The sequence below is a fragment of the Triticum aestivum genome, chromosome 6D (genome assembly GCF_018294505.1).
Source record: "Triticum aestivum cultivar Chinese Spring chromosome 6D, IWGSC CS RefSeq v2.1, whole genome shotgun sequence".
NCBI lineage: Eukaryota > Viridiplantae > Streptophyta > Magnoliopsida > Poales > Poaceae > Triticum > Triticum aestivum.
In genome coordinates this window covers 198,913,027-198,985,115 of record NC_057811.1, presented here as the reverse complement: position 1 = coordinate 198,985,115, position 72,089 = coordinate 198,913,027, and positions in this window count along the sequence as shown.

Below are 72,089 nucleotides of genomic sequence, written 5' to 3'. Positions count from 1 at the left end.
CGCCTCGCCTCCTCAGCTTCGCCGCACGGGGCTATAAGTAGGGGGAGGAGGGGGAAGCGGCATAGCTCGCACGCTCCTCTCCTCTCCGCCATCTTCTTCCTCCTGCTTTCCCTTGAAGCAGCGCCTCGCCGCCGCGCCGTCCCACCATTCTTCACTCCGCCCCGCAGCTCTGCCGCCGCAGGGCCGTGCTTTCTCCGCCGCCGCACCCTTCCTCACTAGCTTCTCGCCGCCATGCAGTACGGCGGGGACTGGGACGGCTCCAACGTCCACCTGGACCACATCGAGTTCCTCTGCAAGACGCGGCGGTTGCCCGGCGCGGACCAGGTGCGGGTCCGTCTCGCGCCTGCGAGGGAGATCACGCCGGAGCTGGAGGAAGGCGAGCGGGTAGTCTTCTGCTCGCATTTCCTGCGCGGCATCGGCTTGCCGGCGAGCGCTTTCTTCCGCTCCTTCCTCGACTTCTATCAACTCCAGCCGCACCACATCACTCCAAACACGGTGGTGTTGCTGTCCGCCTTCGTCACCTTGTGCGAAGGCTTCCTTGGCGTTCTCCCCACCCTCGAGCTCTGGGGGAGTTCTTCCAATCTAAGCTGGGCACCCGCATGCAGGGCGTGCCGGCCCAGAGCGGCGCCTTCATCGCGATGCGGAGGCTGGCGGCCGACAACCCCTTCCCCGTCATCACGTTAATCCAGTCGGTGAAGCGCTGGCAGAAGTCCTATTTCTACGTGAAGAACGTCGCTCCGCAAGGCGACTACGTCAACCTGCCAGCTTACGTAGCCGGCCCGCCGGCTGGGAGGCGGCCCCACTGGTCCTATCGGGCCACGTCGCTAACGCCGGTTGGAGCCGCGGCCGTCGCCCGACTGCGGGTGATGATCCAGTCGGAGGGCCTGACTGGGCCCGACTTGCTGACCGCCTTCATCGTGCGCTGGGTGCTTCCGCTCCAGAACCGCCCTCACCTGATCTGTCAGATGAGCGGCCAGCTCGATCCGAGCCGGATGTGCACCAAGGACATGCCGCACGACGAGGTGGCCCACATGGTGAATTACCTTGCGAACTACAAGCTCTCCGCAGAGTGGCGGTTTGGCAAGGAGCCATATTCCCGTACGCATCCTCCGCCTACGGTGTGTTTTCTCTTTCCTTTTCTTTCCTTAGTTTTGTTGTCGAATTCCTTCTGGCCGTCTCTGACCAGTCGGGGTGCCTTGGCAGAGCTCTCTCCTTCAACCTGCAGCCGGGTCGGAGACGGAGCGCCGATTCCTCCCCGAACGGGCGGAACATGACCTGGAGGACTACGACTTGGGGGCGGCGGGCATGGAGGACAACATCGAGACGGGTGGCGGCGAAGCCGGCGGCGAAGCAGGCGGCTCCGGTCTTGGAGCCAGCTTCGACGACTGGCCGGATGACGACGAGGTGGAAGTCGTCCCACGACGCCAACCGGCGTCTGGCCACGGCGCGGGTTCCTCCGCCGCGCCGCCTGCTCGGGGCGGCGGGCAGAAGCGTCGTGCCGCGTCGGGCTTGTTCGGCAGTCGGCCGAAGAAGCCCAAGGGCGGGGCGGCGGCGACCAGGCGAGATGAGGCGGCGGCGACCAGGCGAGATGAGGCGGCCGCGAAGGCGGGCCGCTTCCGCAAGGTGGTGAAGCAGCCACAGACGGTGTCGGCGTAAGCATATACTCCTTTGTACATTCTTTCTTCTTTTCTTTGGTAGTTTCTGAATCCTTGTTCTATCTCAAAAAATCAGGGCTCCGCTGTCGCTCGAGCGGGTTGCTGCCGCCTCCGTTGTTGGATCGCCGGGAGGATCCGGGAGCACCCGCCGCATGGACCCCCGTGCCGAGCTTCAGGTGGCGACAGAGCGAAACGCGCGGGAGGCGCGGGAGGAGCGGGAGGTGGAGGAGTTGAGGGCGGCTGCCGCCGAGGCGGCACAAGAGGAGGAGGCGGCGAAGGCGCACGCCGACGCAGCGGCCAAGGCCCAAGCGGAGGTTGCGGCCGCGGCGATGGCGGAGGGGGCCTTGCTCGTCACCCCTCTGCGCGTTGCGGCGCCTGAGGCCCCAGAGCCCCCGCCAGAGGAAGCCGGCGGCGGTCAGCCAGGATTGGAGAGGGAGGACGACGTCGTCGTCCTGGAGAGGGAGGTGGCACCGGCCCCGCCGACTAGGGCGCCCAAGGCGGCCGGCCTAACTTGCCGCATGCGCAATTGGCCGGGGGCGAGCCGGCCTCAAGGACGGATCTGGTGGTCCAGTCACCCTTGCGTCAGCGCACGGGGAAGGCCGCGTTGGAGCCGCAGAAGGCCGCGGGCTCCAGCTCGTCGGCCCAGGACATGGAGGCGGCCAACGCCAACTCGGGGTGGACGCCAGGTGGAAGGACGGCTGTGGTGAACATGGAAGCGCAGGACGTCCGAAATTGGCTTCAGGCCCAGGCTGCAGCGTTGAGGAAATATAATGACGAGTTCCTTGCGACGCGGGCGGCCATTCGGGTTAGTCTTCTTATTTTTGCCTTTTTTGATCTTGGTTTCTTTCGTGGGGGCGCGTCAGCGCACCCACTGGGTGTAGTCCCCGAGTTCTGAGTCGGTTGCTGAGCAGGCGGCTTGGAACTTCTTAGCGGGCCATGTTTTGCTATTCTTGTTCTCATTCGCTCCTCTGCCTGACTTGTAGGACTACCACAACCTCCGCGCGGCTGCCTTCAACTCCCAGGCTCGGGAGCTGACCTAGAAGACTGCTGCCTATTTGAGAGCCGGGGTAAGTGCTTCGTCTTTTATCTCACATGGGGGCGCGTCAGCGCACCCACTGGGTGTAGTCCCCGAGATTCGGGCCGACTGCTGAGCAGTCGGGTCGGATCTTCCTTGACGACTTCTCCCTTATTGCTTATTTCTTTTCTGCCATCCCTGCAGCGGCCAACGCCAGTCTGAGGGAACAGCTGGGCGGGGCTCAGGCCGCCCTCCGCGCTAAGGAGGCCGAGTTTGCCGCCTTGGCACAGGAGCGTGACCGCCTGGCCAAGAGGTTGGCCGACCAGGAGAAGAGCCACAAGGCGGCCCTAAAGGCGGTGCAGGACAGCGAGGCCGCCCTCCAAGCCGAGTATGAGATAGAGGCGGCCAGCTGGGCCGAAGCGAAGCAGACGCTGATCAACGGCTATGGCCAGATCGAAGACTTGGTTGATGGTAGGCCACCTTCCTCTTCGTTCTTGCTTGCCGCTTGCCGCTTAGCTCACTTTCTGACTTGGTGTTTTTCTCTCCTTTCTCTTTCTTCTTTGCGCAGAGTACTTCCCTGCCTACTCTACCGCCGCCAACCAAGTCATCGAGGCCCACCGTGAGGCACGAAGGCAGGCTGGCGCCGAGAGCGCACCAAACGCTCGCCGGTCGCTGGAGGAGCAACCCTTGGCGATTCAGGCCCGCCTCCAGCCGGCTCATCGCATGCTCCGCCGGCTTCAGCGCGTTGGGGCACAGGTGTTGGCCGCTCTCTGGCCTGGTGAGGTGATTCCCCGCACCCCTAGTCGGACTGCCGACTGGCTGGATGTGGCGGTCGGCCGCTTCGAGGCCTGGAAGGCTTCTACGGCTCGATCCAGCGCCAGGCGGGCACTGGAGTTCGCCAAGGCCTGGTATCAAGAGCTGAGTCTGGACCAGCTGGCCACCTGGCCACCTGGCGGCAGGAGGCCAACACAGAGCCGGAGCCGGCGCGGCCGGCTATCATCCAGCGGGCTTCAGCGATTGCCGACTACACCGACACCAGCGCCTTCGCTCCTGAGGTGGACGACAACGGCGTTGCCCAGCCGGAGGAGTGGTTCGGGCTGTGTCAGGACCCCGATTCTAAGTCACACCGATCTAGCCTGTAACACCTCATATCACTTTGCGGCCTCACGCACGGTATTCCCACGGGTGTCGCCTTACCATGGCCCGGGACCGTTTGCGCCTTTTGGCTCACGTATATGATAATGTCGCTAGCATCCATATGACAGAGAACCCGGGCCGACATGACTAGTCGTGAACCCAAAGTGGCACTAACTTACGGGGACAGGCATACATGAATCAACATCGAGCATGTCGGTCAGTAGCGTGCGAATCCGGGCTGTAGCACTGGGCTAATAGGACTCCGGGAACCCGGGCTGTAGCAGGCTAGGCAGGACTCCGGATGTCACCGCGTGACATTTCCCCGAAGGGACAGACACAGGAACGAAGTGAAACACATGCCGGCCAGTCAAGTGTTCCGGAGCAGTAGTGCTGGGCTAGCAGGACTCCGGTGAACTGGGCTGTAGCGGACTACTATGGCTCATGGAAGCACAAGACTACATTTCCCCATAAGAGAGGCTACGAAGGATAAACAACTAGGTTGTCGGATCCCACACATACCAAGCATTTCAATCATACACACAATATGCTCGATATGTGCAAATACAACATGGCATCACAACAAGACTCTACGACTCAGAGTATTTATTCATTATGCTCCGAAGAGCCAGATATTACAAACATGGGTCTCATGACCCAACATTCAGGGCATACAAGTCAAAGCACATGCGGAAGCTTAACATGTCTGAGTACAGACATCTACAAATGAAAAAGGCTGAGAAGCCTGACTATCTACAAGATCCTGCCGAGGGCACAAGATCGTAGCTGAGGTATCAAGCTAAACGTCGAAGTCCACACGGAACTACTAGCGAGACTGACGTCTCTCTGCAAAACATAAAATAAGCAAACGTGAGTACAAATGTACCCAGCAAGACTTACATCAGAACTATCTACATATGCATCGGTATCAACAAAAGGGGTGGTGGAGTTTAACTGCAGCAAGCCAGCTGTGACTCAGTGGCTAACCTGAACTACGACTGCAAGCAACTCTTTGAGGTGGCGCACACGAGTCCACATATTCACCATATCAATACACCACTATGGATTCGCTCCCGTCTCCCTACGAGAATGCCATCCATAGCGCTCACGCTTATCTTGCGCATTTTAGAGTATCCACTTTCACTTGTCTATGAACTGTTATAGGCAACCAGAAGTCCTTTACCGCGGACATGGCTATTCGAATAGATCATATTAACCCTGCAGGGGTGTACTTCGACACACACGCTCTCATCACTTACCGTCGTTTACACAACATGTACTCGGCAACCATCAAGCGGAAGCCCAGCGAGGGTGTCGGCCACAGCCTACCTAAACACTCAAGTCTCTAGTCCAGGTTTATCGCCTATTCAGGTTCCATCCACAGGGAGTCCGGCCGAGGTTTCCACATACGGCCCCGAACGATGTGTGCAGGGTTCCCGAGACACCAAACGGGCGCCCGGTACACCGTGCCACGTGCCTACCGCATCACATCCCACCCCTCGGTCAGCGCTGTCCACGGCCTCCAGCATACTACAAACACCAAAAACTACTTGCAACTCCTGGACAGAGGACAAGGGTGATTAAGAAGCCGAGAGGGTCCATTGGTTTCGGGCCCAATGCGTGGTAGTAACTGTATCATGGATCACAAACACAGAACTCAGTTCCTGAGGACGGCTTCAATGAGACAACCCACCATGTACTCCTACATGGCCTCTCACCGCTACCTTTACCAAATCGTGTTTACACACTTAGTTCACACACAGTTGGACATGTTCACACGACCCCAATTCATCCCCGATGAATCAGACCTGACACAACTCTAAGCAATAGCAGGCATGACAAACAAGCATGAATGAGTAGGCACATCAGGGCTCAAACAACTCCTACTCATGCTAGTGGGTTTCATCTATTTACTGTGGCAATGACAGGTCATGCAGAGGATAAGGGGTTCAACTACCGCAGCAAGTAACAGATGAATCGTTGTTGTCCTAATGCAGTAAAAGAGAGCAGGAGCGAGAGAGTGGGTTTGTATCGGAATGAAGGGGGTTTTGCTTGCCTGGCACTTCTGAAGATATTATAGTTCTTCATCGGTGTCATCGAACTCATCGTCGGAATCACGGCTTATCGAGAGGGGACAATCACCGGCAAACAAGGAAGAACACAATCAATGCAATGCAACAATTATGATGCATGATTATGACATGGCAATATGACGTGATTTGGCCTAATGCAACTAGCAACAGAAAGGTTTGGGTTGATTTGAACTCAAGGTTCAAATTCAAATTCAAACTATGAATTCAAATAGTGCATTATCATGTTTTGGACTAAATAGTGAGGTTAAGTTGTTCAAACACGCATGAAAATGCCATATTCGGATTCCTTGGATTTTTCTGATCATTTTTCGTATATAATTTATTTCATTCTGAGCTACGGCTGATTTTATATGATTTTTAGAAGTTTATACTATTTTCTGGAATTTCCTGAATTATTTTAAATCCAGAAAATACTTTACTGCGTCAGCATGACATCAACATGACGTCAGCGGGTCAACGGAGCTAGTCTAGGTCAAACCTGACCAGTAGGGCCCACTGGCCAGTGGCACAGAGTAATCTACAGAGGCTGACACGTGGGACCGGGTCAATGCTGACGTGGCTAGGTCAAACTGACCTGTGGGGCCACGGGCATTAGCTTAATCTAAGCAGGGGATAAACCTGTGATCAATTAAGGGCGCGGGGCCCATTTGTCAGTGGCAGAGGCGTTAGTTAGCCCCGTCATTAGTACTAATGACGATGCCACGTGGGCTGCCGCCAGGGTTGGTCGCCGGCGAGCACGCAGCACGGCGGAGGGCTTCGGGTTCGCGCTATAGGGCACGGATCGACGAGCGGTTTGCGGCTACGGGTTGCTGGCGCTTGCGCGCATCCATCGGAGTAGGCGGTTGGGCGAGGGGAGGCCGGGAACGACGGCGACGACGACAACCGCGGTGGCCGGAGTTCGGACCTCGGTGAAAACGATGTTGCGGCGCACGGTAGGAGCAACGGGTGAGTGCTCTAGACTCCTGACGGCGTGCTGCGCATGTTGCAGTGCTCGGTTGCGGGTTCCCGTAGGTGTGGCTGCGATGGCGACAAGGCTGTGCAGCGGCAAGCTTCGGGCACGGCGGTCAGCGGGGCTAGAGGAAGAAAACGACGGCGGGGAGAGAGGGGTTCGGTAGAGGAGCTCACGGCGAGGTCGATGAGTAGCTCAGCGTGCTCGGGGACGCTCGGGGGTCGGCGAATCGAACAATGGCGTTCGTCGGAGCAGACGAGGAAGATGGCGACGGTGACGATGCTGCAGGGCATCCGCGGGCGCGTTCTTCAGCTTGGAGCTTCACGGCATCGAGGCGGAGCTAGAGGTCACAACCATGGGGCAAGGGGACGGTGGTGGGCGCGGTGCTTTGCGGCGGCGGGCACCGGCCGGTTTGGGCGGCCGTGAGAGAGAGAGCAGAGGAGAGGAGGGCCACGGGAGAGAGTGAGAGAGGTCCATGGGGGTGCGTGGCGACGCGGGAGAGATCCAGGGTGACGGGGACGCAGGCAGGCAGGGTGGAGGTGGCCGGGGCGCGTGCCGGCGCGCTGCATCCACGCGCTCTGCCTACTGGCCTGGGGAGGAAGACGACAGGAAGGAGGAGGTGGGCTGGGCCGAATCTGCTAGGCCACCAGGTAAGTGGGCCTCAGGTAAGTCTCTGCTTCCTCTGTTAATAATTTGTTCTATTTTCTATTTTTGCTATCATGTTTTGATTCAGTTCAAAGACCAAACCATTTTCAAAATTCATGAAAATAATTGTGTAAACCGAATGGACTCATCCAAAGCTACACAACAATTTCCAGAATTATTGAACATATATTTATTATATAACAAATATAGATCCAATTCAAATATTTATTGGATTAATTCAAAGGCCCAAAATAAATATGTTAAACCTTCCAAAAATATTGGTTTGAATTATATTCTTGCCAATATTTTTCAAGGTTTAACAGGAACATTTTCTTAGGCTTCTTTGAGAAGATTTTAACGTTGATCATTTTTAAAAGGTTTCTGTGGCTTTGAAAATTCCTCAATTCAAATTTCATTTGAATTTAAACATGATGCATGGAGGCAAGAAAAATCAAGCAAGGGCTGATCTGGGGCTATGACAGGCTGAACCCGGCAGACGGCGAGGACTCGGCGGAGGAGATCGACTCCAGCGACGAGGGCGAGGAGGAGGAGGAGGAGGAGGGTGAAGATGCCGCGCCAGATGGTGGAGCGGCCGGTCAGCCTCAGCTTGACCGTGCCTCCAGCAACAAGGCACGCGTGGGTGAGCCGTCTGCAGCCGGCGATGAACAAGCCGGGACCCGCCAGCCGGCCACTCCTCTAGCCGGCGGTGCCGTCTCGTCCGACCAGCCCGGCTCCCCTGCTGCGCCCTTAGTCTAGTCTGCTGCCTCTACTTTCTTGTCAGGACCGGTTTTTCGGGATATTAATTTCCCAGAAAACGGCCTTTGTGCTCACCAGCCCTAGGATTACTGTTAGCTGATGAAGCACCAACTTGATACAAGAATTCCAAGCAAGAACAAAATATGTAGTACAAGACCATTGTGGCCTAGGAGTACAACACTTGGTTTCTAGTGGTTGATGGCGGAAGCGGTTTGTGGTTCATCTACGTCTATGGGACTCCATTTCCCACAAGAACAGCTGACCAGGATAACTCCTATCTTCGCGAGGCTGCAATCCTCAATGCATGGTTTCCGGGGCTGTCGTCGAAAAGCTCTCTCCACGCAAGAAATCTGGCCAAGACAATAGCCAGGGACAAGCCAGTGAGTATGTTTGAATGTACTCGCAAACATTAAGAACACGAGTATAATATAACAAGGGGGTGATCATACTCCGAAATATTTTATGATGATAACGTCTGCCATGAAGTAAACGAAATCCGAGATGCACGCATGCAAGTGAAATATGAACATGCAATACGGGGGTAGAAATAGAATGCGCTAATCGAGTGTCTGAAATGACTCCTCGAAAGGGTGCAAATAAATTAACAATGCCGCAGTCGGGCGTCTGAGCGACACCACATAAAGGGCTCATAAAGATTAATTAAATAACATGCATGCCGCAGTCGGGCGTCTGAGCAACACCACATAAAGGGCTTATAAAGGATAAATAAATAATAAACATGCCGCAGTCGGGCGTCTGAGCGACACCACATAAAGGGCTTATAAAGGATAAATAAATAATAAACATGCCGCAGTCGGGCGTCTGAGCGACACCACAAAAAGGGCTTATAAAGGATAAATAAATAATAAACATGCCGCAGTCGGGCGTCTGAGCGACACCACATAAAGGGCTTATAAAGAATAATCACAGTGAATATCCAGGAGGTAGAACCATCCCAGGGATACTCAAAAATTCAAATAATGTATATGGTTAGTCCATAATAATAAACATAATCCTCATACGTCACAGGTCATAAACAAAGTTCTAGTCTAGCCGTTTCTCCATCTGAAGACCGTTACCATGATCTAGTTTAGCCGTTTCTCCATCCAAAAACCGTCACTAGACCCATCTCAGACTGAAGTCCTTATCCATGAACATGGCTATCCAAATAGATATGACCTCTGCAGAGGGTGTACTCTTTACCCACGAGTAACGGATTTATTTAGTCCATCAGGACTAATTCCGCCTATGGCCTTTTAATTGAAAACACGCCTGACCTGCACACACCAGCTTAACTTACCGGTGTCTGGAATCACCCACAACACCTGTCAAGCCAAACTCCAAGTGGGGAGGCTACAACCTCGACGTAGCATGGGATCAAATTTATATCGCGCGCTCTAAGGGGTGCCCCCCTCTCGGTCCCAACCGGAAACACCCATGCCCCCGGACCAGGTGGCATGCCTACCGGATGCATCCGGTATCTTCCACCATCGCCTCTCTGTATGGTGTGTGCCTTGGTAAGGGGTTGACAACTTACTGAACCATACCCTACCTGCGGCAGGGACAAGTGGTAGTACAAAACAAGTAGGGGAAGTTACTGAACAAGACTCGACCTACGACCGACTCAGGTGGTCCAAGTATTCTCCGAATGATTTGCATAACCAAAATATCTCCATTAACAGACAGAATCACTGCTCATCAAGCCTCATCATGCCATACCGGACACACTCGTCTCGACGAGGAACTAGGGACAAGCTCGTGTCTACCCAAGACCACGACTCTCCCGGCTTCCTGCCGGTATGCATGAAAAGCTCGCGAGGGTGATCACTATCACCAGCATATCCCTACTAATAGTAAAGCATCTCCAATACGCACTTATGCGTGTGACAGAATCGATACATAGAAATAGCGCATACTCCAAGTCAAAGTGGTGTTGTAACTGTATCAAAACACCTCACGAAAATATCATGCCAGGGTTCAGAATGCTTGCCTTCAAGAGTATGCAAGGGGGGTGCACTTTTTGAAAGTTTTCTTCTCTCTCCATTTCCTATTTTGAAAAAATATTCAAATAACAAATATTTCAAAACCAGTACAAAAAGTTGTCCCAAATATTTTTGAAATAAATCTTAAAAGAAACTAGATGAAATTTGAGAGAGGTAGGAAAAAGAATCAACTCATTTGGAGTTTTATTTTAAAAGATATAGCCAGTCAAAGTTCTGTTTTAAAAAATAAAACAGAAAAAGAAAACGTTTCGATACAGAATACGCTTTCGAAGCATAGGAAACGTACTCAGGCATTTACGTGACCACTTAAGCCAGCGTGGATGGCGCGGGGGTCACTGACAGTGGGTCCAGAGGGCCCACTGGTCAGGTTTGACTATTACCCCCCTCTCCCTCCTCTTCCTCTGCCCGAACGGGGCGGGACTCCGGCGATCACCGTCGACGAACGGCGGCTCCTCGAGGGCACCTGAGGGCAGGGATGGACCCGCCAGACCGGGGCGGTCCTCCCGGTGGTCGCTGGGTCAACGGTGGTGGGAGGAGTCGCCGGCGGCGAGCTCCGCGGCGGAGGGGGCTTCGGGAGTGAAAGGGGGTTTGGGCTCCGGTGGTTTCCGATCGAGGCTGAGGCGCTGGGCAGCTCTGCAAGAACAAGGGGAAGTGAGTGGTGGCGCTGGATGGGCGAGGGAGTGCCTGGTTGCGACGAATGGCACCGGAAGGCAGCGGCGGCCGAACCGGCCGGAGGTGGGGGAGATGGCCTCTTTCGGTCAATCCACGGCTAGGGGAGCTCTAGGGGGAGGCCTGAGGTCGCCTGAGCGCTCGGAGGGGCTCGGGGCCTCCTTTTATAGGCGTTCGAGGCTGGTCCCGCGGCGGCCGTGGATAAGAACGCCGGCGACCGTCGCTCTGTAGCCGCAGGGCGACGTGGCGGCGACGAGCGCGTGCCGACGGGCTCCAGGATAAGCTCGAGCTGTTCACAGGGGCAGCTGGCGCGCGCGGGTGGCTTGGGCGGCGCCGTCCATGGCAGGGGCTCACTGCCGACGCCGGCGTGCCACCAAAAGCTCTGACGGCGGCGCTGTAGGGTGCCAAAGGTGGCGTGGAGAGTGGGCGAGGGTAGTCCGTGGCTCTGCAGGCGAGCAAGGGCCAGGGGCGGGACGTGGCGAGGGCGGCAGTGCGACGCGGCGACTCGGTGCGCGCGCGTGCAAAACCTGCGCTCTGGGCACGCCCAGAGCATGCACGGGACGCGCTCGACGAAATGCCAGGGCAGCCTAGAGTGCGAGAGGGAGGCTGGCAACTAACAGGGCAGGGTTATGGATAGCTAGGATCTTAGTGGACAAGGTTGCTGGGTCAGGGGATCAAGTAGACAGTGCAAACAAAAACTCATGTCAAAACAGACTGTGCACACCAAGTGTTCGACAGAATGCTAAGTGCATCTAGGCAACTCTTGGAGTGGCCAAAAACTCCAGGCCAGTGTCTCCCTAGATGTAGATGATGATGGCAAGATCATTTGGGCAAAACCAGAAACTTGCTAGTGCAAGTTTTGCAAAACTTCAGTTTTGGACAGAAAGAAAAAGGTCTCATTGCATGCACTTAAAATCCTCCAATGGGTCCACTCTCCTGGACTTAAGGGTTTTGTAGGGAGGGCTACAAGCAGGAAAAAGGTCATGGGCACTAGAGCAAAATAAAATACCAAACTGGACCAGAATGAAAAAGAGGTTGATTCACTCAAATTTTTCAAAGAACATCACTGGGTTTTAGCATGAAGTTGAATTATATGCATCTACTGACCTCTCCAAACACTTGGAAGAATTTTTAAAAGAATATTTAAATAGGTTGTAGTGCAAAAATGCCTACTGGACCAGATTTGAAAAGTTGATGTAGAGCTCAAAATCTCCAATAACCAAAAGATATTTCTGCATAAAAGTGATGTGGAAACATCCCATGACATCCCCAAATTTTGGTGGAAATTTTAAATGCATTTGCCAAATGGTTGCAGTGCAAAACATGCTCCAAAGTTATGAAAGATCATTTTAAAAGAGTAAAGCTCAAGAAAAAGCAAACCTTGCAATTAAATCCACTGATAAAGAATTGTTTCATAGAGAGAGTATACAAGTCCAATAATATTTTTGGAAAGTTTCCACTTGGGGTAAAAACCCACAATATCAAAGGGGTAAATCTAGACAAATGGAAGAGTTTAATTTCCTGGCAAAATTTTAATTTATAAAACAAGGTCAAAATTTTGGGGTGTCACATTTCTGCTTTATCATTCTCGGAACAGTGTTTTGTTAAGTTTGCACAATTCCACCCACTGGGGGCGTATTCAAACTATATTGACTGCCGGCCTGTTTGGGGCCTGATGTGTAAATATAATTATGCATGCGTTTGGCTTTCCCTTGTTCTTTGCTTTTCATCCTTCTGCTGTTTCCTTTGCCGCCCTCCCTTGGTTGCCGCCTTCCAAGCCGGACAGCTGCTCTGCAATCTGTGGCTGGGAAAGTGCTTGGGATGGCAAGTACTCTAGCTTTGTTGGATTATAGCGAAGTGATTGGGAGGCCGGCCAGCCAGCTGTTTTGACAGCCGACAAGCATGGTTGGAGGCCGTCTTTGCGTTATACAAGTTTGTTAGTCCTTAGCCGTTTTTCGTGTGGGCATCCTTTCTGCCTTTGGCTCTTGCCAGTCGGACAGACGGCTCTTTGAGCTGCGACTTTCAACAAGAGAGGGCTCGGGTGCCGGCACACTACTTGTCTGACTTCAGGTAGAATTTGTAATATAACTTAAGGCGGCCAATCCCCGGGCCGAGTAGTCGAACCCGGTGCCAGACAGAAAATCAAATGTAATAATACATTCATGAGTATGACACTCGTCATTCATAGATAAAGGAGGGCAGTCCCCGAGTTCTCCTCGGGGGGCCCGTTGTTTCGTACTTAATACAAAAAGATAGCATGATACATACTGCTTTCAACTGTAAAATCTTCTCAGAAGGTTCGCGTTCCATGGTCGCTCCGACTCCTTGCCGGAATCATCCCTCTTGTGTGCTCTTGGTTTTTGTGCGTCGATCAGGTAGTAGGAGTCGTTGCCTAGTGCTTTGCTGATGACGAAAGGGCCTTCCCAAGGGGCCGAGAGCTTGTGCTGGCCGGCTGTTCGCTGGATCAACCAAAGCACAAGGTCGCCCTCTTGGAAAGATCTTGGCTTGACCTTTCAGTTGTGGTAACGGCGCAAACCCTGCTGGTAGATGGCGGACCGGCTGAGTGCTAACAGCCGGCCTTCTTCCAGCAGGTTGACGCCGTCTTCTCGCGCTTCCTTGGCCTCCGCCTCCATGTACATGGTGACCCGAGGCGAGTCGAACTCGATGTCAGTTGGGATGACAACCTCGGCACCATATACAAGGAAGAACGGAGTGAAGCCGGTTGACTTGTTTGGGGTAGTACGCAGACTCCAGAGGACAGCCGGCAGCTCATCGAGCCAGCAGCCGGCCGATCGCTCCAGTGGTACGACCCGTCGGGGCTTGATGCCGGAGAGGATGAGTCCATTTGCTCACTCGACCTGGCCGTTTGACTGCGGGTGGGCAACGGATGCTAAGTCCAGTCGGATGCCCTGCGTCGCGCAGAAACGTGCCAGTGCTCCTTTGGCAAAGTTTGTGCCGTTGTCGGTGATGATGCTGTGCGGCACGCCGTACCGAGTAGTGATGTCGGCAATGAATGTCACGGCAGTCGGCCCGTTCAGCTTCTTGATCGGCTTCGCTTTGATCCACTTGGTAAATTTGTCAACGGCGACAAGCAGATGTGTCAAGCCACCGCGGGCTGTCTTGAATGGGCCCACCATGTCCAGCCCCTAGACGGCAAAGGGCCAGGTGAGGGGGATGGTCTTGAGTGCAGAAGTCGGCAGGTGTTGCTTGGAACTGAAGACTTGGCATCCTTTGCAGCTTTTGACTATCTCTTTGGCATCTTCCAAAGCAGTCGGCCAAAAGAAACCATGGCGGAAAGCTTTGGCCACAAGTGATCTTGAGGCTGCGTGGTGGCCGCATTCGCCTTGGTGGATATCCTTGAGGATTGCTACACCTTTCTCTGGCTCGACACAGCGCTGGAAGACTCCAGTGACGCTGCGCTTGACGAGTTCTCTGTTTGTTATTGCATATGCTCCGGCTCGGCATTGCACTAGTCTTGCCGAGGTCTCATCAGTCGGCAGCTCTCTGTTGACTAGGAAGTTGAGGATGGGCTGGGCCCATGATGGAGTTGTGACTTCTTCTACTGTCAGTACGGCCACTGTGACTCGGGTGGGCAGGTTGGGTGGTGGAGAGTTGGAGTCGGCCACCACTTCTTGTGTCGCTGCAGTCCCCAGGCCGACTGCTGCAGTCCCCAGGCCGAGTTCTGAAGTCCCCGAGCCGGGTGCGACTACGGCAGTCCCCGGGTTGCTTGTCGAATTCCTCGAGCTGCCTGCTGGGTTCCTCTAGTCGGATCCGGCTGCATCAGGGGCGGGCAGTACAAAGATAGAGTCCGACTCTGGAGACGGCTTGATGGATGGTTTGAGGAGGCGCTGGAGAGAGACACCGGTTGGTATAGCCTGACGGGTGGAGCCGATCCATGCCAGGGCATCTGCTTGGTCGTTGTCGGCCCGTGGCACGTGAAGGAACTCGCACCCTTCGAAGTACCCACTCATCTGCTGGACGAGGAATCGATAGCTCGCCATGTTTGCATCCTTGGCGTCCCAGTCGTTAGATGACTGCTGGATCACCAAGTCTGAGTCGCCATAACACAAGATCCGGCGTATGCCGAGCTCTTTGGCTAGTCGGAGCCCGTGTATGAGCGCCTCATACTCGGCCACGTTGTTGGAGGTGGCAAAGTGGATTTGCAGCGTGTATCTAAGCTTGTCGCCTTTGGGAGAGGTGAGGACGATGCCGGCTCCCAAGCCGGTACGCATCTTGGACCCGTCGAAGTGCATCCGCCAATGAGTAGAGTCGGGAGCCGGCGGTAGGTACTGGGTCTCGGCCCAGTCGACGAGCAAGTCGGCCAATGCTTGGGACTTGATGGCGGTGCGGGGCTGATAGAAGATTGTGTAAGGTGCAAGCGCAATGGCCCATTTAGCCACCCGGCCGGATGCATCCCGGCTACCTATGATCTCGGCAAGCGGGGCGGTGCACACGACCGTGATCGGATGCTCTTGAAAGTCGGGCTTCAGTTTCTTGGCGGCGAAGTGTACTCCATAGCACATCTTCTGGTAGTGCGGGTAGTTTTGCTTTGAGCTGGATAGTACTTCGCTTAGATAATATACCGGCCTCTGGACTAGCTGGGCTCGGCCTTCTTCTGGGTGCTGGACCACGACGACTGTACTGACCACTCGGCTAGTTGCGGCAATGTAGAGGAGCATGGGCTCCTTCTCAGTCGGCACCGCCAGGACAGGTGGAGTGGTCAGCATCTTCTTCAACTCATGGAAGGCTTGGTCTGCTTGGTCATTCCACTCGAAATGAGTGGATTTCTTCATGAGTCGGTACAGGGGGAGAGCCTTCTCTCCTAGCCGGCTGATAAAACGGTTTAGGGAGGCCACGCACCCGGTGAACTTCTGAACGTCTCGCAACTTGGTGGGAATCTCCATTCTCTCAATGGCCTTGATCTTCAGAGGGTTGCACTCAATGCCGCGTTCGGAGACCAGAAAGCCTAGAAGCTGGCCGACTGGTACTCGGAACACGCATTTCTCGGGGTTGAGCTTGATCTGGAATCGGCGCAAGTTGGCAAATGTTTCTTTGAGGTCCTCCAGCAGGGTGCCGCGCTTCTCCGTCTTCACCACAATATCGTCTACGTAGACGTGGGCATTTCTGCCGAGTTGCTTGCGGAGGCATTTCTGCATGCAACGCTGAAAAGTGGCACCGGCATTCCTCAAGCCGAATGTCATAGTCAGGTAACAGAAAGCTCCGAATGGTGTGATGAAGGCGGTCTTCAGGAGGTCTGCCGGGTCCAACTTAATCTGGTGGTATCCTGAGTAGGCATCCAAAAAAACTCAACAGCTCGCATCCGGCTGTGGAGTCTATTACTTGATCAATCCGTGGCAGAGCAACAGATCTTTGGGGCAGGCCTTGTTGAGGCTAGTGTAGTCTATACACATACGCCATTTGTTATTCTTCTTCAACACCAAGACTGGGTTGGCAAGCCACTCTGGAAAAAACACTTCAATAATAAAGCCGGCGGCAAGGAGCCGGGCTATCTCTTCTCCTACGATTCTTCTCTTCTCTTCTGACAGTCGGCGGAGAGGCTGCTTGATCGGCTTCGCGTCGGCTCGGACGTGTAACTTGTGCTCGGCGAAATCCTTCGGAACACCCGGCATGTCCTTTGGGGACCATGCAAAGATATCTCGATTCTCATGGAGGAAGTCTGCGGGCTCGCCTTCGTATTTACTGTCCAGGTTTGCACCGATGACTGCAAACCTCTTCGGGTTCTCCGGGTCCAGAGGTATCTTCTTCGTCTCCTTGGCCAGCTGTAAGGAGCCCTGCGCATCATTCTCCTTGGGGTTGGGGGACAAGGCCGGCTGCTTGCCGGCCATGGCCACAACTCGATCCAGCATCTTCTTCTCTTCTGCCACTACGTGGGACTCGGCCAGTCGGCTGCTGGCTACAGCGCACTCGACGGACTTCTTGTAGTCGCCGGCCACAGTGATGATCCCCTTCGAGCTCGGCATCTTCATCTTCAGGTAGGCGTAGTGGGGCACAGCCATGAACTTGGCCAGACCAGGTCGGCCAAGCAAGGCGTGGTAAGGGCTTTCCAGATCCACTACCTCAAACCAGATTGCTTCTCGGCGAAAGTGATCCTTGTCTCCGAAGAGGACATCCATCTTGATCTTGCCGATTGGGGAACAGGACAGGCCGGGTACAATGCCATGGAAAACGGTCCGGCTTGGCATGAGCTACTTCGCCTTGAGGTTCAACTTCTCCATGGTGTCGCGGTACAGTATGTTGATACTGCTTCGGCCATCAATCAGAACGCGGGAGAATCGGGCAGCCCGCCTCTCTGTTGCGAGGGTGACATCCAGCACCAATGCGTAGGAGCCAGGGGACGGCATCACCTCTGGGTGATCGGCCCGGCTCCAGCTGATAGGCCTTTCGGACCAAGGCATGAACTCGGGGTTGCTGGAGGCGACTGCGTTGACCTCTTGGTGCTGTCGGCGCCGGCTACGCTTGTCTTCAACCTAGCTTGTGAAGACGACGTAGGCGGCGTGCTCATCAAGGAACTCATCTTGAATGGCTCCGACTGCTGGTCGAGCAGCCGGCTACTGGGGGGCTGGAGGCGGCGGGCCGGGAGGCGGAGGCGGCACCAGCCCCTCGCCCTTGGAGATCCGTGTGAGCCAGTGGCACTTTCGGGTCGTGTGGTTGGACGGCTTCACGCCGCTGTGGAACTTGCAGGGGGCATCGAGAGTCTGCTCGTAGGAGAAGGCCGGCTGCCAAGCCGGCCTGCCGCCCTTCTTCTTGGGAGCGGGCCGCTCTTCGGGCTGCTCGTCTTTGACTGTGGCCACCTGCCGACTGGTGGAAGGCGGCACTGGGGCCTTGCGTTGTGGTCGTTTTGGTAGGGGTGCCGATTGGAGTCGCCAGCCGGCGTCTTAGGAGCCGGAGCGAGCACCCTCCCAGAGGCGCCTACTCGGAGCTCGGTCTTCATCAAGGAGTCGGCTGTGGCGTACTTGTCTGCAATGACCTGCAGCTCGTCGAGGGTAGCCGGCTCGTCGCAGAGGAGTCGGTGCTTGAGGAGGGTGCCCTCTCGGCACCCGGCGGTGAAGTATTCGATGGCCTGCACCTCGTGCACCCCCTCGCAGGAGTTGCGGAGCTCGGCCCACCGCGTGAGGTAGTCGCGGGTCGACTCGTCGGGCCCTCGGACGCATAAGGAGAGCTGGCGGGGCTTGGGAGGCCGCTTGTACGTGCTGGTGAAGTTGCGGACGAAGACTTCCGTGAAGTCCAGCCAGCTGTTGACGCTGTTGAGCCAGGTGCGTGTCGTGCCTTGCAGCATGTGAGGGACGTACTTCACGGCTACGCGCCTGTTGCCGTTCGCTATGCTGACAGCGGTGGAGTAGTCAATGAGTCAATCTTCTGGCTTCACAGAGCCGTTGTACTTGGGCGTGTCTTCGGGGAGCGAAAACCCTTTGGGGAAGGGCTCGTCGCGGATGCGGGGGCCAAAGCATGGCGGGCCGACGTCGTCTTCTTCTTCTAGCACCAGGGATCGAGCTAGGAGGTCGATCCGGTGGCGGGCGTCGTTCTCGCCGACTCCTTCGCGGTGGCCTAGTCGGCCACCAAGAGTCGGATGCGTGACAGGCGGCGGGGTGGGATATCTCTCCCCTCGAGGCGGGGGAGGAGGCGGATTGCCTTGGCGCTCCACTTTTCGAGGGCGGCCTTCCACGTCGCGCTCGATGGTGAGCCGAGTCCGGCTGCGGCTAGCAGCCGGCTCCTTGTCTTTCCTCACGCGGGCGCCGCTCGCAGTCGACGGCCGGGATGTCGCGGCGTGCTCTCGGCGTGGGGGAGGACTCTCAGCGCGGGCGCCGGTTTCATGCCGTTCTGCGGCCGCGTCGATCAGCTGCTGGATGCGCCTTGTCATGTAGGGGAGCTCATCAGCCCCCAGCCCATTTAGCTCTTCAGCGGCCGCCTGAGCGGCTCGCAGATTCTCGAGCGGTGTGGCGTAGACGGGGCGGTCTGCCCCCAGCATGCTGGCGATGCCCGCGCCGCGCTTCTTGACGAGGCCGGCTCGGCTCGGCCCGCCATGAGGCGGTGTATCGAAGGCGGCGCGGTCGACTTCGCGCTGGTGGGCCTCGGTGAGGAGTCTCATGGAGGCTATCTTCTGGCCCTCCGCGATGAGGGCCAGGCGGCGTGCCTCCAGGGTCTCGGCATCGGCGTCGGCCGGGATGGGGATGGACAAGTCATGCATCACCGTTTGCAGGGCGTCATGGGCGTTCTCGCCCGAGGCGGCGACGTGGCTGATGACCAGCACCTCAGTGACAGCGCTGCTGCCGCTGTCAGCTCGAGGGAGAGGGTCGCTGAAGACTACCATGTCGGAGGGGTAGGCGTCGAGCGATGCCGTGTTGGAGTCGACAAGCATCGGGTCGGTAGAGCCGACCGACTCCACGTCTACAGCAAGCTCGCTGGAAACGTGAAGTTGGTCGAGGACGCTGACGAGGCGACTCTCGGGGTAGTCCGTGCCCGCGTCGGACGCGGGCTCATCGGAGATGCGAGTCTCGCCAAGAAGATCGGCGAGGCAGCTCGCAGCGCAGGCGTCGTCAACGCCTTGCAGCGCGTCGGGGCAAGCGCCATCGGGTGCAGCAGGCTGGCTGCGCTTGCGGGGGAGAAAAAGGGTTCCCGTCCAGAACAGGTCTCTGGACGACGGTGCACCTGGCCCCACGGTGGGCGCCAAATGTCGGGTGGTAGGTGCGACATATGCCAACGGGTGGCTTATCATTGTGGGAGCCAGTAAGACGTTGCCGGTGCCTGGAAACAGGATGAGGCGAAGACATGCACGCCGGCGGATCTTATCCAGGTTCGGGGCTCTCCGTGGAGATAACACCCCTAGTCCTGCTCTGCGGGGTCTCCGCATGATCACTAGATCAATACAAGTAGCTACAAGTGCTCCTTGAGCTGTCTAGCTAGGGGAAGAAGAAGGGCAAAGCTAGCTCCCCTTTTTCTCTCTATGTGGTGTGTGTAACTCTATGAGATCAACCCTTTGCATGGGTGTCCCGGGGGGTTTATATAGGCCTACCCCCCAGGGGTACAATGGTAATCCGGCTGGACGTGGGTCCCATCCGTTAGTGTCTATGCTCGCCGGCTTCTCCGCCGGTCATTGGGGCCCGCCGACTGGTGGGTCCCGCCGGCTGCCGGCTTCTTGGCCGGCACGCCGGCCCCACCGCTTGGGGGCTTTGTCAGCGGCTGGTTACTGTTACCTCGCCTCTGATGACGAGGGCTTTGTCGAGGTAAGCGTGGCTATAGTGTTGCCGCCTTGCGAGCTCTCACTACGCATGCTTCGAGGGAGGGAGGTAGCCGGCTATTGGGAGCCGGCCACATCCCTGGCCGACTAGAGGAGGCCGGGCCGTCTTCAGATGTCTCTCTGGCAAAGGGGCCCGCCGCCCACGGGCCGTACTGGCACCTGTCGTGGGTGACATCGAGGCCAACATGGCTACAGTGTCGCGCCGGACGGGGGATGGCTGGCCCGTACGGCGCCCTGTGGCCATACCTGTTCCGGGATTCGGGGGTAGTGGGCTGTACTGCGGCCACGCCCCATCCTATCACCGTTACGTGGGTACAGTCTTTGTGGGTGCAGTCTTGGCCGGCTTCTGGGAGCCGACTTTCTTCATGGCCGGCTCCTGGGAGTCGGTCCTCTTGGGGCCGGCTCCCTGGAGTCGGCTATCTCGTATCTTTATTGGGGTAGGTTTCTGAGACTAGATCGCCTTCTGGGAGTCGGCCCTGGGGATAGCCGGCCGGGGGAAGGCGGCCCTATGCTTTGTATGCTTGAAGGCTTGAACCGGCCGGGGGAGTCGGTTAGGCTACCCATGGCCATTTACTCCGACAGGCCTCCTCCTCAGACTCCACCTCTGCCTCCTCAGAAGCAGACTCCTCCTCTGAATCCATCTCCTTGCCAACAAAAGCACGAGCCTTGCCAGATGAGCTCTTCTTATGTGATGAAGACTTGGACGAAGACTTGGAAGAAGATTTTGAGGATTTCTTCTTCTTCTTATCATTAGAATCATATTCCTTGCTCTTCTTCAGCTTCTTATTCTCATTGTCCCACTGAGGACACTCGGAGATGTAGTGTCAGGACCCCGATTCCAAGTCACATCGATCTAGCCGGTAACACCTCATATCACTTTGCGGCCTTATGCACGGTATTCCAACGGGTCTCGCCTTACCATGGCCCGGGACCATTTGCGCCTTTTGGCTCACGTATATGATAGTGTCGCTAGCATCCATATGACAGAGAACCCGGGCCGACATGACTAGTCGTGAACCCAAAGTGGCACTAACTTACGGGGACATGCATAGATGAATCAACATCGAGCATGTCGGTCAGTAGCGTGCGAATCCGGGCAGTAGCACTGGGCTAACAGGACTCCGGTGAACCAAGCTGTAGCAGGCTAGGCAGGACTCCAGATGTCACCGCGTGACATTTCCCTGAAGGGACAGACGCAGGAACGAAGTGAAACACATGCCGGCCAGTCAAGTGTTCCGGAGCAGTAGTGCTGGGCTAGCAGGACTCCGGTGAACCGGGCTGTAGCAGACTACTATGGCTCATGGAAGCACAAGACTACATTTCCCCATAAGAGAGGCTACCAAGGATAAACAACTAGGTTGTCGGATCCCACACATACCAAGCATTTCAACCATACACACAATATGCCCGATATGTGTAAATAAAAACATGGCATCACAACAAAACTCTACAACTCAAGGTATTTATTCATTAGGCTCCGAAGAGCCAGATATTACAAACGTGGGTCTGATGAACCAACATACAGAGCAAACAAGCAACAAGCACATGCGGAAGCTTAACTTGTCTGAGTACAGACAACTACAAATGAAAAGACTGAGAAGCCTAACTATCTACAAGACCCTGCCGAGGGCACAAGATCATAGCTGAGGTAACAAGCTAAACGTCGAAGTCCACGCAGAACTACTAGTGAGACTAAAGTCTCTCTGCAAAACATAAAATAAGCAAACGTGAGTACAAATGTACCCAGCAAGACTTAATTCAGAACTGACTACATATGCATCGGTATCAATAAAGGGGTGGTGGAGTTTGACTGCAGGAAGCCAGCATTGACTCGGTGGCTATCTTGAACTACGACTGCAAATAACTCCTTTGAGGTGGCGCACACAAGTCCATATATACACCATATCAATACACCACTATGGATTCGCTCCCGTCTCCCTACGAGAATGCCATCCATAGCACTCACGCTTATCTTGCGCATTTTAGAGTATCCACTTTCACTTGTCTATGAACTGTACAGGCAACCCAGAAGTCCTTTACCGTGGACACGGCTATTCGAATAGATCATTTATAACCCTGCAGGGGTGTACTTCTTCACACACGCTCTCGCCAGTTACCACCATGTACACGTCGTGTATCTCGGCAACCTTCAAGCAGAATCCTGGCGAGGGAGTCGGCCACGACCTGACTAACCACACAAGTCTCTAGTCCAGGTTTATCGCCTATTCGGGTTCCATCCGCAAGGAGATCCGGCCGGGGTTTCGCTCATGGCCCCAAACGATGAGAGCAGGGTTCCCGAGGCACCAAACGGGCGTCCCGGTACACCGTACCTCGTGTCTCTACCGCAACATAGCCCACCCCTAGGGTCAGTGCTACGCACGGCCCCAACCCATATCCTACAAACACCAGAAACTAGTTGCAACTCCTGGACAGAGATCTAGGCGATTAATAAGTCGAGAGGGGCACTTAAACATTCCAATGCGTGGTAGTAGCTGTTCATGGATCACAAACACAGAACTTAGTTCCTGAGGACGGCTGCAATGAGACAACCCACCATGTACTCCTACATGGCCTCTCACCGCTACCTTTACCAAATCGTGATCACACACTTAGCTCTTAACAGTAGGACATGTTCACCACATTCCAATTCATCCCCGATGAATCAGACCTGCCTCAACTCTAAGCAGTAGCATGCATGACAACAAGCATGAATGAGTAGGCACATCAGGGCTCAAACAACTCCTACTCATGCTAGTGGGTTTCATCTATTTATTGTGGCAATGACAGGTCATGGAGAGGAAAAGGGGTTCAACTACCGCATCATGTAACAGTTGAATCGTTGTTGTCCTAATGCAGTAAAAGAGAGCAGGAGCGAGAGAGTGGGATTGTATCGGAATGAACAAGGGGGTTTTGCTTGCCTAGCACTTCTGAAGATGATATAGCTCTTCATCGGTGTCATCGAACTCATCGTCGGAACATACCAACATGTGGTCCAAATATATATGAGTGAAAAGGGTGGTCTGTGATGTTCAAAATTCCAATGCACAACTTTGACCACGCAGGCCCACGGTTGGGCGCGTCGTCGAAGATCGATGAGAGGGGCCAGAAATCAAGAACCACCCGGAAGTGGCCAAATATATGTAGGAATATTGGGGATGTTTAAAACTTTAAATACACAATGCATAACTTTTGTGGCACCCGCCTCGCAAATTTGAAAGCACCCTTGGATATATATATATATATATATATATATATATATAACTATGTCTATCATAGCTTGCCACAGAACTAGTTAAGGCTTGCTAAGCATTTAATGGTTTAGAAGTAAGTAAAAAATATGAAATAAATAGGGGAGCCTCACTATAATATAATAAGATGATCCAACGGTGTGATTGTGAAAATATGCATTTATGTGTCCTGAGTGAACAAAACAAGCATTTTGGCTCATTGTAGGATGAATATATATTGAAACATTTGTTCTTTCTGTCCAGGACACATGCAATCATATTTTTTCAATCCCTCCGTTGGATCAAGTTATATTGTAGGTGTGTTGGTTCAGTATTTTCTTCAGAATTTTTGAGAACTTTTACACCGTCGAAACCCTTAACTAGTTCTGTGGAAAGCTATTGTAGAAAATCCTACTCCTATATATATATATATATATATATATATATATATATATATATATATATATGACAAATTTTATGTACCACCGGTGGTAGTTACCACCACTTGAGTTTTGTATGTTGTATGTAGTATCTATCAAATCGGAGAGTATGTAAGCGTAGTATGTAGTATATAAGAATGTTTAGGTTGTATATATACACTATTTTTTGGTAGTATGTGTTGTATTTTGAGTATGCTCTATTTTACGTACAAATATGTACGTATTTTACAAATATAATAAAAACTATGGGCCAACTTGCAATTTTTTCATGTAACTCACTTTGGAGTATCTTATATATAGTATATGAACATATTTAAAATGATAAAGTAGAATATATACTATCACATGAAAGTATATGAAACATGTGGGGTAACTACCCCCAGGTGGTAGGATGGATTTTCCCAGGACAAATTTTTCCTACCACCAGTGGTAGTTACCACCACTTGCGTTTTGTACGTTGTATGTAGTATGTGTTAAAACCGAGAGTATGTACGTGTAGTATGTAGTATATAACGATGTTTAGGTAGTATATATATACTACTTTTTGGGTAGTATGTACCGAGCATACTCCTTTTTACGTATAAATATGTACGTATTTCACAAATATAACAAAAACTATGGGCTCATATGCAATTTTTTCATGTAACTTGCTTTGAAATATGTTAGATATAGTATATTAACATATTCTATATGATAAATTAGTATATATAACACCACATGGTAGTATATGAGACATGTGGGGTAACTACCACTAGGTGGTAGGATGTATTTTCCCTATATATATATATATATATATATATATAGTCGCAACTACACGTGGGTGTTAGCAAGATCGTTTGTGTCTCGCTTTGCGAGTTTTCATTCATTGTCCAAGAAACGGGGAAAAATTTCAAATAGTTCGGCCGCAGGGTGCGGCCACAGGCGTACGCCTTGTTGGTATTTGAATTTCAGGAAATTCATATAGAGTCCGTAAAATAACTAAAATCATTGTGTCACTGTGGCGTGCTCTCACGATCGCATGGAAAAAATTTGGTAAAGTTTGGCACAAGTTATGGTGCTCGCACCTTCCATACTAGAGCATCTCACAAGAAGGATCATAGTTTCCAAAAGGAGACGTGACACTTCGGACTCCAAATCGTCAGTTACTACATCGTTCCGCCTCGAAAAAAAATCATGGTAAACAATCGCGGATATACCCTTTGTTTGATTTTCCGTCCCACTTCAGGTCTCGTCTGCTATGTTTAATTAAGTCATTCTTTTCACTTACCTTGCATTTTAGTGCATATAAAATCAAAAAACCTACTACAACTACATGTGGGTGTTTTAGTTAGGCTATACTTAGGCTACTCATAGTGGAGAGTGTCTGCTAGTATCATACACACATATATATATATATGATACTAGTGTATGATACTACCTTTAATTATAGTGCATAGTATAATAGAGTAGTATCATAGATGATCATATTTATAACCATGCATGACACAAATTAGCATCGCATTTAACATGATACGGTATCTACCTATATGTTACTCTAACCCTCTATATCTTATTTAATTCTTTGCCACATCATCATGCTATTTCCAAGTGCATGATATCGGCTATGATACCACCACTATGAACAGCCTTATAGTGGGGAGTATCATATAACTATAGTATCATGCATATGATACTAGTGTATGATACTACGTACGTACCTTCATTATGCATAGTATCATATAGTAGTATCATAGATGACCGTATTTATGGCCATGCATGACACAAAGTAGTATACTATATTTATTATGTTACGGTATCTACCTATGTTACTTTTTTGCCACATCATCATATTTACTATTCTCGAGTGCATGGTACCAGATATGATACCCCCACTATGGCCACCTAAGGCTAGTCGTAATGGGAGTATCATAAGCAATATCATGCATGCCAACTACTAGACTTTTTGCATGATGTAGTGGCACACAGTTAAATGAGGAAAGAGAGGGTGTGGTATCATATCATGATACTCGTATCATATTAAATGGTGTACTACTTTGTGTCATGCAAGGCAATTAATAAGGCAACCTAAGATACTAACTTATGATACTATGCATGCATTACGGAGGTAGTATCATATACTATAGCTAGTATCATATGCATGATACTAGTATATGATAAGGTTGGTTGTAAGGCCCCTCCCAATGCTCCACCTTGTACAGGTGCTAAGGCTGGCATGTAGGCAAAAATCTGATGTGGCAAGGTAATTAAGAGGAGAGAGATGAGTGTGGTGACCCCAGGAAGAAACAATGCCAAGCGCGAGAACCTAGGGAAACCACTTAAATGGAAGAATCCCACCAATGCATGAAGAACTTTAGTTGCAAAATCATTAAATGAAGGATATTTAGCACCAACAATTAAGCACCTATGCATTGGGGTCTTTAGTTGCTAAAGTATTTAATATGCTTAGCACCTCATGTAACCATCAATGCATTGGAAGCAGCCTAATGGGGAGTATCATATACTAGTATCATGCATATGATACTAGTATATGATACTACCTCTGTAATGCGTGCATAGTATCATAAGTTAGTATCATGTAGTATTTTATTTATTTTAATGCATGACACACAGTACCATAGCATTTATTATGATATGGTATCATGATATGATACTTAACCCTCTCTTTCTTCAATTAGTTCTATGACGGCTCATCAAAATTTCCTAGTTGGCATGCATGACACTAGCTATGATACTCCCATTACGATCAGTCTAGCAAAGAAGGTGTACAAATCATTTGTGCGACGCTTTGCGAGTTTTCATCCGTTTGTTCGAGAAGCAGGGAAAAGTTTCAAACATTTCGGCTGCGAGGTGCTTTCACAGGCGTAGGCTTAGTTGGTATTTTAATGACAGGAAGTTCAGATGGAGTCTGGACATCATCAAAATCGATGTGTACCCGTGGCGTGCTCTCACGACCCCGTGGAAAAAAATTGGTAAAGTTTGGCAGAAGTTTTGATGATCTCTCCTTCCAAACCGGAGCATCTCACATGAAGGATCATGCTTTCAGAAAGGAGACGTGTCAATTCAAACTCCAGTGGCCGGTGACTTCATCGTTTGGCCTCATAATTTTTTTCACTTATTTAAGACATTTTTTAGTTTAATGTGCATTTTGTCCATAAAAATAAAATTACAACCGGAACTGCCTGTGCTGTCAAAAGGGATGAGGATCCTCGTTCGATCTAGGAGCATCCAACGGTGCACACGTACGATCCGTGGGGTTTGGGTTCTGGCCAATCAGAAAGCACGACTCAGATCGCGGGCAGGGTTTGGTCGGCACACGGCTTTCATCAATGAACCGTGTGCTATTCGCAAACCAGATTGCATATTTTTTTTTGCACACATACTGTAGTGAGATCAATTGAGTGTGCTACCTCTATGATATAATAATAATAATCATAACAAAAAACAGTTCATATTCATTGCCTGAGCTGACAGCATATCAAGGTCAACATATTAACGGTTCTTGCATCAACAGAAAACCGGGCATAACTCACAAATTTAGTACACACGACAGTTCTAAATTGAACGAATTAAGTTGCATGGTAGGCATAAATACTAGTCTTATGGCTTAATTCCCATGTACATGGGGGAACTGGGATCATTACGTTGACCCTGAATGAACTTGGGTTTTCTGATGATTTTGCGCTGCTCTGTTACACGGGTGCGTGATCCCTTGGCTGGCAACTCAACAAATTCATCGTACTCGTCCTCATCGGCAACATCCTCGACACCCTGTACCCTCCTCTTCCCATGCATCACTACATGGCAGTTCTTATGCAAGGGGTCTTCCGCAAAGAAAATCTGGGTAGCATCGATGGCAAGAATTAACGGCTCCACGTGATATGCCATCGTTGTCCTATTAACACATGTCTTCCTGTAATCATCAAACCTTACATGACCAAGAGGGATCCATGTGCACCTGAATAATGCCACCTTAACTTTCACATAGTCAAGCTCCCAAATCTCTTTGATAGTATACCCTTTTATCAGCTTCATCTACAGTCATGCATTCTATTCGAACAATGTTGTTCTGATATGAGGTCTTCTGATCACGTTCCTCAGTGTAGAACGTGTAGCCATTTATGTCATATGCTTGGTACGTCAACACCGTAGGTGATGGCTTTTGTGCCAACCACGTAGCAATGTCATCGATGGATCCTTGTGCCAAATGATTCTTCAGCCATTCGACGTAGTTCTTAGTGTGCTCCTTCATCTCCACTTCTGATGAAGGCACCATTGGTAAGAAGCTTTGGCGTATCTCCACCAAGTGTTCTTCGGCATAAGCGCTGAGAACTGGGCTGTTAAGCAGTACCGTCAAATGGGCTTTCTCTGCCAATTCTCTGGGTGCAGCCATTTGCGTGCCAGCAAGGACCGGCTTACCTTTTAGCCTTCCCCTCATGGTGAGAGAGGGGCAAACCTATAGGTCTTTGTTTCATGTATTCGGTACAAAACTCAACCACCTCCTCCGCGGTATAACCTTGTAGGATGCTTGCCTCTGGATGGTTTCGGTTCCGACAAAAGCGCTTCAGTATTCCCATCGAAGGGATACATGTTGCAAAGAAACACAGGACCACAATACTTTATCTTATCGACAAGGTGCACAGTGAGATGGAGCATGACATCAAAGAATGACGGTGGGCAAAACATCTCTAGGTTGGACAATATTCTTGCAATATCATCTTGCATATGATCCAACTCTTCAGGATCTACAACTTTCTACTATAGTTGGTTGAAGAAATCACAGAGCTCAATGAGTGTGTTTCTTATATCTTTGTCCATCAGATTCTTGATGGCCACCGGGAGGATTTTTGTCAACATTACGTGGAAATCATGTGACTTCATGTGTCCCAACTTCATTTTACCTGAGCTCGCATCCACGAGATTTCTGACGTTTGCGGAGTAGGAAGAGGCTGTCTTAACTGACAACAAATAGGTCAAGAACTGTGTTGCTTCTTTTGTACTGAAATTGTAACTTTGGCGAGATTTGATGAATTTGTCATCATCTTTTGCTTCACTCTTGCATTTTGATTGATCAGTAAGCATATCGAGCCGTGAACCGTCACCATCCTTTCTTTTACCTTTAATCTTGAGCAGAGTACCAATGATGCTTTCACATACGTTCTTCTCCACATGCTTGACATCGATGCAGTGACATACACGTAGAATCTCCCAGTAAGGTAATTTCCATAACACCGTTTTCTTCTTAAACACTTGACCCTTGGGTGTTTGTTTCACCATCAAAGGGTGGTTCTTGCCAAGCACAACAATAATTTGCTTAGCCATGTTGTGGACCACCTCCCCATCATAGGGTCCTGGGCCCACACCTACCTCTGTCGAAGCATCATATTCGGCTTTCATCTTTCAGTATGTGTGATTTTTTCGTAGGAACCTACGGTGACACAAATACACGGTTTTGTGCAACTTGGGAAGTCTTCTGCTAGCTGTCCTATCCATGCATGTGACACACCCTACATCTCCCTTTGTTTTCTGCCCCGATGTGTTGCCTAATGCCGGCATATCTTGAATGGTGTGCACCAGCATCGCATGTAGAACGAAAATCTCCTTTCTGTAAGCATCATAACATTTTACAGCAGGCGCATCTATCCACACTGTTAGTAGTACGTCTACCAATAGTTGAAAGTAAATGTCGATGTCATTTCCATGTTGCTTCGGGTCTTGGATAATCATTGACATCATAATGTAATTTTTCTTCATACACAACCAAGGAGCTAGGTTATATATGCACGGAAGCACCGGCCATGTGTTGTGATTGTTGCTCATATCCCCAAAAGGATTCATCCCGTCAGTACACTCCCTGAGCCTTATACTTCTAGGATCCTTGGCAAAGTCTTCAAACTTGTTGTCCATTAATTCCCACTGATCCCCATCTTTCAGGTGCCTCATAAACTTGTCTGCAATTCGCTCATCATGATGCCACCGCAGCCTCTTTGCCTGTCTAGGGTTTGCAAACAAACGCCTCAACCTTGGAATCAAAGGCAAGTACCAAACAACCTTGAACGGGATTCCTGTCTTGATCTCGTTGTCGAATTTGTACTTGTCCTTTGCTCTCCTGCGCTTGTATTGTGCATGCTTGCATGTGGGACATGCACGCAAATCTTTGTACTCACCACGGTACAATATACAATCATTCACACAAGTGTGTATCTTTTGTACTTCAAGTTCCAATGAGCAAATAATTTTCTTCGCTTCATTCGTGCTTTTGGGGAGCACATTATCTTCTGGAAGAATTTATTTGAAAAGACCTAACATCTCTGTGAAGCCCTTGTTTGATAGACCGTTTGCTGATTTAAATCTGAGAAGTGCCAGGGTGGCACTCAACCTGGAATATTTCTTTTTGCAACCTGGATACAATTCTTTCTTGGAGTAAACATCAATGGTTGGTAGATCCTTGTACCCAATCATATCCTTTTTTGGCCCTCGAAATCTGCAATCATAGCAGCAAAATCTGGCATATCAAGATCGTCGTCATCTGCGTCGACGTCTTGGTTTTCCAGTGGGCGTTCCGGCTTTCCGGTGTTCCATTGGTAGCTTGACACCTCTGCCCCGATGTTAGATTCAACATCCATGTGACACTGATCGGGGTTTGGCATCTCACAGCCCTGGGTATCTCCATCCATGACCTCCTCTTCACCGTGTCTTGTCCAACGTGTATATCCATCCATGAATCCCCGAGAGAGTAAGTGCCGCTGGACATATCCAACTACATGTGACTCTGTATTGGCAAATCAGTACATGGACACAGGATGTAATCCGAATCACCAATTCTCCTCTTTGTACTTTCATCCAAATTCATGAACTCTGTCACACCACTAATAAATTCTGCGGTTATCCGATTCTTCATCCATCGAGATTGTTCCATGTGCACCACCCGAATGGTAATTAAAAACAAAACAACAACATTAACACACGGATTAACTATTGCCCAAAGATGCATGCATAAATCACAAGGTTTTATTTTCATAATTACTGAGGGCGCTCCATATTGTTATCCAGACGTGCAATCACAAAAATTAATGGCCAGTCAATTTACACGCAGAGTACTAATACATCAGTACCCTTAGGAATTGAGTACCTTAATTAAGCGACGCACGAAAAGAATACCTTAATTAATTAGCCGTGCGGTGACCTCTGAGGGAGTCCTGGATTAGGGGGTCCTCGGACAGCCGGACTATATACTTTGGCCGGACTGTTGGACTATGAAGATACAAGATTGAAGACTTCGTCTCGTGTCCGGGTGGGACTCTCCTTGGCATGGAAGGCAAGCTTGGCAATTTGGATCTGTAGATCTCCTCCCTTGTAACCGACTCTGTGTAACCCTAGCCCCCTCCGGTGTCTATATAAACCGGAGGGTTTAGCCGTAGGGCAAGAACAATCATAATCATAGGCTAGCTTCTAGGGTTTAGCCTCTACGATCTCATGGTAGATCAACTCTTGTAATACTCATATCATCAAGATCAATCAAGCAGGAAGTAGGGTATTACCTCCATCGAGAGGGCCCGAACCTGGGTAAACATTGTGTCCCCCACCTCCTGTTACCATCCGCCTTAGACGCACAATTCGGGACCCCTACCTGAGATCCGCAGGTTTTGACACTGACATTGGTGCTTTCATTGAGAGTTCCACTGTGCCGTCACCATAAGGCTTGATGGCTCCTTCGATCATCGGCAACGATGCGATCTAGGGTGAGGTTTTTCTCCCCGGACAGATCTTCGTATTCGGCGGCTTCGCACTGCAGGCCAACTCGCTTGGCCATCTGGAGCAGATCGAGAGCTACGCCCCTGGCCGTCAGGTCAGGTTTGGAAGCTTAAACTATACTGCCGACATCCGCGGAGACTTGATCTTTGACGAACTCGAGCCCATGTCAGGTGCGCCACACAGTCACGACGAGCATGACTTAGCTCTACCGTCGGACGATGTTCGGGAGATCACACCTGTGGCTATTCCGGCCCTCAATCCAGAGCAGATTGCGCCGTCCGAGGACGGGTGGATGGACCCTATCACGGAGGCCGCACACTCAGTGGTGATAGAGCCGAATACTGACTTCACCTCCTACGAGACCTGTGTTGCCGGACTCTTGGATTCGTCCTCGGCCACGGGCTCCGAACCGCCTGCATCAGTGCCTATCAAATTTGATTGGGCACCGATCATGGTGTTTTCCTCCGCATATATCTTTCAGCACTCGCCCCTGGGCGATGTGCTAAATTCATTAAGGTCTCTCTCCTTGTCAGGAGGCCCTTGGCCGAACAGTGTCCGGCTTGAGTGGGAAGCGGACGACGAAGAAATTCGTTCCCCACCCACCACCCACTTAATAGCCATTGTCGACGACTTAACCGACATGGTTGATTTCGGCTCCGAAGACATCGACGGTATGGACGACAATGTAGGAGAAGAACAGGAACCACCGCCCACAGGGCGCTGGACTGCCACCTCATCATATGATATATACATGGTGGACACCCCCAGCAATAAGCCAACAGAGGATAATCCCCTTGAGAAGCAATCTAAGCACCGGCGTCAATGGCGCCGCTCTAAGTCCCACCATGGCAAAAGCGGCGATACCGGCACAAGAAACAATAACGTTGCGGATAGTGCCAAAGACAAAGACAATCCCCTCCAGCCAGGCCTCGAGCGGGAGGATGGGCAAGCTAGCCCTAAGGAACTGGCAGTAGACAGAGAATCAGAGGATGACAATTACATGCCTTTCTCCGAAGACGAGGTGAGCCTCGGCGATGAAGAATTTATCGTGCCTGAGGATCCCGTCGAACAGGAGCGCTTCAAACGCCGGCTTATAGCCACAGCAAAAAGCCTGAAGAAAAAGCAACCGCAGCTTCAAGCTGACCAAGATCTGCTAGCAGATAGATGGACTGAGGTCCTGGCGGCCGAGGAATACGAACTCGAGCGCCCAACCAAAAGTTACCCAAAGCGCAGGTTGCTACCCCAACTCGAGGAGGAAGCATTAAAGCCTACGCTTCCAGCGTATGATGCGGCTGACCGGCCACCTCGTGGCCGAGACAAAGCGGCATATTAGGCCGAAGTCCAGCCCGCACCCCGCCGCCAGTCAAACAAAAATACCAAGGCCCGGGGCAACACGCAGGACCTGCGAGACGTATTGGAAAACAAAGCAGGAAATGCAAGATCGATCTACGGATCACGAGGGGGCGCCCCAACGCGTGACGACGACCGTCACGCCGGATATACTAAAAGAAAATCCGGCCAGGCCGAATACAGCACACAAGACTCGTATGAACTGCGTCATGATATAGCCCGGCACAGAGGCACCGCACACCCCCTATGCTTTACTGATGAAGTAATGGATCACGAATTCCCAGAAGGTTTTAAACCCGTGAACATTGAATCATATGATGGTACAACAGACCCCACGATATGGATTGAAGATTTCCTCCTCCACATCCACATGGCCCGCGGTGACGATCTACATGCCATCAAGTACCTCCCACTAAAACTCAAAGGACCTACTCGGCATTGGCTCAATAGCCTGCCGACAAACTCCATTGGCAGTTGGGAGAATTTGGAGGACGCATTGCTTGACAACTTCCAGGGCACTTATGTGCGACCACCGGATGCCGATTACTTGAGTCACATAACCCAACAGCCAGGGGAATCAGCCAGGAAATTCTGGACTCGGTTCCTAACTAAAAAGAACCAAATTGTCGACTGTCCGGATGCCGAGGCCTTAGCGGCATTTCAGCATAACATCTGCGACGAGTGGCTTGCCCGACACCTCGGCCAACAAAAGCCGAAGTCCATGGCAGCCCTCACGACACTCATGACCCGCTTTTGTGCGGGCGAGGATAGCTGGCTGGCTCACAGCAACAACACATCAAGAAACCCTGGCAATTCAGATGCCAAAGATAGCAACAACAGGCCACGTCGCAACAGACACAAGCGCTGCAACAACGGCGACAACACCGAAGACACGGCAGTTAATGCCGGATTCAGTGGCTCTAAATCCGGTTACCGGAAAAAGCCGTTCAAAAGAAGCAATCTGGGCCCGTCCAGCTTGGACCGCATACTCGATCGCTCGTGTCAAATTCACGGTACCCCCGATAAACCAGCCAACCACACCAACAGAGAATGTTGGGTGTTCAAACAGGCTGGCAAGTTGAATGCCGAAAACAAGGAAAAGGGGCTGCATAGCGACGAGGAGGAGGAGCCCCGGCCGCCGAACACAGGAGGACAGAAGAAATTTCCTCCCCAAGTGAAAATGGTAAACATGATATACGCAATCCATAGTCCCAAGCGGGAACGGAAGCGTGCACTGAGGGACGTCGATGCGATGGAGCCAGTCACCCCAAAGTTAAACCCATGGTCTTCTTATCAGATCACTTTTGATCGCAGGGAACACCCCACCAGTATCCGTCATGACGGTTCTGCCGCATTGGTCCTTGACCCCATCATTGATGGATTTCACCTCACTCGAGTCCTTATGGACGGTGGCAGCAGCCTAAACCTGCTCTATTAGGATACAGTGCGCAAAATGGGTATAGACCCCTCAAGGATCAAACCCACCAAAACCACCTTTAAAGGTGTCATCCCATGTGTAGAGGCCTGTTGCACGGGCTCAATCACACTGGAAGTGGTCTTCGGATCTCCGGACAACTTCCAAAGCGAGGAGTTAATCTTCGATATCGTCCCCTTCTACAGTGGCTATCACGCAATGCTTGGACGAAACGCATTTGCCAGATTCAATGCGGTACTGCATTATGCATACCTCAAGCTCAAAATGCCAGGACCTCGCGGGGTTATAACAGTTAATGGAAACACAGAACGCTCGCTCCGCACGGAGGAGCACACTGCGGCCCTCGCAGCAGAAGCGCAAAGCAGCCTTATGAGGCAAACCGCCAATTCGGCGAAGAAGACACCGGACACCTTCATGCGAGTCCGGAGTACCCTGCAAGAGGATCGCCAGGCACGTTTAGAGCTCGCCTAGAAATTCGGCCTCCGTCCTAGCCCCAGTCAAGCGGCAAAATTTGCACCGCGCGTACATAATTACGCACTCAAGATACCATGGGCATAGGCGGAGGCACGACCTTGGCACGGCCCACAATGCGGCTCAACTGCTTCAGGACCTGTATACCTTTAACATTTTCTTCCTTTCAGGCCCCTATTCTCTGAAGGCCCTCTCCGATCATCTGATTATCGGACCCATCACGGGAAGGAAACACCAAGGAAGCTAGAGGCTTTGACGTACAAGGGAAATCCTCAGGTGGTCTCTGATAACGATCGATATACCTGTTTTGCATACCCACACGCAGCTTGCCCTTGGATAGGACATGTCAAATAGTCCTATTGTTCACTTATTGCACTAAATGTATGCATACGCTTTGATGTATCATTTAAATGACAATGTACAACACAGGCTCATTATTGCATTCATTCATCTTTTTTCCTTGTCTGCTTATTTACGACAAATTGCACCCGTACTTTTTGATACGACCAGTGCGCCAGGGGCTTCGGTGTACCCCATAACACGGCATGAAAAGTCCGAACACTCTCGACAGTGCGGCACCCCGAACTTATAGAATTATATGCATCAGCTCCGAATCATGTCTTGGGTCAATAGTTGGGTTTGCCCAGCTCCCATGTTTTGGTACCTTACGTTCTGCTATATCGGCTAAGGTAGCACTGGGAGAACTACTGCGATAGTGTCCCGGTTCTTCCGGACGAGCACCTCAGTAGAGAAAGCCGAAAACTGACTGTCATGATGCGGCGAGAGCTGGTCGCTGTTCGAGAGGTCTCAAATCCTTAAAGATTTTTTCCGCTTTGGGCGAGGAATCGGCCTTGTCCGATTTAGCCGTACATAGCGCCCCAAGTTCAGCCTTCCGAATACTAGGGGCTTCGCCAAAATTTAAAATTGTAGACTTCTATGGCTAAGTGAGAGTGATAAAGCTTTACAGTCCGATTGCCTGGTTCGTTGTGCTGAACACCTCCTTCGAAGGACCCAATATTGGGATAAAGAGTGATCAGGTTTATCCCGAACACCTCAGTACTAGTTACATGGGGGCAAAAGCCGACGACTCGCCAACTCTCAAATTTTATAAACAGCCGCACAGAAGGTAATATTTTAAATTAGCAAGCGTTACGTAGCACACATGAACTCGTTTCATATTACAGGATCACATGAGTACATTCATTCAAATATTACATCCATAGCACATTCCTCTGCCACAAGGCGAGCACCCTTCAGGACACTATCATAATACTTTTCGGGGTGGCGATGCTCCTTGCCCTCCGGCGGCCCCTCCTTCACCAGCTTTTCGGCGTCCATCTTCGCCCAGTGCACTTTCGCCCGGGCGAAAGCCCTGCGCGCATCCTCAATGCAGACAGACCGCTTTATGACTTCAAACTGTGGGCAGGCATTCACAAGTCGCCTTACTAGGCCGAAATAGCTGCCAGGCAGGGGCTCGCCAAGCCATATCCGGACTATGAGGCCCTTCATGGCCAGTTCGACCGCTTTGTGAAGCTCGACCAGTTGCTTCAACTGGTCGCTCAAGGGCATCGGATGTTCGGTCCCAGTATACTGAGACCAGAACAACTTCTCCGCCGAGCTCCCTTCCTCGGCCCGGTAGAACTCCGCGGCATCCGACACACTGCTGGGTAGATCTGCGAACGCTCCTGGAGAGCTCCGAATTCGGGTAAGTAAAAGGAAAGTTTCCTTCACATGATTGCTTTGCATAATGAATGCCTTACCCGCCGCTATCTTCTTGACCACCTCAATTTCCTGGAGGGCCTTTTGGGCTTCGGCCTTAGCATTTTGTGCATTCTCGAGGGCCTTCGCAAGCTCGGACCCTTGCGTCTTAGAGTCACGCTCCAAGGACTCGTACTTCTTGACAAACTCCTAGAGCTCTTGCTGAACCTCGCACGCGGCACGCTCCTTGGCCGCTTTGCCTTCGGCCTCGGACAGCGCCTTCTTCAGGGCCGCCACTTCGGTCGTGGCCCCTAGCAAAATTCATGACGATCCTGTGATCTAACAACCACCTTCCTTTTTTTATCAATAAATAGATGGGGTATTACTTACCTTTGTTCTCTTCGAGCTGCCTCTTGGTAAGGCCTAGCTCTTCCTCGGACTGCTCAAGGTCCCGCTTCAGTGCGGTGACCTCTGCCGTGCGAGCGGCAGCGGCCAGTAGCGAAGCCTGCTTATTCACATAGACATATTCTAATTAGACGCCTGTGCTTATTATTTGATCCTCTGTTCGTCCTTTCTTTGCGAACACCAAATAGAGCATCAGGGGCTACTGTCCATGCTGTAACATTTTCTCATAATTTCATTACTTACCTCAAAGCCTGTTAGGAGGCTGGCACAGGCTTCAGTCAGTCTGCTTTTGGCGGACCGAACCTTCTTGACCACCGCACTCATGATAGTACGGTGCTCTTCGTCAATGGAAGCGCCGCGAAGCGCTTCCAGCAAATTGTCCGATGCCTCTGGATGGACAGAGGCCATCGGCACAGACGGCTTGCCCCCCTTTGCGAGGGGTTGCCTGAAAGAATCTGGAACCACTGGAGGTTCCGGCACAGTATTCGGCTGGGGGCTAGACTTGCTGCTCCCGGCATTAGTGCCCATGGGAGTCTTGCCCTTCATGCGCCCAGCGTCTGGAATGTCGCCTTGGGGCGCCTCCGGAACTATCTCCCCTTGGTTCAGTGCCCTTTGAGACAACACCTCGACGTCGTCCGTAGGGCGGGGGGAGGAGGCGGTTGGGAGTGAATCACTGTTCATCTCCGACTGGCCCAAGGAATCATCCGAAGAGGATACGTCGATATGGGCTTTGGATGGGCTGCTTGATCATGTTTAGCATGATAAGAAGCAATGAAATAAAGCATACCAAGAACTATTATGGTATCCGGATACTCACGACTTCGCCAGGGGCTTGTCCCTGGCTAACCACTCCACGTCGCTGAAAGCGGCCGTTGTGGAGTAGTCCGGAAGGAGAGTCCTTCCCTTCTTGGACCCTTCGGCCTCCCCAGACGGGGCGGCCTTCCTTTTCTTGTCTCCCCCGGCTGGGGGGAGGAGAACTTTCCACCTCCTCCTCGTTTTCGTGGGAGGAGGGCGCCTCGGTGTTATCGGACGATGAGTCCGATACAACCTTGCGCCGGAGACCTTTCCTGGTCCCCGTGGCCTTCTTCTTGGCCTTCTTCTCCGGTGCCTCATAGGGCGTCGAAACTAGCATCTCCGTTAAGAGAGCCCTTGCTGGATCTTCGGGCAGTGGGGCCGGACAATCGATCTGCTCCGCTGTCGCGACCCAGTCCTGTTAAATGGCATGGAGGCTTAGATCCCTCACATGATTATACTGGGGAAAGAAACATCTTATGAGATATAAGGAGCTTACCGGATTGGCATGGCGCTTCGCGCCCAGTCCGCGATCCTCGGTAAGGGGAGGAGGTACCTCGGTGGACTTGAACAGCACCTTCCAGATGTCTTGGTGCGTCGTATCAAAGAACTCTCGTAGTGTCTGGTGCTTAGCCTGGTTGAACTCCCACAAATTGAATGCCCGTCTTTGACACGGGAGGATCCGGCGGAAGAGCATGACTTGGACCACGATGAGAAGCTTGATTTTCATGCTTATCATGTTTTTGACGCAGTTCTGGAGTCCGGTCAGCTCCACCGATAAACCCCAGGATAGGCCCTTCTCTTTCCAAGAGGTGAGCCGCATGGGGATGCCGGATCAAAATTCGGGGGCCGCCACCCAGTTGGTGTCGCGCGGCTCGGTGATGTAGAACCACCCCGATTGCCACCCCTTTACGGTCTCCACATAGGAGCCTTCAAGCCAGGTGACATTGGGCATTTTGCCCACCATGGCGCCTCCGCACTCCGCTTGCTGGCCGACCACCACCTTCGGTTTAACGTTGAAGGTCTTCAGCCACAGTCAGAAGTGGGGCTTGATGCGGAGGAAGGCCTCGCACACGACGATAAACGCTGAGATGTTGAGGATGAAATTGGGGGCCAGATCATGGAAGTCCAGTCTGTAGTAGAACATGAGCCCGCGAACAAATGGGTGGAGGGGAAATCCCAGCCCACGGATGAAATGGGTAAGGAATACAACCCTTTTGTGGGGTTCGGGGGTGGGGACGATCTGCCCCGCATCTGGGAGCCGGTCCGCGATATCTGCGGCCAGGTATCCGGCTTCCCGGAGCTTCGTAATGTTCTCCTCTGTAACGGAGGAGACCATCCACTTGCCTCCCGCTCCGGACATGTTTGGATTGGTTTTGCGGAGAAAATACGAACTTGGGCGCTGGTGCTCGAGTGCGCGAGAAAGGATGGGCAGGGAAGAAGAAGGCCTGGGTAAAAAGGAGGAGTCCTTGTCCCTTTATAAGGGCGGAAAAAACTGTGCGCCTCCCCACCTGCCTGGTAAACTCGCTTATTCCCCAAGCGTCATGATTAATGGCGCGGTTGGGTTATCCACACTCGTATTGATGAGAATCCCGTGATAAGGGGACACGATCTCTGCTTCGACAAGACGTGCCAAGAAAACCACCTCGCAATATGTGCAGTAGCTGGTTGAGAAAAACGGTTCGAATAATGACCAGGCCATGGCGTGATGTCATGTTATGAAAAGTTGTCCGCAGATTAGATTTGTGGAAATATTATACTCTCTACGGTGGTATGTGGAATTTGTTTTGCAGAGCTGGACACTATCCTTGTGTTTGAAATCTTCTATGGAGTATTCGGAGGAAGAACCCGCCTTGCAATGCCGAAGACAATCTGCGCGCCGGACTCGTGGTCATTGAAGCCTGGTTCAGGGGCTACTGAGGGAGTGCTGGATTAGGGGGTCCTCGGACAGCCAGACTATATACTTTGGCCGGACTGTTGGACTATGAAGATACAAGATTGAAGACTTTGTCCCGTGTCCGGGTGGGACTCTCCTTGGCGTGGAAGGCAAGCTTGGTAATTCGGATATGTAGATCTCCTCCCTTGTAACCGACTCTGTGTAACCCTAGCCCCCTCCGGTGTCTATATAAATCAGAGGGTTTAGTCCATAGGGCAAGAACAATCATAATCATAGGCTAGCTTCTAGGGTTTAGCCTCTACGATCTCGTGGTAGATCAACTCTTGTAATACTCATATCATCAAGATCAATCAAGCAGGAAGTAGGGTATTACCTCCATCGAGAGGGCCCGAACCTGGGTAAACATTGTGTCCCCCGCCTCCTGTTACCATCCGCCCTAGACGCACAGTTCGGGACCCCCTACCCGAGATCCGCCGGTTTTGACACCGACAACCTCCATCCAGCTGACAGAGAAGCGCGATGCGGCGGCACGCCGAGACAGCAGGGTCGAGCAGCAAATCTTAGAGCGGCTGCCGCCTGAAGTTTGACCTCGCTATCCCGCCATCGATCGTGATGGATGTGCTCGAATCACACTGATACGTCTCCAACGTATCCATAATTTTTTATTGTTCCATGTTATTATATTATCTGTTTTTTTGAAAGGTATTATATTATCTGTTTTGGATGTTTAATGGGCTTTATTATGCACTTTTATATTATTTTTGGGACTAACCTATTAACCGAAGGCCCCGTGCAAATTGCTGTTTTTTTTGCCTATTTCAGTGTTTCGCAGAAAAGGATTATCAAACGGAATCCAAATGCAATGAAACCTTCGCGAGGATAGTTTTTGGAACAAACGCAATCCAGGAGACTTGGAGTGGACGTCAAGGAAGCAATGAGGCGGCCACGAGGTAGGAGGGCGCGCCTAGGGGGCTAGGCGTGCCCCCACCCTCGTGGGCCCCTCGTAGCTCCACCAACCTACTTCTTTCGCCTATATATACTCATATACCCTGAAAACATTCAGGTGCACCACGAAACCCTATTTCCACCGCCGCAACCGTCTGTATCCGTGAGATCCCATCTTGGGGCCTTTTCCGGCGCTCCGCAGGAGGGGGGATCGATCACGGACGGCTTCTACATCAACACCATAGCCTCTCCGATGATGTGTTAGTTGTTTACCATAGACCTTCGGGTCCATAGTTATTATCTAGATGGCTTCTTCTCTCTCTTTGGATCTCAATACAATGTTCTCCTCGATTCTCTTGGAGATCTATTCGATGTAATACTTTTTGCGGTGTGTTTGTCGAGATCCGATGAATTATGGGTTTATGATCAAGATTATGTATGAACAATATTTGATTCTTCTCTGAATTCTTATATGCATGATTTGATATCTTTGCAAGTCTCTTTGAATTATCAGCTTGGTTTGGCCTACTAGATTGATCTTTCTTGCAATGGGAGAAGTGCTTAGATTTGGGTTCAATCTTGCGATGTCCTTTCCCATTGACAGCAGGGGCAGCAAGGCACGTATTGTATTGTTGCCATCGAGGATAAAAAGATGTGGTTTATATCATATTGCTCGAGTTTATCCCTCTACATCATGTCATCTTGTCTAATTCATTACTCTGTTCTTATGAACTTAATACTCTAGATGCATGCTGGATAGCAGTCGATGTGTGGAGTAATAGTAGTAGATGCAGAATCGTTTTGGTCTACTTGTCACGGGCGTGATGCCTATATACTTGATCATGCATAGATATTCTCATAACTATGCGCTTTTCTATCAATTGCTCGACAGTAATTTGTTCACCCACCGTAGAATTTGCTATCTTGAGAGGAGCCACTAGTGAAACCTATGGCCCCCGGGTCTATCTTCCATCATATTAATCTCCCGCCAACTAGCTATTTCTGTCTTGTTTATTTTGCATTCTTTACTTTTCAATCTATGCAACAAAAATACCAAAAATATTTATCTTATTATCTTTATCAGATCCCACTTTTGCAAGTGGCCGTGAAGGGATTGACAACCCCTTTATCGCATTGGTTGCAAGGTTCTTGATTGTTTGTGCAGGTACTAGGGACTTGCGTGTAGTCTCCTACTGGATTGATACATTGGTTCTCAAAAACTGAGGGTAATACTTACGCTACTTTGCTGCATCACCCTTTCCTCTTCAAGGGAAAACCAACGCATGCTCAGAGGTAGCCAGGGAGATCCACGCACAAGTCAAGACATACCAAGTACCCATCACAAACCCTTATCCCTCGCATTACATTATTTGCCATTTGCCTCTCGTTTTCCTCTCCCCCACTTCACCCTTGCCGTTTTACTCACCCTTTTTCCGTTCGTCTCTTTTTGCTTGCTTCTTGTGTCTCAGTGTGTTAGATCGTTTGTTTCGTCGTCATGGCCAGTCCTTTATCTGCTCCTTTGTCTCCTGAGTTTGAAGTTCTTCACTTCAAACAAAGACAAGGAGAAAACTTAAAAGATGCTTGGTATAGGATGATGGAATCTTATCGTGATTGCACCTTAGAGGTGAATTTTAGAATTTTACTTTGCAATTTTTATGTTGGACTAAATATGTCCCATAGACAACTCTCGGATTGCGTTGCCAAAGGAAATTTTATCAAAATAGATCCCAGTATTGCGCATGAAATTATAGAGGGAATAGTGGGAACACTACCTCAACAAAAGGGGCCACATCATACCCAGGAAGAGACACAAGTTTTTGAGAAGATTTGCGAAGTAACGAAAATTTTACAAAAGTCTCTTGAACCTCTTAAGAGTGTTAGCGGAAATCTTCACCGCATGAATATGTTGAACACCCTTTGCAATAAGCGGTTGGATTCTTTAGATCTAAAAATTCTGAATATGAAGGGAAGCGCAAGGAACCTCCCGGATTCAAGCATGACTTCGCTAAAAAAAAAAAAAAAAAGATGATGATACCTAGATCTATTCTTGTTTTTGTGCCTAGCTAGGGGCATTAAACGATAGCGCTTGTTGCGAGGCAACCCAATTTTATTTTTGTTTCTTAATGTTTGTTCCTGTTTAGTAATAAATATCCATCTAGCCTCTGTTTGGATGTGTTTTTATGTTTTAATTAGTGTTTGTCCCAAGTAGAACCAATAGGATCTTCTTGGGTGATAATTGTTTGATCTTGCTGAAAAAGAGAGAAACTTTGCGCTCACGAAAATAATTGTTAAAATTCACCAGAACGTGATAAATTGCTAATTCTTTTTGCAGTAGATCAATATAAAAATTATCCAGGTTGTCATAGTTTTTCAGAATTTTTGGAGTTCCAGAAGTATTCGAACAAATCAGATTGCTACAGACTGTTCTGTTTTTCACAGATTCTGTTTTTCGTGTGTTGCTTGCTTATTTTGATGAATCTATGGCTAGTATCTGGGGGTATGAACCATAGAGAAGTTGGAATACAGTAGGTTTAACACCAATATAAATAAATAATGAGTTCATCACAGTACCTTAAGGGTGTGGTTTGTTTTCTTATACTAACGGAGCTCATGAGATTTTCTATTGAGTTTTGTGTTGTGAAGTTCTCAAGTTTTGGGTAAAGATTTGATGGATTTTGGAATAAGGAGTGGCAAGAGCCTAAGCTTGGCGATTCCCAAGGCACCCCAAGGTAAAATTCAAGGAAAACCAAAAGCCCAATCTTGGGGATGCCCCGGAAGGCATCCCCTCTTTCGTCTTCGTCTATCGGTAACTTTACATGAGGCTATATTTTTATTCACCACATGATATGTGTTTTGCTTGGAGCGTCTTGTATGATTTGAGTCTTTGCTTTTTAGTTTACCACAATCATCCTTGCTGTACACACCTTTTGGAGATACACACATGAATCAGAATTTATTAGAATACTCTATGTGCTTCACTTATATCTTTTGAGCTAGATAATTCTGCTCTAGTGCTTCACTTATATCTTTTAGAGCATGGTGGTGGTTTTACTTTATAGAAATTATTGATCTCTCATGCTTCACTTATATTATTTTGAGAGTCCTTTAGAACAGTATGGTAATTTGTTTTGACTATAAAATTAGTCCTCATATGATAGGCATCCAAGATGGGTATACTAAAAACTTTCATATAGAGTGCATTGAATACTATGAGAAGTTTGATACTTGATGATTGTTTTGAGATATGAAGATGGTAATATTAAAGTTATGGTAGTTTAGTAATTGTGAATTTGAGAAATACTTGTGTTGAAGTTTGCATGTCCCGTAGCATGCACGTAGGGTAACTGTTGTGTGACAAATTTGAAACATGAGTTGTTCTTTGATTGACATCCTTATGAGTGGTGGTCGGGGACGAGCAATGGTCTTTTTCTACCAATCTATCCCCCTAGGAACATGCGTGTAATGCTTGGTTTTCGATGACTTGTAGATTTTTGCAATAAATATGTGAGTTCTTTATGACTAATGTTGAGTCCATGGATTATACGCACTCTCACCTTTCCATCATTGCTAGCCTCTTCGGTACCGTGCATTGCCCTTTCTCACCTTGAGAATTTGTGCAAACTTCGACGGTGCATCCAAACCCCGTGATATGATATGCTCTATCACACATAAACCTCCTTATATCTACCTCAAAACAGCCACCATACCTACCTATTATGGCATTTTCATAGCCATTCCGAGATATATTGCCATGCAACTTTCCATCGTTTCATTTATTATGACACGCTTCATCATTATCATATTGCCTTGCATGATCATGTAGTTGACATCGTATTTGTGGCAAATCCACCATGCATAAATTTCATACATGTCACTCTTGGTTCATTGCCCATCCCGGTACACCGCCGGAGGCACTCATATAGAGTCATATTTTGTTCTAGTATCGAGTTGTAATCATTGAGTTGTAAATAAATAGAAATGTGATGATCATCATTAATAGAGCATTGTCCCAAAAAAAGAAAGGCCAAATAAAAAAAGGGAAAGGACAAATAAAAATATAAAAAAAGAAAGGCCAAATAAAAAAAGGAAGGCCCAAAAAAAGAAGGGACAATGCTACTATCCTTTTTCCACACATGTGCTTCAAAGAAGCACCATGATCTTTATGATAGAGAGTCTCTTATTTTGTCACTTTCATACTAGTGGGAATTTTTCATTATAGAACTTGGCTTGTATATTCCAACAATGGGCTTCCTCAAATGCCCTAGGTCTTCGTGAGCAAGCAAGTTGGATGCACACCCACTTAGTTTCTTTTGTTGAGCTTTCATACATTTATAGCTCTAGTGCATCCGTTGCATGGCAATCCCTACTCCTTGCATTGACATCAATCAATGGGCATCTCCCTAGCCCGTTGATTAGCCGTGTCATTGTGAGACTTTCTCCTTTTTTGTCTTCTCCACACAACCCCCATCATTATATTCTATTCCACCCATAGTGATATGTCCATGGCTCACGCTCATGTATTGCGTGAAAGTTGAAAAAAGTTTGAGATTACTAAAGTATGAAACAATTGCTTGGCTTGTCATCGGGGTTGTGCATGATGAGAGCATTTTTGTGTGACGAAAATGAAGCATGACCAAACTATATGATTTTGTAGGGATGAGCTTTCTTTTGCCATGTTATTTTGAAAAGACATAATTTCTTAGTTAGTATGCTTGAAGTATTATTATTTTTATGTCAATATTAAACTTTTATCTTGAATCTTTCAGATCTGAACATTCATGCCACAATAAAGAGAATTACATAGAAAATTATGTTTGGTAGCATTCCACATCAAAAATTCTGTTTTTATCATTTACCTACTCGAGGACGAGCAGGAATTAAGCTTGGGGATGCTTGATACGTCTCCAACGTATCTATAATTTTTTATTGCTCCATGATATTATATTATCTGTTTTGGATGTTTAATGGGCTTTATTATGCACTTTTATATTATTTTTGGGACTAACCTATTAACCGAAGGCCCAGTGCAAATTGGTTTTTTGCCTATTTCAGTGTTTCGCAGAAAAGGAATATCAAACGGAATCCAAACGGAATGAATCCTTTGCGAGGATCGTTTTTGGAACAAACGCAATCCAGGAGACTTGGAGTGGACGTCAAGGAAGCAACGAGGCGGCCACGAGGTAGGAGGGCGCGCCTAGGGGGCTAGGCGCGCCCCCACCCTCGTGGGCCCCTCGTAGCTCCACCGACCTACTTCTTTCGCCTATATATACTCATATACCCTGAAAACATCCAGGTGCACCACGAAACCCTATTTCCACCGCCGCAACCGTCTGTATCCGTGAGATCCCATCTTGGGGCCTTTTCCGGCGCTCCGCCGGAGGGGAAATCGATCACGGAGGGCTTCTACAGCAACACCATAGCCTCTCCGACGATGTGTGAGTAGCTTACCACAGACCTTTGGGTCCATCGTTATTAGCTAGATGGCTTCTTCTCTCTCTTTGGATCTCAATACAATGTTCTCCTCGATTCTCTTGGAGATCTATTCGATGTAATACTTTTTGCGGTGTGTTTGTCGAGATTCGATGAATTGTGGGCTTATGATCAAGATTATCTATGAACAATATCTGATTCTTCTCTGAATTCTTATATGCATGATTTGATATCTTTGCAAGTCTCTTCGAATTATTAGTTTGGTTTGGCCCACTAGATTGATCTTTCTTGCAACGGGAGAAGTGCTTAGCTTTGGGTTCAATCTTGCGGTGTCCTTTCCTAGTGACACAGGGGTAGCAAGGCCCGTATTGTATTGTTGCCATCAAGGATAAAAAGATGGGGTTTATATCATATTGCTTGAGTTTATTCATCTACATCATGTCATCTTGCCTAATACGTTACTCTGTTCTTATGAACTTAATACTCTACATGCATGTTGGATAGCGGTCGATGTGTCGAGTAATAGTAGTTGCAGAATCATTTCGGTCTACTTGTCACGGACGTGATGCCTATATACATGATCATGCCTAGATATTTTCATAACTATGCGCTTTTCTATCAATTGCTCGATAGTAATTTGTTCACCCACCGTAGAATTTGCTATCTTGAGAGGAGCCACTAGTGAAACCTATCGCCCCGGGGTCTATCTTCCATCATATTAGTCTCCCGCCAACTAGCTATTTCTGTCTCTGTTTATTTTGCATTCGTTACTTTTCAATCTATACAACAAAAATACAAAAAAATATTTATCTTGTTATCTTTATCAGATCTCACTTTTGCAAGTGGCCGTGAAGGGATTGAAAACGCTTTATCGCGTTGGTTGCAAGGTTCTTGATTGTTTTGCAGGTACTAGGGACTTGCGTGTAGTCTCCTACTGGATTGATACATTGGTTCTCAAAAACTAAGGGAAATACTTACGCTACTTTGCTGCATCACCCTTTCCTCTTCAAGGGAAAACCAATGCATGCTCAAGAGGTAGCACACGTTGCCGCCGACCTCGATGGTTGAGCTCCTCCTATCTCATGCCGCAGACCGAGGATTGACCTCCTATGTCGCTGCCACGGCCCACCAACCGAGGATTGACATCTTCTCCGATAGCCGCTACCTAGGCCGCCGCCGTCATCTCTATACGCAGAGCGGCTGTTTTTTTACGGATATCCGCTGAGCGGCTGTTTACACGGTACCACTATAACTCTACTATATGTACAGGGTAGTACGTCGCATACGGTTATGTAACGGCAACCGTGTCTCTACGTTGTCTTCTCACACGGTTTGGTGCGGAAATCGTGTGTTACGTTGTAATACCTAACACAAATGACATGTATAAACAGTGTGCCGTATAAAACATATGGTGCCATAAGTAGTTCCCGGCCATTAGCTTATCCCCATAGTTTCCCCATTTCCCCCAAATCCGTAGATAGCCTCCAAATTTCCTCGCGTGGCGCTGACAATGGGGGAATGCTGACGAGTGGTGCTGATGGTTTCGGTGCGGCTGCTCCTGCTCTTATCTCCGCCACGACGGTGGCCGCCACCGAGCACTTACCTAAGGTCATCAGAAGGCAGGTGTACTACGGATCCGAATCATCCTGTCAGGTTCCAATCTATCCAGATCTTTTTAACATGTCCAAAGTAGCTCCTTGCTAAATCCGTACTGAATGAACCCCCCCCCCTAGGAAAGCGATCTGTCGCCGGATCCGGAGCATGACTCCAGACTCCCGCAACACGAGTTCTACTCTGAGTTTTGCGCCACCGAGAAGTACCAAAAGATGAGTTTTGTGCATGGGCACACTCCCGTATGACATGTATGCACGAAGGGATTCGACATTGGCGGGCGGTTTCTCAGTTGCCCCTTAGAGGTTAGTGCTAAGTTCATCATTTCACTTGAGTTAATGCCACCGCTCATCCTGAATACTATTTAACATTGGCAGCGATATAAGGTTTGTGCCTTTGTTAACTGGCTAGATGAAGAATGGCATGGCAGGGCTCGGAGTGTTATCACCAAGCTCGCAGAAGATAACGTAAAGTTGAAGAAGAAACTGGCTGATCTGGAATATACAAGCAGTACGATGAAGCAAGAAAGAATCAATCACAGGCAACAAATGAAAGCAAGAGACAAGAATGAACTAGCATGTGTAGTTGTGGTTGTTGCATTACCCATGTTCTATGCGTTGTTTGCAATGATGGTAGTACTGCTAAAGCACGTCTAGATGTGCTCTAAGTAATGCACATCTAGGTCCTATTCCATTGATGTTACGCAAAGATTCGTGCAGATATTTTCCTTTGTCTTTTTTTCTTTTCCTTTGTAGTTTGATTATTACTGGATTTATCAATAAGAAGAGCATAATGTATTGCTTGCCAACTGTCCCACTCCGTTCGTACCGGTACCGGTGCATAATCCCAAAACTTGTTCCTTGTTTTTGTCCTGAAAAAAGAAACCAGCCAAATAGCCAATAGGAGTCTTGCGCAACCCCGGGAATTTGGAGCAACTGGGTACAAATAATTGCGGTTGATTATATCAGCGGTTAGATAATACGTCAACCCCTGCTTCAATTGGCATTTCCTCTTCTCTGCATACCCCGCTTAAGTGTCCACCATCTTCATCGTCCCCGGCAGGCCGAGCTACACACTGGCACACACTCTGCAGCCACGTCGAGCGACAACAAGGACGACAGTTCGGCCAGCAGTCTGGCGCCCGATGATAGGTCAACATCAGAATCATCCCGCTCGTCTTCCATGAGTCCGGCATCGAGCCCAGACCTCGATTATATCCGGATCATGGAAGGGACGCCGCCTCTGGAGTCATCAGACGACAACCAGACAGACAAGGAGCCGTCGGAGGACGAAGGAGAGGACGACGATGGTGAGGAGGAGGAATGGTCGAACAAGGAGGACGGTGACGATGACAGCAGCGACGATGACGACAGTGGTGGCAATGCAAAGCCAACGGTCAGCGGGGCCATCCAACAACAACAACAACAACAACATGAAGGACTAAATTAAGCAGACTATATATATCTCTGTTTCCGTTCGCTCCTATTAATTTGTTATCTCTGTTTATCCTGTCAATCTCATTGCAGATAGTTAGTAATACATATTCGACAGAGATCTTCTACATTATCGGCCACAGGTTGGTTTGTTGAATTGTGTGCCCTGACAAGCACACAATTCACAAAAAAGACTGTATGGGCTGTCTATAATGATCGCACACAATTCCGTTTACCGACCTGTTTGTCAGGTTTCACACACATCTTGTTACACCGAATCATTTGTGTGCACCTCGATCATCGCAAACGGTTCATTGGAGTGAACTGTATGCCGTATATCGCACGCACCTTGATCTGGTTGCCCGTTTCTGTTGCATTGTCTCATCGCAAACGGTTCGTATGGATCAACCGTATGCCAGCATCGCACACGCAACTAAAATCTGAACCGTGTTTGATGCATCCGTCATCGCAAACATGTTGCACCTTTTTGACGGTTTTTTACACCACCGTTTGCGATTATTGCATTGCACACAGTTTCGTCAAAGGGTCTCTGATCGTAGTGTCGCGTTAGCAGGATCCTCCAGTAGTGTACACTACTGCAGGCACTACTGCAGGATGCTGCTAACGCGACACTACTATCAGAGACCCTTTGACGAAACTGTGTGCGATGCATTAATCACAAACGTGGATGTAGAAGACCCGTAAAAAAAGGTGCAAAACGTTTGAGATGGCGGAGCCATCAAACATGGTTCAGATTTTAGTGGCGTGTGCGATTTAGGGCACACGGTTAACCCGTTCAAACTGTTTGCGATGAGGCAGAACAACAGAAACGGGTAGCCATATGAATGTGTGTGCGATATACAGCATACAGTTCGCTCCGATGAACTATTTGCTATTAGGGAGTGCAACAGAAACGATTAGCCAGATCAAGGTGTGTGTGATATAGGGCATACGGTTCACTCGGACAAACTGTTTTCGATTAGCGAACACAACAGAAACGGTTCAACTTAACAAGATGTGTGTGATACGTGGCAAATAGCCGACTCAGATGAACTGTTTGCGATGAGAAATTACAACACAGACGGTTAATACAGCTAGTTCGTGTGCGATTCTGTGTGTACAAAACTTTGAAAAATGCAAACTAGTTGCTTGTGGTGGCTAGGAGTATTGCACATGATGCGTCTGCGAGTACTCGTATGTGATGATTAGTAAGTTACACATATGTTTCCTTATCTTAACACTTGTGTGATAAATAACACGTGTCACCGGATGGTATTCGGGTTGTGTGTGTGCTCCACTTAGTCTTCCCGCGCTCTAGCAAATGCTTCCCGCGCTCTAGTGAATGCTTCCCGCGCTCCACATGGGTGAATTGTAAAATCCACGCCTCTTCCCTCACCGGTTTCCCACCACTAGCTAACGGCTTGTATCATATAACCCAGGCAGAAACGCACCGCCGCGACACTCTGCGCAGATCTAGTCCTCACCCATTTACCATTAGTTATTCCAAGCAAGCCAGCCAACGACCAAAGCTTCGACGTCAATGCCTACCCGTGTTACATCTTCGGTGAGGAGAACGAGCTGGAACAGGTCGGGGAGAAAGAGCTTCATCGGCCATTGCAGGCACCAGGGCCCATCGGCAGGGATATCGGCGTGACAGTCCTTGGGAGCACAATCGACATATTGCAGAGGAGGTGTGATGAGCAGTTTGCCATCCACCGTGCAAAAGATCTAGAGCTGCTCGGCGGCATGATCGACGACCAACCCGAAGAGCCGCCATCACTAGTGCTCAATGAGAGCCTGATGCCCCGCAAGGAATGGGCAGAGGACCTCTGTGATTCAGTCAAGACACAGGCAGCCTGCGGCTTCATCATTGCCCATGGCGACCGTGTCAACCTTGATCCCGATGATGTGGTGGCCAGGCTCGAGCGCATCCTTGGCAGAGTTGACGTCCCCGACGAAGTAGAACATCGCCAACATGATATCTTGAGGATGCAGGTGATGGACGGAATTTGCTACCAGGCCAGAGACATGGAAATAGAGCGGTTCCGCGGAGTTGTCATGCGCGCGATTGCACGCTGTCAAGCTCTTTTAGAAGAGGCCCCACAGCCCCAAGAGCCTCCCAGCGCCAGCAGCTCCGTAGGCGGAGGCGGGTCGGGACACTTGGAGTGAACGGCCGCAAGGGTGCTATGCTGATCATGGAGTCTGAGAAGACCATCGTCGGAAGGCCGCCAGCTCAGCCTTTTAGCTTATATTTTGTTATAATTGTATGCATATGTAGGTCATGAGTGTTCAGGGCCTTGCCGCATGTGGCATTTTAAATTATCCTTAATATGTAAGACAATTATTAAGAATTATTAACCATTTCCATTGTAAATTTCCTCAATGGCGAGCAAAGCGCGCGTAGGGACGCCAGAGCGGAGCGCGCCGCGGCCGCCTCAATGGCGAGCAAAACGCGCGGACGGACGTGAGCAGAGCGCGCCGCGGCCGCCTCAATGGCGAGCAACCACGTGGTCAACCTTCTGCCATCAATAAATTTTGACCTTGTTTCTCGTCACATTGCAGATTACAACGCAATAAGTAATTACAAATCTGTTCACACCTATCAAACTAATATGGGTTCACACTTAGCAGTGGGCTATAAAAACTACCCACTCAAAAATTACTTCACAGTTCCTCTCCTCATCACCCACAAAACTGGTCTTTCCTGTCAAGTCGTTACGCCATGACCGATAGGAGGAGTTTCGGGTGGACATATAACCAGGCAGCAAAGACCAAGGCTGCGGAAGTACTAGAGAGGTCCCGCCGCGAAGCCGCAGCCGCAGCAGAGATGTCCCGGCGCACCGCGGAGCCCTTGAACAAGCTCTCACGGGCACGTGAGGGCTCTTGCAAGAGCCTTCGTGGTGTCGGCCATCGCGATGAGCCGGTGTTCCTGAAGTCCTTCGCCGGCGATGAAGACATTCTCGCTGGCGTCACTACGCAACAGGAGCTGGTCGATGGCTTGATGAGGCTGCTGAAGATCAGCGATGCCTCGGTTGACAATGCGACTGGCCTCGTCGAGAAACTCATGGGTGACAATGCGAAGCTCCTCAAGTTGCTCGCCGAGAAGGAGGAGGAGGCCGCCGGTTGGAAGATGTTGCATGAGCAGAGCAGTGCCTCGGAGATGACGCTGAAAGCGGTCGTCGAGGAACTGATGGGTGGCTGCAGGAAGCTCCGGATCGAGCGCGAGCAGGAGGTGGAGGAATCCGTGGCTGCTTTCAAGCAAAGTCGTGAGGAATTGAAGAAGGAGCTGGAGGATTTCGTCGCCCAGCGATCCATCGACGACTAAAGACAGTAGCGACCCAGATCGTTGTCTGCAATTTCCTTCTTCTCTTGCCCCCGTGTCTTCCGGGCTTTGCCGCATGTAGCATTTTAAATTATCCAGAATATGTAAGACAATTATTATCTGCGCCATTGTAAATTTTTCATCGTATTATCCGTTGCCATTTTATTTATGGTCGTATTATCTGTTGCCCTATGTGGCAATTTAAATTAGGGCGGAATACGAGTTGAAAACACGAACAAAGCAAATGCTGCCATGGGATCACAAGAAAACACCCTCCGTCCACGTGCTATAATTAACCCATTAATGGAGAAGTTGTGAGCGAGGCGGGCGGCGGCTGGTGCATGGAGCTCAAAGAGCTCGCTTCCCGGTGAGCATGGGCGGCCTTGCTGCTCGCATGTCTCCCGTCGAGCCTACGACGTGGACAGGATGCACGTGTCCCGTCGAGCCTGCGAGGCGGACTGCTCGCACGCATCCCATCGAGCCTGCACGGCGGACTTCTCGCACTCGTCCCGTCTAATCAAACAGTTGCACGCACACCACCGAGTATGGTTAAATTTCGACACGGTTAATATAATACAACCGTTTGCGATATTAACATGTCAGCTTTTTGTTTCAAAAAGGACTTCATTGACTACTAATGTGTGCGCCTCTTCTCAAACTGGACGATTTTTTTACCACGACATATATGTGCCATGTCATGAAACCATGCCAAGTTTCATGTTTTTGGGTGACTTTTTGATTTACCGGGATTTAAAAACCGAGATTCTCAATGTTTCAGGACGACGACAAGTTTGTAATTCATTCCCATTCCTTAAATGAGACCTAAACATGCACCCAATGACACATGTACAATTTCCCACCCATTTTGCTTCACTGGAGCAAGTGCTTGTAGTTCAAATTTGAATTATGTACTACATTAAATGCTTAGAAAACTTAGTAATTAGTAATATATACCATGGCCAAACGAACCCTGAATAGTTTCAAATTACAGCCCGACACTCCTGTTATTCTATGTTGCCCATAGAAAACAAAGTTCAAGGCGAGAAGAGGGAGTGATTATCGTTTCGCCCACAAGAGGGGCATGCTTCCCTACCGGAACCACGATGGTTGCGACAGGCTCCGGTTTGTAAGAGGCTTGTAATATAGATTCACCCAAATTGGACAATTATATGTACCATGTAGTGACACCATGCCAAGTTTCATGATTTCCTGGTGAGTTTTGGATTTACAGAGATTTAAAAACCAAGATTCGCAATGTTTGTGGCCAAGCCAGGATGGCGAGACGGTTGAATTCGTTCACATTTGTTCCATGGGACCTAAACATGCACCCCAAGGAAACATGTACGTTTTTCTAGCCATTTTTGTGCACTGGAGCATGTATTTGTAGTTCGGATTTGAATTATGGACATTAAATGCCTAGAAAGCTCAATTAATAAATAAAAAAAGGTTAAACGAACCCTGAATAATTTCAAAGTTCAGTGTGAATCTCCCGTTGTTCCATGTTGCGTGTAGAAGAAAATACGAGGCTAGAAGAGGGAGCGATTATCGTTTGGCCGACAAGAGGACACGTTTCCCTATCAAAACCACGAGGGTTCTTGCGACAGGCTCCGGTTTGTAAGAGGTTTGTAATAATGCTTGGCCCAAATTGGCAATGTTTTTACCACGACATATATGTGCCATGACGTGACACCATGCATCCTTTGATGACTTTCTGGTGAGTTTTGGATTTATGGGAATTTAAAAACCGAGATTCAAAATGTTTCAGGATGAGCCAGGACACTGGTACGGTTGTAATTCGTTCCCATTCCTGGCATGGGACCTAAACATGCACCCAAGGACACATCTATAATTTTTCTATCCATTTTGGTGAACTGGAGCAGATATTTGTAGTTCACATTTGAATTATGGACATTAAATGCCTAGGGAACTCAATTAGTGTATAAAAAGGCCAAACGAACCCTGAATAAGTTTAAATTTCAGCAGGAATATCATGTCGTTCCATGTTGCTCATGGAAGAAAATACAAGGCGAAAAGAGGCAGTGATTACGTTTCGCCCACAAGGGGAACACGTTTCCCTATCGGAACCATGAGGCTTCATTGAGAGAAGCTCCGGTTTGTAAGAGGTTTCTAATAAAGCTTGGCCCAAATTGGACAATGTTTTTACCACGACATATATGTGCCATGACGTGACACCATGCCACCTTTGATGACTTTCTAGTGAGTTTAGGATTTACGGGGATTTAAAAACCGAGATTCCAAATGTTTGAGGACGAGCCAGGACGCGTGTATGGTTGTAATTCGTTCCCATTCCTGCCATGGGAACTAAACATGCACCCAAGGACACATGTATAAATTTTCTAGTCATTTTGCTGAACTGGAGCATGTATTTGAAGTTCAGATTTGAATTATGGACATTAAATGCCTAGGAAACTCAATTAGTGTATAAAAAGGCCAAATGAACCCTGAATAAGTTCAAATTTCAGCACGGATATCCTGTCATTCCATGTTGCCCGTAGAACAAAATACAAGGCGAAAAGAGGCAGTGATTATGTTTCGCCCACAAGGGGGACATGTTTCCCTATCGGAACCACGAGGCTTCTTTGAGATAAGCTCCAGTTTTGTAAGAGGCTTGTAATAAAACTTGCGCCAAAATGGACGAAAAAAATTCCTCGACATATATGTGCCATGTCATGACACCATGCCAGGTTTCACGATTTTTGGGTTAGTTTTCGATTTACGGGGATTTAAAAACTTAGATTCTTCTCACGAAATGTTTTCAACTAACACACGGTTCACTCACGAAAGCCGTGTGCCTACCAAACCATGGATGATGCCCCCTTCCCCCCTGCTACACGCGCGATCTGAGTCGTGCATTCTGATTGGCTAGAACCCAAACCCCGCCGATCGTACGTGTGTATCGTTGGATGCTCCCAGATCGAACAGCAACCCTGAGCCCTTTCGACAGCACATGCAGTACATGGGTAAGCACTGTGCGCATGCGTCGTGCTGCTCACGCTTCCTTATCTACTAGGTTTTCTAAATAGGCTACAGTTTCTCGCCACTCCTCTCATCGGTTTCCCACCTCTTCTCCCATCGTTTTCCCGCTACTAGTGGAGTGCTCATTGAAGGCTAGCGGCGACACACTGGCCATGTAAATATCCCACATAGTTTCTAAAAGCACAAATGTGTGTGATAGGAGGGAGTAGGTCCCATAGGGTGACCAGCGTGAAACGCCTTAATGTCAAGGAGGCAATTCTTATCAGCAAGGGGCGGCTTCCCATCCGCTAGCCTAGTCGAATAGAACGCAGAAGTTAAGCATGCTCGGGCTGGAGTAGTCCAAGGATGGGTGACCCGATGGGAAGTTGCATATCTCAAGCTTCATTTAAATGCCATGAAATGGTCATTATAGAGATATATTATATCTCTATAGTGACCTATCATGGGAATTATATAAACCTTGGGATCCTTGTTTTGCTAATTTGTAGACTATGTTTTTATGGGTTATTTTTTGCTCTAAAAAATTAAAGAATGATTGACTTGATCTGTCATGGAGATTATATAAACCTACTATGTTTTTATGGGTTATTTTTTGCTCTAAAAAATAAAGAATGATTGACTTGACCTGTCATGGCGATTATATAAACCTTTTTCAGGTTGCATGCAGGGTATAGGGGGGAGGGTGTTCTTCTCGAGCATGTCTCCCTTGTGCGGCTTATAAACGCGGCACATATCTATGGGCTCCCCGAGGTATGTATACTATCCTTTACCGACAATTAGGGGGACCACGGAATCTATCCCTTTGACGCAACAATGAGAAGGGTTTGACCATGATGGTTTCCTATTGATACTAGTAAGGTACACGTGCATTGCACGCATGAGATTTGGTAACCAAATTATGAATAAATACCACACTATAGCATGTAAGCTTTGAGTCATATATGCATGATGTAGATGTTCGTTTAATTCTTATAGTTCATCTCATCCAAAATCAATTAGTTTTATAAAAACTATTTTAAGATTCATGGAATTGTGCATTGTTAAGCATAAAGTAAAAAAGAAAAAGTGACAATTCATTTGAAAAAAAAGGTTTGGGCAATTAAGATATGGAAGATTCTAGAGAACAAAGGAGAAGTGCTTGTGTTTTGAGGTTTGTGCATTATGCTTAAGTTTAACCATGGAGTCTTCTAGATTGTACATGTGGCAGAATCTGGTGGAATGTAGATGATATCCACCGACTAGTAGTGCTCGGATTTGCCATCTCTGTACCGTCGGATTGGCTTCATCCAACAAAAAACTTTCAAAGTTATTTGCACATTATATAGGGGTATAGATATAGATGTGTCCCATGCTAGACCAAAGTTCCATTTGCCATCTCTGTACCGTCGGATTTACTTAAGCCAGTATGCTTTCCATGCCTAACCTGCCTATGACTATTACCTGCTCGATCGTCACCCACCACGGGGGCTACGCACGCCGGCACGGCGCTGGTGCACGGGTCTGTCCCTGCCACGTCGACAAATCTGAGCGGTCGAGCTCTGGCTCGCGGCACGCCCCGCGCACGTCACCTCACCAGGCCCTCAGTGCCTTCATTTCCTCGCGGAGCAACCAGTGGCAGGCTGGCAACCATAACGGTAGACCGTGTTCCTCCTTGTGCTGGCTTGCAGAAATCTCATGAGGACAGCAGCAGGTGGCACCGCGAGCTCCCACTTCTTCCATGTAATCCGCTTGCACGTTAAAAGTGGGGCTCCTGAGCATCGCGACTCAGGAGCTCTTACTGGCTCTCTAGCCCTTACCCCCTGGCCTTGACTACGGCACGCGACCTGGCATACCAGCGGCGGTTGAGCCCGCTCGAGGGCCGGGACCTGAGGATGTAGAGCACGAAGGAGAGGGGGACTCATATGGGCCAGACCTAGCTACGCTGCGGGCGCCTGCACACGAGCCTGGTGCATCACGAGGAATCAACCCGGAATCGACAAGATAAGTCCCGCACTCAGACCAGCTAATCGTTGGAGCCTGAGAGTCGTGCTCGCCGCAATCCTGTTACGGCAACGCCGCCTCCCTTTCTTACCTTACCACGGCTGCTTGAGCACTAAGGGGGACCCCCTGAGCATCACGTCTCAGGAGCTCTTACTGGACCTCGGGCCGCTCACCTCCTGGCCTTGACCACGGCACGCGACCTGGCATACCAGCGACGGCCGAAGCTTGCCTGGGGATCGGACCTGTCAGCGTAGAGCAACGAGTCGTTGCGAGGTTGGAAAGGGGAGACCGAGTGTAAACAGGACTTGTGTTCACAGGGTTCCATAATCAGGATAATATCAACAACAGACATTATAGACCCTTTACACGCCCCCACGGGGTACTTCTTGATTCCTCGCAGGGAACAAAAGATGAGAACCTAGGAGGATCCTATCTACACGCCCCCGAAGCTGACGCCATCATCAATAGTGGGCCGCGGGAGGCCGGCGCCAACCCCATCCAGATCAGTGATGGCGGCGGCCGGACGCTGCAGCGTTGCTCCAGGCGCGGCGAGAGCTCGGGGGCACATAGCTGTCGTCGCTCGTCTCCGGGGTCTCATAGAGCTCAGGAGAACCGCTGGACACCCAAGAGTCGCTGCTGCTGGAGTGGCCGAGAGTGGAGCGCGCATCATCCTGGTGCTCCCCTCCGGGGAAACACTCCAAGCGGCAGCCCTCCGCGTCGAAGAGCTTGAAGAACAGAATGGAAGCGCCGTCATACTCGAAGTGGATCGCGAGGGCGCCCTCTGCACGGCAAACCCGCGCGACCTCGCCCCAGCCGTGGGTCATGAAGATCTTGCCGGGGGAGACCGCTTCGACCTCTCCACCGGTCGCCGGAGCGTCGCAGTTGGCATGCTGCAACCAGAGCTCGAGGGGTCCCCTCGGTGGCATCACGTCAGAGAAGAACCGCGGGAAGCGGATCCAAGAGCTTGGGGGCGTCGCCGCCCATAGCACGAGCTCGCGGGAGGAGTCCGCAGCGTGGGTTCCAGGGGGGACGGCGCGTGTCGCCATCGCGCGGCGGCTGCGGTCGCGCCGCGGGCGGCGCCGCTCATCGCTCCTTCCTCCTGAGCTCCCGGCTTGGGCATACAAGGGTAGCGGATATCCTGGAGGAGGCCGCTCACACCAGGGCCTCGCTACCACCTGCATCGCCGATGCGTCACGGCGGTGAACCGACCTCTTCTTCGGCGGGAGCGGCGCCGGCACATCGAGGGGAGTCTTTCCCTTCTCCGCAGCGGAAAACCTTCGGATGGGCACCATTGCTACTAGTAGAGGGTCAAGGAGGAAGAAGCAAACAGGATGGGAAGAATGGGAGACGGGGGCTCCGCCCCCTCCCTCATTTATAGCAGGAGAAGGCCAACCAACGCCCCCCACGATCACAGGTAATGATGGTTTTCCTTGCATGTCGAGGGACTTGTCAAGTCGGGCAGTTGCCAACGCAATGTGGGGAAGCGGAGACGCCCACGTCCAGTCAACCGCCATGCGTCGACCAAGGCCGCAGGCTTTTGGGGCCCGCGGCGCTCCGTACTTGACCTTTGGCTTCGCCTCGAAGCCAAGCCCGAGCGCGCCTTGGGCCCAGGGGCTACTGTCGGCGTTCTGGGAACGGGGGTCCCCAGACTTGCCTGCCTACAGCCCACGGCGTGGCTGTGGTAGCAGGCCTGTACGGCCTATCTTCATCAACAAGGCACTCAAGACCCTCGCGAGGGGCTAAGCCTCGCGAGGCGGACGATGCAAGACCTCCTCAGGAGCGGCCTCACCAGGTTGCCTCGTGAGGAGCGGAGAGATCAAGGCAGGGTAAACCTCGCGAGGTTCTCGTGACGTGAGCCATGACGATCAAGATCAGGCGGGCGCCAGCGCGCGCAGCGTCCTTGTTTCCTCTTTAGTGCTAAGGGGGGCAAGCGCAGGCGCAGAGTACCGAGGCATCAAGCAAAGGTTTCCATATCAGTGCAACGAGACCAAGACCAGCAGGACGACAAGACAGAGGTCCCCATGGAGCCCAAGACAGCGTCACCACTAGAGCCTTTTGCAGGCGAAGATAGCTTTTGTCAGGATAAGCTGTACTAGTTGTTCCCTTTCAAATTGGCTGTTGTTGGCTCCCTTCCCGCTCAATATTTGGGGAGAGGACCAGGGCCTATATAAGTAGAACTAGCCACCACCGTAGGGGAGAACTCATTCAGAGGCATCTCACCTAATCCTTAGCCACAGACCGAGCACAAGAACACCTCAACCTCAGGAAGCTGTTCTTCCCCTTGTACTGTTCATCATCAGCCCAAAAGGCAATCCACCACCACCACACTAAAGTAGGGTATTACACCACAACGGTGGCCCGAACCAGTATAAATCTTGTGTCCCTTGTGTTGTGAGTTCGTCGAGTTTGTTCTTGATATCTTAGCTAGTTAGGACGTGGATCGGTAGGGAGGAAATCTTCGCGCGCACCCCAGTGTTCGAACCTTAAGGGTTTCGCCGGAACCCGTGATCTGACAGATAAAACTTACGAAGATGTTCGATGTTCCAGGAGTTGCTCACTGGGACACCATCTTCGGTCTCCAGGCGGACTGCGCCAGGCCTGGTGACTCGTATTACCCGATAAGGGCCTTCCCACTTCGGCGTCACCTTGTTGGAATTCTTGGCCGACTGAACGCGTCGAAGAACAAGGTCGCTTTCCTCAAGACTTCGTGCATGAACCTTGCGGCTATGGTAGCGGCGCAAGGCCTACTGGTAGCGTGCAGCTCGCGCAGCCACCCGAAGACAATCTTCCTCAAGGAGCGTCGCATCATCTTGCCACAACTGCTCTTGCTCAAGCTCTTCTTAAGCGAGCACTCGAGGTGACCCGTATGTGAGTTCCGTGGGGAGAACTGCTTCTGCCCCATATACCAGGGTAAAGGGTGCCTGGCTGGTGGCTCGATTTGGCGTCGTTCTGATCGACCAAAGAACCGTCGGCAACTCATCAATCCAGTGCCTTCCACACTTGAGTAGCCTGTCAAAAGTCTTTGTCCTTAGGCCTCACAGTACTTCAGCATTTGCTCTCTCCGTCTGGCCGTTGCTCCGTGGGTGTGCCACCGAAGCGAAACAAACCTTGCTACCGAGGTCCTGGATGTATTGCATGAAGGTGCGGCTTGTGAACTGCGTGCCGTTGTCGGTGATGACCCTGTTCGGCACACCAAAACGACAAACTAGCCCCTTGAAGAACTTGACAGCTGACTGTGATGTCACCTTCCTCACTGCCTCCACTTCGGGCCACTTTGTGAACTTGTCGAGTGCGACGTGCTAGTACTCAAAGCCCCCGACAACATGGGGGAAGGGGCCCAGTATGTCTTGCCCCCAGACCGAAAATGGCCAGGAGAGAGGGATTGTTTGAAGGGCTTGAGCTGGTTGATGAAGCTTCTTTGAATGGAACTGACATGCTTCACACTTGGTTACTAGCGCAGCTGCATCCTGGAGGGCTGTGGGCCAGAAGAAACCTTGCCGGAATGCTTTGCCGGCAAGGGCCCTTGACCCTATGTGGGAGCCACACATACCTCCATGTAGCTCTGCCAACAGTTCTAGTTTGTCCTCTCGAGGAATGCACTTCAGCCTGACTCCGTTTGGCCTCCTTCTATACAAGGCATCATCGACAAACTGGTACATGTTGGACCCACGGGCTACTTTCTCTACTTCTTCCTGCTCCTCGGGGAGTTCTCCTGTTTGGAGGAAACGGACAGTGGGCTGCACCCATGCCGGAGCCTGGGGCTCGACGGCAAGGACCAAAGGCACATCTTCGGCCGCAGGGGCAGCTGCCTCTACGGTCAGGGCCTGGGGCCCTGTCGGAGGTAGTTGCCCCTCGGCAAGCTTGGCGTACCCGGCAACCTCCTTGCTGCCGGCTCCTGGGAGCTCGGTGGGATGGTACTTGCCGGGGCTTGTCTTCCTTCGCTTGTTCTGCCCTGCTGATGGTTCTACGGATGGTTGTATTAACTGAAGTACAAAGGTACCTGGTTCCACACGCAACTTGAGGGCAGCTCATTTCGACAAGTCGTCGGCAATGTTGTTCTCCTCTCGGGGAACATGTTCTTCCTGTAGGCCGTCGAAACGTTCTTCCAACTTCCTCACTTCATTCATGTAGACCTCCATCAACGGGCTCTGGTAATCCTTGTTGACTTGCTTGACGATGAGCTGCGAATCACCCCTAATGATGAGCTTCTTGATTCAGAGGTCTGCCGTGATCCTGAGACTGGCAAGCAACCCCTTGTACTCCGCCGTATTGTTCGTTGATTTTTCCCGGGGGAAGTGCATCTAGATTACGTACTTGAGGTGCTCTCCGATGGATGCGACGAGTAGCACGCCAGCACCAGCACCTTGGAGTGAGAAAGCTCCATCAAAATACATAATCTACTCACTGCTCGTCTCCTTGCCGGGAAGGGCGATCTCTTGAATCTCCTCGTCGGGCATTGCGGTCCACTCTGATATGAACTCTGCCAAAGCTCGGCTCTTGATCATTGAAGTACTTTCAAACCTGAGGCCAAAGCTCGACTGCTCCAATTCCCACTCCACAATCCTCCCTGTCGCATCTGGGTTGTGCAAAATCCGTTGCAAAGGGAGGCGGGTGACAACGGTGATCTCGTGCACTTGGAAATAGTGGCACGGCTTTCTCGAGGCCATGAGAAGGCCGAAAAGTAGCTTCTGCATTCTAGAATATCTTGACCTAGCCCCCAGCAAGAGGGAACTGACAAAATACACTGGGTGCTGCACCATCTTCTTCTTCTGTCCCACTTCGCCCATCCGCTCAGGCTTTGCCTCGCCGGGTTCGGGCCTTTCTGGGGGTTCTAGTTTGCGGGCGTCAGGCTCTGCCGGGGAAGACCCTGGCCCGCCATCCGACGGCTCTGCTGCAACTGCTGCTTCTCTCTCAGGTTACCTCTATGCCACTAGCACAACACTGACCACTTGATTCGTTGCTGCTAAGTACAGCAGCAACGACTCTCGTGGTTTAGGCGCGACTAGTATTGGCATGGAGGAGAGGTACCTCTTCAAATCTTGCAGTGCTGCCTCTGCCTCCGAAGTCCATTTTACTGGAACCGCCTTTTTCAAAACTTTGAAAAAGGGGAGGGCGCGCTCAGCATATTTGGAGATGAACCTACTCAGGGCAGCAACGCAGCCAGCGAGCCTACGGACGTCTTTGACCCCTTTCGGCGCCTCAATCTGCTCAATCGCTTTGATCTTGTCGGGATTTGCTTCGATTACACGTTGATACACAAAGAACCCGAGAAGTTTGCCGGAGGGGACACCGAACACACACTTCTCTGGGTTGAGCTTGAGGTTGATCTTGAGCAGGTTTGCGAATGTTTCTTCTAAATCTTGCATGAGCGTGGCCCTGTCCCTGGTTTTGACCACTATGTCATCCATATAAGCTTCCATATTTCTATGTAGCTGGGGCTCAAAACCAATCTGGACTGCTGGGGCAAACGTCGAACCAGCGCTCTTCAACCCGAAAGGCATTCGTACAAAATAGTACGTACCACATGGGGTGATGAACGCGGTCTTCTCTTCATCTTCCTTCATCATGAAGATCTGGTGGTACCCTGAATAGGCATCAAGGAATTACAGTAGGTCACACGCGGCAGTGGAGTCTACAATCTGGTCGATGCGTGGCAGAGGGAAAGGATCCTTTGGACAGGCTTTATTGATGTCTGTGTAGTCAATACACAGCCTCCACTTCCCGTTTGCCTTACGCACCACCACCGGATTGGCCAACCACGTGGGGTGGAGTACTCCTCTTACCAGGCCTGCCACCTCCAACTTCCTGATCTTTTCAATGATGAACTCTTGCCGCTCCAAAGCTTTCTTCCCGACCTTCTGCTTGACAGGCCGCGCGTGAGGACAGACAACAAGATGGTGCTCAATCACCTCCCTGGGAACGCCGGGGATATCAGATGCTTGCCATGCAAATACATCAACATTCACCTGCAGGAAGGAAACGAGTGCGCTTTCCTATTTGCTATCGAGGGTGGAGTTTATAGAGAAAGCCTTGCCCGTGCCGTCCTCCTTGACGGACACCTTCTTGGTTTCTGGTGGTGCAGCCTTGGACTTTTTGCTCTTGCCGGTGGAGCTCTCTGGCACGTCCTCAATGGGAGCACAACACTCCGAAGAGGTGCGCTTGCCGGAGTGGGTGCAAGAGGTCTTGCCGGAAGAGGTCTTGCCAGAAGGAGTCCTGCCGGCCTTCTTCCTCCCTGGAGCTTCAGCGGCAGGAGCAAGTGCCCTGGCAGCAGTTGCTGCAACTGCCTCTCGGTAGAGTTGGTCGGCACAGATGAGTGCGTATTTCTTGTCAGAGGGGACGGTGATGATGGTCAGGGGCCCCGGCATCTTCAACGTGTTGTAGGCGTAGTGGGACGCCGCCATGAACTTGGCCAGCGCTCGGCGGCCAAGGATACCATTGTATGGCAAGGGGATCTCGGCGACATCGAAGACGATCTTCTCCGTCCTGTAGTTTAGCTCGCCCCCAAATGTAACGGGCAGCGTGATTTTATCTTTAGGCTGGCTCCTTCCCGGGTTGACCCCTTGAAACGTGCCCGTCTCTCTAAGGTCTCCATCAGGAATCTGCAGCTTCTTGATCACAGCGGGCGAGATCAAATTCAGACCGGCCCCACCATCAACCAGCACTTTGGTCACCTTGAGGTTGCGTATTGCTGGTGAAACCAACAACGACAAACACCCGACCGCAGTTGTGCGGTCAGGGTGATCCTCGGTTTCAAAAACAATGGGCATGCGGGACCACTTCAGTGGCTTCTAGGAATCAAACGACGGCTCCGCCGCAGTGACCTCACGCGCCCACTTATTCAGCTGGCAGTGTGAGGTGTGCAACGAGGCGCCACCGTCGACGCACATAGCCTCTGTAGCCTTCTGGAACTCGTGCTCGCCGGACTCGTCGTCCTCGTCGTGATCGTCATCCTCCTCTTTCCTTTCGCGGCATCGAGCGGGCCTCTCTTGTTGGTTATCTTTGCCGCGGCGCCCCCTTGGTCACCACACTTCTTGTCGGATCCCTCAGCACCATCCTGACCCTTCTCCTTGTCTCGCCTTCCATATTCAGGCTTCTACTTTTCTGCAAGTAGCTCAACTTGTCGGCAATTCTAGAGGTCATGGCCCTTGGTGTAGTGGATCTTGCAGTACTGCTTGTCGGAGCCTCTTGGCTTGCCGGTGGCTGCCAGGGCCAAGCAGGTGGCACACCCGGCAACCTCCTTGCCGGGGTCGTCAGCCTTGGCCTTTTTGGCAGCGCCGAGCTCGCCAGATCCCTCAACGGCAAGCACAGTCTTGCCCTTGCGCTTCCTGTTGCAGCGCCGGCCTTTCTTTGTCGGGGCAGCGGTGTCTTCGTCTATGGAGTCGGTTTCCGCACCGGCATCCTCGCCGGGGTACTTCCTCCCCTATTCAGCTCGAGCACATCTATCGGCCAGAACATAAAGTTCAGCCACATCTTTGACCTTGTTCATCGCCAACTCTTCATGCATCTTGCGGTTGCGCACATTCTGATGGAATGCGCTGATAATGGCGATGGGATGAACATCTGGGATGTTGTACTGCACCGGGCTGAACCTCTGTATGTCCTTGCGTAGGTTTTCACCTTCTTTCTGGGGGATGATATGCAAGTCGCTTGCCTGGCCATGAGCTTTGTGGCCTCCAGTGAAGGCGCCAACAAACTCATGACACAAATCCGACCAAGAAGAAATGGAATCCACTGACAAGTGCATCAACCATGACATGACGTTGGGTTTGAGTGCCAATGGGAAGTAATTGGCAAGCACCTTGTCGTCGCGAGCTCCAGCAGCTTGCATCGCTATGGTGTAGATGCTGAGGAACTCCGATGGGTGGGTCTTGCCGTTGTACTTCTCGCCAACATCGGGCTTGAACGTGCGATGGGAGGGCCACTGGAACTGCCGCAGGTCTCGGGTAAAGGCTGGATAACCCACCTCGTAAGGCAGGTCGCCAGGGCCCCCCGGCGCCGGGTGGTCCATAGTAGGCCCCGCACGCCGATTTGACTGATGGCGCGTCTCCCGTCATCGTTCGATGGTAGTTCGAGCGTCTTCCTGGGCCCGTTCCCAAAGGACTTGATGTTGGTCGCGGCGTGTTCGCGGGTCGGACAACGCTGTGGAAACATTGTCACCGACGTCGGGTCGACGGGCTGGTGGCTGTTGTCGCGGCCGCGGGGGGGGGGGGAGTGCACCGCGGTCGCAGCATCTCTGGTCCCCCCACCGCCGGCATACACCGGCTCATCAGGACGCTGGTGCGACGGTCCCATCGGGAGCAGCTCGTCTTTGTTGGCGAACCTGACAAGGCTTCGGATGGTGGCTCTCCACTCGTCGAGCTACTCCGCGGCAGGAGGGAAGTCGAGCGCTTCTGCTGGCATAGGCGGCGGCGAGATCTGCGTAGAACGTGACGCGCTCCGACTTCTAACCGGGTTAGAAGGGGCTCTGTCGCGGTCTCGCGGTCGCACGCCGCCTGCACTGCGTCTGAGCGTGCACGCCGGCCTGGTTCGTTCTGTGAGTGGCGCACAGGGCTCTTTCCGCGGCGGTGCCCGGGGGCTCCGGCATCGCGGTGTTGCTCATCGCACGCGGCCTGGGAAGGGCACGGCGCGGGCGCCGGCTGGGGTACCGTAGAGGCTGCTGCGCCGCCCACGGGCAGCACGGCCCCGCTCCCGGACCCAGCGACGCCTGGCTCGTCGTCTCGGATTCGGACGGCGCCGCTCCCCTGGCTCCGATCGCCAGAATGTTGTGGATGCTCGCGGGCCACGTCCCCGGCCCCATCCGTGGGCACCCGGCCGCCTGCTCGCGCTGGCACGGGTGGGCTGGCCCCGGACGAGCCGATTGCTGTGATCCCCTTTTTCTTGGGGGGCATGGTGATGATGAAGTCGGTGTGCTAACCTTCAAACCGGATTTTCACAGCCTACGCCCCCTACCTGGCGCGCCAAAGATGTCGGGGGAAACGACAGCTACGGGATCACAAGGAATCCCTTTTGCTAGGGTTGGCGGGCGCGGGGTTGTGGAAAGAGCGGGATTGAGAGATCAATGCGGGGGGATTATCCAGGTTCGGGCCGCAAGTGACGCCTAATACCCTACTCCTGCTGGTTTCCATTTATCTGGTGTTCTTGGACTAGCTACAAGGCGTGCAGTGTCAAAAATGTCTGAATCCTCTCCCAGTACGCCGCGGGCCTCCTTTTATAGACAAAGGGGCTGCCACAGTGGCACACAGGAGGTGGAAAGCTATACAGTGGTCAAGTCTATCCTCTGGCACCGTAGGACAAACACATTTACTGCGCTGCCGACGTGCTCTTCTTGCTTTATCGGGACGGCAAGGAAGCTTGTCCCAGCTGTCGCCGCCTCGCTTGGCTTCGGCGCGCGTCCGAACTAACGAGGTGGGTGAAAGTGCGTTATATCGACTAGAGGGGGGTGAATAGGCGATTTTTATGAATTCTTCACTGAGGAATTTGCGGGTGAGGAAATTCCTTAGCGAAGAACTGCTTGTAGCGGAATAAGTACTGAGAAGTAAACATAACAGAATACAAGCATGGTCATCATGATGAAGTGAAGACAAGCACAGAGTACAGAGAGCGTAAACACAGGATAACACAAGATGAAGACAAACAGACTGAAGAAATTGAACTGAGGAAGTTGAGAAAGTCTTCAGTCAAAGTCTTCAAACAAAGATATGAACAAGTGCACAACACAGTTATGAGGAAATGAAAGAGTTGAGGAAATAGAACCAGTAAGCTCGGTGAAGACAATGATTTGGTAGACAAGTTCCAACTGCTGTCTCAGTTGTACATCTGGTTGGAGCGGCTAGGTATTTAAACCTGAGGACACACAGTCCTAGACACCCAGTCCTGAACACATAGTCCAGGACACCTAGTCCTCACCGTATTCTCCATGAGCTAAGGTCACACAGACCTCGCCCAATCACTCGTGGTAAGTCTTCAGGTGACTTCCGAACCTTCACAAACTCGGTCACTCGGCGATCCACAATTTCCTCTTGGATGCTCTAGACCATGACGCCTAACCGTCTGGAAGAAGCACAGTCTTCAAAGGTAACAAGCGTCAGATCCACGCAGGATCAATCCCTTCAGTGATGCTCAATCACTTGGGGTTTGTAGGTGTTTGGGTTTGGGTTTTCCTCACTTGATGATTTTCGCTCAAAGTCCTCGGAGGATGGGATGCTCTCAAATGACAAGTGTCAGTTTCTCTCGGAGCAGCCAACTAGCTAGTGGTTGTAGGGGGGGGGGCTATTTATAGCCTAGGGAGCAGCCCGTCATGATAAGACATAAATGCCCTTCAATGATATGACCGTTAGGTGGCTAGATATTTTGGGACAGCTGGCGCATAGCACAGCAACGGTCGGATATTTGAGTATCAAAGTCCTCAGGGCTATCATGTTCCTCACTGTGTAGGCAATCCGCACTGGTGAATTCCTAACTCCTCAGTCAGAACAAATTCCTCAGAGACCAGAAGAACTTCGTCTCTGTCACTGAAGAGTATGACTGAACTGTATGAGATTTCCAAAGGCTTCACTCGAAGGGATTGGTAGGTGTAGGATTTTGAGTTGAGCATCACATGGAAATTTTTCCTTAGTATTTCCTCGACCCCCTTTAACAGTACGGTGTTTCCTATGACTCAAGAAAGGGAAAATGAAACTACGAAAACAAAAGTCTTCATGCTTCTTGTTCCTCAAATGAATACCAAGTCTTCAAGGTCACACCAATTTCTTCACTTTCAAAGTCTTCACAAAGTCTTTAGAAATACAAAGTCTTCAGTCGAAGGACTTCATTTTTAGGGGTCGGCTTTCTCTGTAAATATCAAACTCCTCATAGACTTATAGACCTGTGTACACTCATAAACACATTATTCCCTTAACCTATAAGTCTTCAATACACCAAAATCACTAAGGGGCACTAGATGCACTTACAATCTCCCCCTTTTTGGTCATTGATGACAATATAGGTTAAGTTTTCAACGGGGATAAACATAAGAAGTGTAATTACTGATTTGAGGAATTTGATTACAAGATATAGAAGAACTCCCCCTGAAGATGTGCATAGTGAGGAATTTGCTTTTGAAGCAATGCACACTTGAAGTGTAAAATCATGGAGATCTCCCCCTATATCTTGTAATTCATACACGCATTTGACATAATTTATGAAGAATTTGAAATGCATGATGAAATATGGTGACTGATGTAATTTAGCCTACATGCAATAACATTAACGAGGAATAAGCATGCAGAAGAAACATCAAAAGTATCAGGCCACCATAGAGTTTAAGTTTACAACTCGATCCAACAAAGTCATCAGAAGAACGAGAGTTGTAACTTAGAAAAAAAAACGCCCATATAAGATAGACCTGCTTGAAGACTAACTCAAATTTCTCCCCCTTTGTCATCGAATGACCAAAAGGTTCAAAAATGAGGACTAACGCCCCTGAAGAATATCAAGTAGATGAAGGAGCGCCAGCGTTGTTGGGGTCATTTGGTGATGTAGGGCCTGCCGCAGTGTCGTCCAAGTCTTCATGTTCATCAGTGTCACGTGATGAAGAATAGGAGCTGGCCACCAAAGTCGGAACCTTGACCTTCTTGTATTTCTTCCGTGGAGGTGCAGACCAGTCAAAGTCCTCCATGAGACCCATTTTCTTCAGATCTTCTTCACCATATATGTGCGACGGAACAGCCCAGGTGCGGTTGAGGGTTTCATGAAGGTATTAATGGTTTTTCTTCACTGCATTGTGGGTAGCAGTCATGTTGTGAAGAATTGAACCAAACTGACGCTTGACCCATTTGTGATTGCGATCAACCTTCTGGTGAAGACTGAGGAGAAGCTCACGGTCAGTCATCACCCTGGGTGCTGTGCCCTGAGGATATGGCTTGGTTGCGTTGGCGGCAGAGTCATGGGTGGCAGAGTCATCATTGGTGGAGAAGGATGCAGCCTTGCGAAATTGACCCTCCAATGGACGAATGCCTTCATCAATTACAGCAGTAGCCTTGCCCTTTTCATCAGCTGAGGAAAATGTCCGTTTGAGGACTTCAATCAGGGGCAAGTAGCTGCAATGGTTCAGTGTATCAGCTTTGTAGTTGAGTGAAGACCTTGTTCTGATGAATTTCATAATCCACGGAGCATAAGGCTTCAACTCAAACGATGACATTGCGACATTGGCCAGAGTCCTCATGAAGAAATCATGGAAGTTGACAGGAACGCCATGAATGATGTTGAAAAGCAGATTCTTCATGATGCCAACGACTTCTTCCTCATTCGAGTCGTGGCCCTTGATAGGACTCAATGTCTTCGTCAGAATGCGATAGACAGTCCGAGGCACATATAACAATTCCTTCACAAGGAATTTTGTTCTTGGGGCCTGACCTGGCTTCAATGGCTTCATCAGCACTTGCATATAGTGATCTGTAAGCTCAGGTTCATTGTAGACACAACAAGGAGCTTCAAGGGGAGGACTGAGAGGCAAAGCATGAAGCAATTCAGTAGCTGGTGCCTTGTAGTGAGTATTTTCAGACATCCAGTCCAGCACCCATGAATTCACATCTTCAAAGTCTCTGGTGATGTGCAGAGTTGCATAAAATTGAAGTATGAGCTCTTCCTTCCAATCACATATACCAGTGCGGAAATTTAACAGTCCAGCGTCGTAAAGAACACTGAGGACTGGCCCGAAGCATGGCAGAGATTCCATATCCACGTGAGGAATGTGCTCATGATCGAAGAATTTGTCTTTGTTGAATAGCACTGAGGAATAAAAATTTGCCTGCCTGGCAGTCCATAAACGCCTCTTCCTAATGCGAGTAGAGTCATAGGGGTTGTAGTCTGTGAAGAATACCTACTCGCCGAAGAAATCATCAGCCTTGAATCTTTGCTTCCTTGAGAATGGATCCTTTGGCTTGGGCAGAGGAGTGTCAGTGAGTTGCATCACAACCTCAGGAATCGCAATCTCAGGTTCTTCAGGCTGAGGAATTTCTGGTTCCTCTTCAGTGGCAGCCTGGTTCTTCAATTCTTCATTTTCATTTTCTTTAGCACTAGCGGCTGGAATGTCTTCATGAGCTTCATCAGATCCCATTTGAACTGTAGTTGCTGGGGACTGAGGAATTTGTTGCAATGGAGTGAAGAGTGGAGAGTTGGGGTGCTGACTTTCCCAAAAGTCATCATTCATCACTGGTGTGGTACATCCAATGTCCACTTCTTCATCTTCCATTTCTTCAACGCCAGCATCTTCAGCAGTAAACTGACTCATAGGCGAGGAAACTGTGGGGGTTGAAGGGATTTTATCCACTTCAATTTCTTCATCCATCTGCTCTGACGAAGCAGCAGAAGGATTTTCTTCACTGATGCACGCTCTGCAGCCTTGGTCTTCTTCACATCTGATGCAGATGGAAGGATTGGAGTTGGAGTAGGCGCAGGAGGAGCAGAGGAATGTGGTTGATTTTCTTCAGGCGCAACTGATGCAGTTGCCCTGACCTCTTCATTTCTTCAGGCGCACCACTAGTGGATGCCCTGGCAATGTCATAAGCGGCTGGAATGCAGTCATCAGCCCTGGAACTCACATTTTCTTCAGCAGCCTGATTGTCATCAGTGGTGCTAGCATGTTCTTCAGTTTGCTGAGCAGATGCTTCAGCCTGAGGAATTTCTTGTTGCGATGGGGCTGCAACATTGGAGGTGAACATCTTAGTCAGTTTAACAAACGTGACCTTGGCTCCTTTCCAATCAGCATAGTAAGCATTGAAATCATCGCTGAGGACTTTGATTTCAGACTAGATCTTCACAAGTTCATCAGTTGTCATAGAGACAACGTTGTTCTTCAGGAATTTCTCCTTCCTGTACTGTGCTTTCTTGAGCTGCCTGGCCTTCTCAAATTTCCATTTTTCTTCTTGGATGAAGGCAGTCAGCATATGACTTTGACCAAGAGTCAGCTTGAACTCAAGAATAGGAGTGTTTGGGTCCTTGTGCCAGAGATCAATGTAGTCGAGGATCAACTTTGGATCCAAAAGCAGAGGCACATTTGTGCCCTTGGCTCTAGCGGCCCTGACTTGCCTATCTCTGATGATTTCAGCAAGTTCTTCATCATCAGCTTCGTCTTCTTCAGACGGCACTTGGAAGACGACTTGCTTCTTGTGAGGACTTGGGCGAGAGCCTCGTCCAGCAGTGGTCTTTGTCTTCAGTAGAGAGGGTCTTGTTGAAGAATTTGGTGCAGCTGAGGAACTAGCTGAAGCTCCTGAGGCAATAGAGATGCCTGTAGTCCTTTGGCACGTTGCAAGATGCACAGGTGCTGAGGATTTGGTCGGAGCAGCTGAGGACTTTGGAGGAGCAGGAGCGGCGTGAGGAATTGGCCGTGAGGGCTTAGCTGAGGAAATTGTCCGTGAGGGCATTGAAGAAGAGGCACTTGGCTTATGCGCAGGCTTTGCCATGGATTTCTTCGGCCTTCCAGAGGCTTCAGCAGCAGCAGCAGTAGAGTCTTCGTTGAATTTCTTCACTGCATCTTTTGCTTGTTTGGCCAACTTGGCCTGGCGCTTGGCCCATTCTTCAGGAAAATCCTCACCACGTTTGATGCTAGTGGGATCTGCTTCTTGGCCAGGTGCCAATGGTGGTCTTGAGCATGGAGGAGTAACAGCGAATTTCTTCATGTATTTTGGAGTCACATATCTGTACTCCCTCCACTCTTTTGCCCATCTCCTCTCTATCCTCTGAATGCGCAC